The 72,089-nt window shown below is 38.2% G+C and overlaps 1 pseudogene across 1 annotated transcript; it reads left to right on the top strand.

The window, feature by feature from the left end:
- The first annotated feature begins 22,480 nt into the window (after positions 1–22,480).
- Positions 22,481–50,632, top strand: LOC308266029 (rRNA-processing protein FCF1 homolog; annotated as a pseudogene). The gene is made up of 3 exons: positions 22,481–22,593; positions 24,071–24,195; positions 50,061–50,632. The product of its transcript is annotated as an rRNA-processing protein FCF1 homolog (transcript).
- Positions 50,633–72,089: the final 21,457 nt, after the last annotated feature.

The following is a 72,089-nucleotide window of genomic DNA, read 5'->3' as shown; positions in this document are numbered from 1 at the left end:
TATCTCATCTGTCTATATTTCTATAATATCCTTGATAATAAATGAATAAACTCTAAGGATACAAATTGACCAAATAGGTATGTTTATAACTCTAATATTTATAAGTATTTTGGATTAATTTGTCAGCATATTTGATAATTTTTGATATAGTATTATAATTGGTGCTATTTCAGGCAGCTAATTAGTGGCAAATTGCTGATGCCTGATGTAAAAGAATGCTCATTTTATAAGGAAATGAAATTGAAATAATTGAACCTTTTCTTGTAGTTGAGTATTCCTGTCTCTTTCTTTTTAACAGTAATGATAAATTATGGAATTAATTTCTTTCACATTTTGTGGTTTGATTAAATCCCCTTAAATATTCTAGATGGAGAATTAAAAGAATAGTTTCTTTAAAGTCCTATAATTGGATTTCTTCTTAGGTTGGTTTTGTAGGAGAGATGGGACTATGGGTTTGCTGTTAGAGAAAAAAAAAAAACCTAGACTATACTCTGTGTGCAGGCACAGAAGCAGTAATTATTTTAATCACCATCCACAAACCTGTATTAACCACCTGTATTAGGCAGGGCACTGGGCTGGGGATTTGGTTTGGGTCTCATCAGTAGTGCTTGGGCCTCCTTTCCCTCTGGAGGTCTTGGGCTACATAAAACAGACAGGCACACAGATCTGTGGCTGTTAAATTGCAGCCCCACAATTGCTGTTGGAGAACTTCACCATATGTCAGAACTTCCTTACGCTGCTAGTTTTAGCTATGACAAGTTATTTTAAGAAATGGATTGGTGATTAATAGCAGAACTCTTTGGAGAGTTTTTAGGAGGAAACAACTTTTGTGTTCGGCATTTGTCCCAGGGACATATATGAAACAAGGAGGAAATCCAAATTGAACTCATAGGATGGGAATCTCATGTGTTATGGGCTTCCTGTGTCAGCTGCACTGTCTTTGTAATAAGGCAAAGACCCTGTAGCTTTAAAGAAAGAAGAGGAGGATTGCAACATAGCAAAAACTTCAAGATGATTTCAGGTTAATCTACCCTGGGAATGATCAGTTTCAGCAACTCAGTGCAGATCTCAGTGTGAGTGAAAAAAGGAAACATTGCAGGTTAGTGGGGCTGCTAATAGCCAGGTCAGTGACTTTCCTTTGAAGCGAGAGACCTTGCCACAGGGGAGGAAGGCAGAAGGTCTGAAATAGAAGTGAGAATACAAAGAAGAAGGCAAAGACCCTAGAGTATTTTTAATTTGGTTTTTGGGAGTCTGGATATCTACAACTCTTGCAGACACAGCCTTGGTGAAGTAATAGGAAGAAAAAAACAGAGAAACTGGAAGTCTATTATTAAATCCTTTTCTATTTTTTCCCCCTAGGATCATCCTTTTGGTCTATAGATTTTCACTCATTTTTTGGCCATGAAATTCAAGAGCATAGGTATGTGTGGATTGTAATGTAATATTCTGGCCATGAGCTTCACATTGTAGATGAATTATTCTACCTAATACATCCCAGATTTAGACTTGAGTGTGCTAACTCATAAGGTAAAAAAAAAAAAATTCGTAAAGTGCCTGGGCCTCTGTGCCTGGCAGAAGGAGCAAGTACATGTGTGCTTGTGTTACGTACTGAGATGTTTTTAGGGCCATTGAGGTAAGCTGGGGAAGGGAACTAACGTTTACTGAGAACTTACTAGAATCTAGATATGGCAGTAAGCACTAGTATTTCTGAACAACAACTCTAGGAAGAATGTTGTGAAATCACAGTTAGAGGGGAAATTAATGTCTGGAGAAAGGAAGGAGTATACGACAGATTGGAAAGCTAATAATGGCAGATCCATATGGTCCTTACTGCAAATGTCAGCACTGCCCCCAGAGATGCTCTCTTTCTAGCAGGAAGCACTGCGCAGGTGTGAATTAATGGGGTGACAAGGCCCTCTCAGATGCACTATTTCATTAGGTTCTCAAGATGATTCAGGGAGGTAGGTATTGCTAGTTCTACATTTCAAATGAGGAAACTTGAGCTAAGCTAGCTCTGATTATTTAAACCACTGTAAGGGCCAAGGAGGAGAAGAGCTAAGTGCCTAGATTTAGAGTCTTTGCTTGGCTACTGTCATTGTTTATGACTCACCAGGTGCTTCTTAACAATACATGCTGTCAAAAGCTATGATCACAAGATTTTTCTGCCCATTAAAATCCAAGGATTGCTGAGAGTGGTGGTATATACCTGTAATCCTGTTTTTGGGACACTGAGACAGAAGAATCTCAGATTCTAGACCAGGCTGAGCAACTTAGCAAGACCCTGTCTCAAAATGAAAAATTAAAAATGAGATGGTGGAAGCTGGGCATGGTGGCGCACGCTTGTAATCCCAGCATTTGGGAGGCTGAGACAGGAATATCATGGTTCCTAGACAGCCTTGGCTACTAAGTGAGGCCCTTTGGAACTCAATGAGAGCCTGTTTCAAAATAAAGAATAAAAAATAGGGCTGCAGGTGTCACTTGGAGGTAGAATGCCCCTGAGTTCCACCCCCAGTCCTGACCAAAGAGAGAGAGAGAGAGAGAGAGAGAGAGAGAGAGAGAGAGAGAGAGAATTTCTGGGCAAAGAACAATAACAACAACAAATAACACCAAAAATCTCAGGACCAATTTATTTCTTTTATTTTTTTCATCACCTTCTATTTCTCCTTTTTTCTTTTTCTCATGATTATGTAAGGATTTGACTGATTTAGTTTTCTCTTTAAGCTGCTAATAGGTTCCATCTGGGTTGTTTGTGTCAAGAACCACTATGGAACTAAATACAAATCCTTGATTTTTTTAGCTTTCAAAAATTAGTATTCAAATATATTTTCATCTTTTTAGGGATTTTATTATATTATCCTCAATAAAAAGTAAAATACTGGTTACTTTTAAAATATAAATATATATTAAATGTATTTAATATATATTATTTATATATTGTAAATATATTTATATAAGTATAAATATAAAATATAAATACTTTAAAATAGAAAACACGCCGGCCTCACAACTGAGGACACGGCAGCAGCGCCATACTGCCAGCGGCAGCGGCGAGTTAACCGGATGGCTCCAGACCAGCACACTCAACAAGCCACCAGGTTCCAGAGAGGAGGGGTGGACAGTGAGCTGAGGTGAGCAGCTGTGGAACAGCTGGGTGCTGCTCAGCAGTTTTTTCAGTGCAAGGAGCGTCTAAAGCTCCCAGGGGCCAGGCTCAGCACACCCTGCAGGGACTCAGAGTGGAGCTCAACCAGAGAAGAAATACGCCAGCCTCACGGCTGAGGGCGTAGCAGCGGTGCCATATTGCCAGTGGTGGTAGCAGCGAGTTCACCAAGTTAACTACAGCTCCATCAGCGCACTCAACAACTGTGAGTCAAATTGCGGCCCCTAGAGGAGAAATCCCAGTACTGCACTCCCAGGGACTTGCACAGATAGTCTCCCTGGGTCAGAGATTTTTGCAGTCCAATCCAGTGGGGGAGTGGCGGTGGCAGAGATATCACACCATAGTTGCAGCTCCCCGTGGGAGAACGCCCAGCCTGGCACCCCCCATGGTCTAAAGCAGCCTCGATTGACTCCCTGGGTCTGAGACTTTGTGATACAACTCAGTAAAGGAGTAGTGGTGAGTGAGATACCACAGACTCGAGATCCATAGCACCTTAAGTGAAGTCATAGTGACGCAGGGAAGAACCCAGAAAAGGCACAAACTTCCGAAATCATGGGAAAGAGAAATAACAATGGAGCAATGAATGCCCACAACCCCACAATATCAGAACCTGATAACACAGAAATCCAGTGATCTCTAGAAGATCAAATCAGGAAAATAGAGGACCCTGTTGTCTGGGCCTCTGGCCCCGACCCTGGGCGGGTGGGCATGTGCTGGCGGGGCACCCCTAGGTGACCCCTTCCCCACCCGGAAGGACCCTGTGGTCCGGGCCTCTGGCCCTGACCCTGGGCAGGTGGGCGGGCACTGGCAGGGCACCCCTAGGCGACCCCTTTCCACCCAGAAGGACCCTGTGGTCTGGGCCTCTGGCCCCAACCCTGGGCGGGTGGGTAGGAACTGGCAGGGCACCCTTCGGCGACCCCCTCTCCACCCAGAAGGACCCTGTGGTCCGGGCCTCTGGCCCCGACCCTGGGCGGGTGGACAGGCACTGGCGGGGCACCCTTCGGCAACCCCCTCTCCAAAACCAGATGCTTCTCCTAATCAGCAATAACCAGGAGGAAAGGGGCAACAGGAAGTGGTCGAGCTATAGAAAGGGCCCTATAGTGAAGCAATTAAGGTGACCAATCAGAGGGTATGGAATAGGGGAGGATGGAGCCTCTTTAAAAAGTAGGAGGTACATAAACAAATGTATCAAAGTTAATTACCAAACAAGCATGGGATCGAGGGAGGGGGAGGGAATGGGATGGGGACTGGATGAGGGCTAATTGGATGATGTGTGCTTGTATATCCTCTCAAGTCTTGTATTCCAGTGTGATGTATGATTACAATGCACCAATAAAAATAAATAAAAAAAGCAAATCAGGAAAATAACTGTAGAAATAATAGAGGACTTTCAAAAAGAATTCAGAGTCAAAAAGAGATAAAGGATGCAATCATTGAAGTAAAGGCCTCAATTCAAAGTATAAACAACAGATTAGACCACATTGAGAATAGAATCTCGCTCCTAGAAGATGATCACTCCAAAAATGAATGCATAGTCTCTAATTTAGAAAAAAAAATCCAGCAGCAGGAATTTGACATTGAAGAAATATGGGCCCATTTTAAGAGAGCTAACCTAAGAATAATTGGAATAGAGGAGGGAAAAGAAGGTGAAACCAAAGGGATCAATAATCTCTTCAAGGAAGTTATAGCAGAAAATTTTCTAAACATAGTGCAAGAGGTCAATACACAGGTCCAGGAAACCTAAAGAACTCCCTTTAGACAGGATCAGAGAAGAGGATTCCTATGCCACATAATTGTCAAAATGACTAATGTGGAAGCCAAGGAGAGAATCTTAAAGACAACCAAAACAAAAGGCCAACTAACATTCAGAGGCAAACCAATTAGAATCACTCCAGACTTCCCAAACCAAGTCATGAAAGCCAGAAGAGTGTGGAGTAACATATTCCAAACTCTGAAAGAAAACAACTTCCAGCCAAAAGTTTTCTACCCAGCAAAACTATCTATCAAATTAGATGGGGAAATAATAAGCTTCCATGACAAACAGAAACTGAAGGAATTTATGTCTTCAAAACCAGTGCTAGAGAATATACTCAAGGAGATTAACTGCAAAGAAGAAATAGGTAATACATGCCAGAACCAAAGAAACAAGATTTTCCCTCCAGCAGACAACTAAGCAAAGAAGAATAAACAGTATCTCAAACAGAAATAAAATCTTACCATGTTAGGAATTAAAAATTATCTCTATATAATCACACTGAATGTAAACGGCCTCAACTCCCCAATCAAAAGACATAAAGTGGCAAAATGGATTAAAACCCAGAATCCATCCATCTGCTGTTTACAAGAAACACACCTTACAAGTAAAGATAGGAACAAACTCAAGGTAAAGGGCTGGAGCAAGGTAATCCATGCCAGTGGAACTCAAAGACAAGCAGGAGTAGCAACTATAGTATCAGACAAGTTAGACTTCAAACCCAAACTTATTAGAAGAGACAAAGAAGGTCATATATTACTGGTAAAAGGAATAGTCCAGCAAGAGGAAATAACAATAATCGACATCTATGCCCCAAACACAGGTGCAGCTACTTTCATCAATCAAACTCTTTCTGACATGAAGTCACACATAAATCCCAACACAATAATACTGGGAGACTTCAACACACCTCTCACAACACAAGACCCATCTTCCAGACAAAGAGTCAATAAAGATGCCTTAGACCTAAGGAACACCATTAAACAAATGGACCTGTTGGACACATATAGAATATTTCACCCAACTTCAGCGGAGTTTATATTTTTCTTAGCTGCTCACAGAACCTTCTCCAAAATAGATCACATCCTGGGACACAAAATGAGCACGAGCAAATTTAAAAAATGTTACATACTTCCCTGTGTCATTTCAGACCATAATGGAATGAAACTAGAAATCAAATATAAGAAGACCCAGAGAAACAACATAAATATGTGGAGACTGAACACCATACTTCTGAATGAAAAATGGGTCATAGAAGATGTAAGAGGTGAAGTCAAGAAATTTCTAGAAACAAATGAAAATAAAGATACAACATATCAAAACCTCTGGGACACTTTGAAGGCAGTATTAAGAGGAAAATTTATAGCACTGAGTGCTCACATAAGAAAAACAGAAAATCTTCAAATAAATAATCTAATGACACACCTCAAAGCCCTCGAAAAGCAGGAACAATTGAACCCTAAAGCCAGTAGAAGACAGGAAATTATTAAAATTAGAGCAGAAATTAATGAAATAGAGAATAAAAAAATACAGAAAATCAACAAAACCAAAACCTGGTTTCTTGAAAAAATTAACAAGATAGATAAACCACTAGCCAACCTAACTAAAAAAAAAGAGAGAATCAACCCAAATTATGAAGATAAGGGATGAAAAAGGAGAAATTACTACTGACAGTGTAGAAATCCAGAAGATTATCAGAAACTACTTTGAAAAACTATACTCCAACAAAATGGAAAATCTGGAGGAAATCGACAACTTCCTAGATAAATACAACCTTCCTAAACTGAGTCAAGAAGATATAGAACACTTAAACCAAGCCATAACAATCAAAGAGATTGAAATAGCAATAAAGAGCTTACCATCAAAGAAAAGCCCAGGACCAGATGATTTCCCAAGCGAATTCTATAAAAGCTTTATAGAAGAGCTAACCCCAGTACTCCTCAAACTATTTCACAAAATAGACAAAACCAGGACTCTCCCAAATACATTCTGTGAAGCCAACATCACACTAATACCCAAACCAAATAAAGACAGTTCAAGGAAGGAAAATTATAGGCCTATATCTCTGATGAACTTGGATGCAAAACTATTAAACAAAATACTAGCAACACGCATTCAAAACCACATCCAGAATGATTATTCACCATGACCAGGTAGGGTTCATCCCAGGGATGTAAGGCTGGTTCAACATATGAAAATCAATCCATGTAATTCACCATATAAACAGAAACAAGGACAAAAATCACATGATAATTTCAATAGACACTGAAAAAGCATTTGATAAAATCCAACATCCATTTTTGATCAAACACTGCAGAGAATTGGAATAGAAGGAACATATCTCAACATTATTAAGGCAATCTACAATAAGCCCACTGTCAACATCGTATTAAATGGGGAAAAACTTCAAGAATTCCCCCCCAAACAGGAGACAAAGATGTCCATTATCACCACTTCTCTTCAATATAGTACTAGAGACTCTAGCCAGAGCAATAAGGAAAGAAAAGGAAATCAAGAGGAATCACAATACCATGCAGGAGAAATCACAATACCTGACTTTAAATTATATTACAATGCCAGTGTAATAAAAACAGCATGGTACTGGCAAAAAACAAACAAACAAACAAACAAAAAACAAACCCAAAAAACAAAAACAAAAACAAATAAAAACAAAAACAGATACATAGACCAATGCAATGGAGCAAAATAGAAGACCCAGAAATAAATCCACACACTTTCAGCCAATTGATTTTTGACAAGCCTGTTCAACAAATGGTGTTGGCAAAACTGGTTAATCATATGCAGAAAATCGGAAATTAATCCCACTTTCTCACCCTGCACTAGAGTCAATTTAAGATAGATCAAAGACTTGGAAATCAAACCAGAGACCTTGAAGCTCCTTGAAGAGGGCATTGGTCCAACACTGCAACACATAGGCACAGATAAACACTTTCTCAACAAGACCCCAAAGGCACAACAAATTAAAAGGCAAATCAATACGTGGGATTGCATGAAACTGAAGAGCTTCTGTTCAGCAAAGGAAACTATCAAGAACCTCAGAACTATCAAGAGCCAACAGAATGGGAGAAGATTTTTGCCACCTACACCTCCGATAGAGGACTAATGTCTAGAATATACAGAGAACTCAAGAAACTCAACACTAAGAAAACAAAACATTCAATAACAAAATGGACAAATGAACTAAATAGACACTTCACAAAAGAAGAAATTCAAATGGCCAATAAATGCATAAAAAATGCTCATCATCACTGGCAATCAGAGAGATGCAAATCAAAACTACTCTGAAATTTCACCTAACTCCAAGTAGAATGGCAATCATTCAAAACACAAACAACAACAGATGCTGGCGAGGATGTGGAGAAGTGAGAACTTTAAGACATTGTTGGTGGGATTGCAAATTAGTGCAACCACTTTGGAAAACAGTTTGGAGAATCCTCAGAAGAATGGGAACAAATCTACCATTTGATCCAGCAATACCACTTCTGGGTATCTACCCAAAATATAGGAAACCAAACTACCAAACTAATGCATGTGTATCTATGTTCATAGATGCACAATTCACCATTGCCAAACTATGGAACCAGCGAAGATGTCCATCAACAGATGAATGGATTACAAAACTGTGGAATATGTACACAATGGAATTTTACTCAGCCATCAAAAACAAAAACAAAAAACACTCAATTACATCATTTTCAGGGAAATGGATGGAACTGGAGGACATTATGCTAAGTGAGATTAGTCAGGCACAAAAAATAAGAAATCAGATGCTTTCCCTAATATGTGAGAGTTAGGGAGAAATGGGTCATAGAAGGTACTCTAGATGAAAAGGGAAATTCTATAGAGAAGCAAACAAGGCAACCTAAAGGAGGAGGAAGGAGGGGGGAAGAAGAAAATCTCTAAAACACACAATGTACTTAAACATATCAAAGTCAACCACTAAGCCAAGGAAGGGAAGGACGGATGGGGAGGGAATGAGGTGGGAATTAGTTAGGGGTTAAATCAGTGATATGTACATGTATGTACACACAAGTTTTTTACCCCAATATGACGTATGAATATAATACACCAATAAAAAATTAAAAAATAAAATAGAAAACATTAAGGAAGACATAAAGTTCAAGATAATCTTAAGAAGCAGAAGCCTCATTATAACTGGCCTTAGTTCTCTGTGCCATGTGAACAGTGCTGTGTCTATTACCCATGAGGCCCCTTCTGGGGTCCTCTTGCTAGACAGTGCCCTGGAAGTCATTGTCCTCTCATCCTCGTCCACCATCAAGTGTCCTTCTCTCACTGTGGCCTTTCCTCTCAGTGTTGCCTTTCCTTAAGGCCTGGTAGTGGTTTGTTATCCCAGGTCCTCTCTCTGTCCTTTAATGTAAGCCCATGAGTGTAGTGGGACACTCAGCCAACATGTGGATGACAGATGGGTCTTTGTGCTGGGATTCTAGAAAGGAAGAGTGGCTGATGATTTCTAGAAATGTGAAAAGAAGAAAAGTATGGTGATGTCATGGGAATGAAGGTAATTATTTTGATGATCTTCAATCTCTTTCCCTAAACCAGCCCCAGACATCTGAGGCATAAGACTGAGGGCAGATAAGGCTGGATTCTGGAGGAGTCAAAGAAAAATCCTTTTGAATTCCTGAAGAAGAGCTGTGACCATGGCAGATACATCCGAGAGCGTGATACCTTAGGAGGGGAACTGGAACAGGAAAACTTCCATTCCTCCAGTGGTTACATGTTGAGAAGAGAGGTTAAAAGAGTAATTTTTTACAGAATTTACAGAATTTTCAATAATCGAGCTTAATGTGCATTATATGTGTGTATACATATACAATATTTTTAATGTAAATATACAAAACAAAACAATGCTCATTATATATAACATTATATATTCACATGTATATATAAGGATATATATATATATATATATATATTGTGTGTGTGTGTGTGTGTGTGTGTGTGTGTGTGTGTGTGTAGCTAGTTGTTAGCTGAGAACTTTTTTAAATTCAAGATGTATAAACATAACTTGTACTATGAATGCCATGGCTTGTAGAAGCCCTGAGTTTTCCAAATGTTATCCCAAGTTTTACCGATTATAGTCTATCTTCTCTTTCTCTGAAAACGTTTTTATGTGACCTGTTCTTTTTTTGTGTGTTTGGTACTGGGTATTGAACCCAGAGGCATTCTACTGAGTTATACCCCAGCCCTTTTGATTTCTTTTTATTTTTGAAACAAGATCACACTAAGTTGCTGAAGTCGTATTGCTAGGGCCCACAATCCTCTTGTTTCTGCCTCCTATGTACCAGGATTACAGGCATGCACCACCATGCCTGACTTTGGGTGTTTTTGCCATTTGAATGGATATAGGTGCCTACTAGTTTCCAAACAGAAGCTCATGCTATGGTTTGAATGTGTCCCCTCAAAAGTTCAGGTGTTACCCATGTGATGTTAAGTGAAGTGGGAGTTTGAAGAGGCTATTAGGTCACGGGCTCCTCCCTCAGGAATGGAGGAGGGCCTTTATGAAAGAACTCATGGAGGAAGTTCCTCTCTTTTGCACTTTCTTCTTCCACCATGTGACCACAGCATGCCCCTCCCCTCTGGAGGATGCAGTCCTCCCTGGATAACCAAACTCACTGGTGCCTTGCTCTTGGACTTCCCAGCCTTCAGAACAAAGAGAGCATAAATTTGCTTGATTTACCCAGCCTTAGTGATTTTCTTATAGCAGCACAACTGACAGCCCTTCACCAGCTCTGACTTCCTCTTTATCTCTCTTTTCCACTTGTTAATTTTTTTAATTTAATTCTTCTTCTCTGGACTCACAAAATTCCGTTCTGTTTAAAATCTTTGCATTAGCAGATAGTTTTTGCAGAAATTCTTACTCAAGATAACTTTGAGGACTTTTCTCAGTATATTTCTTCTTGAGGAAATTTTTTATGCTTGCTTGTAGTTGTTAGAAGAATGTTTTCATATTTAAATAAAATTCAATTACTTTTTTTTGTGTGTGAGGTACTGGGGATTAAACCCAAAGCCATTGAACCTTCAAGCTATATCCCCAGCCCAATTTTCCTTCCTTCCTTCCTTCCTTCCTTTCTTTCTTTCTTTCTTTCTTTCTTTCTTTCTTTCTTTCTTTCTTTCTTTCTTTTTCTTTCTTCTTTCTTTCTTTTTTCTTCTTGACAGTACAGGAATAGAACCCAGGGGCATTCTACCTCCAAGATATACTCCAAGCCCTATTTTTTTATTCTTTATTTTGAAACAGGGTCTCACTAAGTTGTAGAAGGCTTCACTAAGTTGCTGAGGCTGTCCATGAACCTCAATCCTCCTATCTCAGTGTCCCAAATACTGGAATTACAAGTGTTTGCCACAATACCTGGCTCCAATTTAATTTCTTATTTGGAAACAGGGTCTCACAAGATTGATGAGAGTCTCACTACTGAGGCTGTTCTTGAACCTGGAACCCTCCTGCCAAGTGCTGGGATTACAAGCATGTGAACACATACCCAACAAAATTCAATCACTTTAGAACTTTCATCTTTATTATTTATTTATTTATTTATTTATTTATTTATCTATTTATTTGGTGGTACTGGGGTTCCTGGAAACCCTTCTACCTCTGGGCTACACTCCCAGACCTACGCGATCCATCTGTCTTTGCCTCCCAAGCACAGGGATTACAAGCCTGCACCACCATGCCCCACAAAACTTTTATCTTTAGAAACTACAAGTTATAATGATCCAGTCTGACCGATCTTTTCTTTATAATTTTTCTCCAATAATAAAATCCTTTTCTGGATATATTTGTCACGATAGAGGCAGGAAACTCCACAAATGCTGGAAAACTTTTCTAACTCTCCTCATTTCAAAAGGGACTATTGTAGCTTTAGATATGCACAAAGAAGACTAGGTCAAAAGCTAGTAGAATTTAGTAGTCTGCACAATTCCCTCATTTCCATTATATTTTAAAATGTATCCCTTCCCTACCCTGAGTGAGGCTGGATGTTGCCGCAGTCCCCTTCCAGCTGGAGCCATCAGAGCTGTAAGAATTTTTTGTAACCAGGCTTAACTGCCTTTCCTGCTCAGACAGCTCTTCATGAGAACTCCAATGATGGTCTCATGATTATGACCTCCATTTGACGTTGAAATTCTATTGGCTTTATGAGTGGTTGGATCAGGTAATAGCAAATATCAAGATCCATGAAATCTTATGTTTTTTTTTTTTTTTTTGGTATTTACTATCTACAGACACCAGTAGTAGTCCTAGAACTTTTTTGAAAAGGGTAGTTAAAAACAACAGTAACAACAAATAGTTATTTACTGAGGAGAGCCTCTCTGATTTTTCTACCAGGGTCCAGTGTAGGATTCAAATAGCATCTTAACTTGCCACAGACACCAAAATACACCTTTGGGTCTGTTGGACCTTAAAAACCAAGAGGCAGAAAAATTTCTGCAGAAGTTTGGGCCAATTAGAAAATCATTTCTTGCTTCCTGAATCTGAGAAATCTACGATTTATTTAATGTTATATGCTGCCTTCAACATCAAGCAAGGCTTTTGTTACTACTCAGGAGGCTGAGACAGGAGGACCACAGATTTGAGGCCAGCCTTGGCAAATTAGACCCATCTCAAGATAAAAACCAAAAAGGGCTGGGGAATGTGGCTCAGTGGTAGAGTACCCCTGGGTTCATTCTTCAGTACCCCACGCATACATACATACATACACACATGAGGCCTGCCACCAGCTGTATCCTAGTGGTAGGAGGTATAAGTTTGCTACCTTTTATTTTTGAGAAAGATATACTGATATGCTTCCCAGACTGGACCTTCAGAAATGTCAAAGAGCTCACAGATTCTTAGATTTTGTTGATTTTTTTTTGTAGTACTGGGGGTGGAGCTCAGGGGCTTTCTACTTCCGGGCTATACTCCCAGACCTATTTTATACTTTATTTGGAAAGAGGGTCTCTCTAAGTTGCTGAGAGCCTCACTAAGTAGCTGAGGCTGGCTTTGAACCTTGTGTGATCCTCCTGTCTCAGCCTCCCAAGTGGTGGGATTACAAGTATGCACCACCAGGTCTGGCTGATTTTGTGGAATTTTTGTCTCACTTTCTGCTGACACATTTCCCTAGGCATCTTAAGTACCTTTTCCTTCTTACTCACCAGATCCTGCCAGGAGGATGTAGCCAGCATGGTGAAACTGGATATTGATGTCCTTTGGGGTTAAAGGGCCTGAGAATAAGTTTTGTCATAGAAATGGAGAGCATACATAGCCATGCAATGTCAAAGCAAAATGACTCTGGCATTTTCCATTCATTGAAAGATAAAATAAAAAAGAAACCAATTAGATATCTTGTTTCAGGGGCCACATAGGCTTGTTTTAGTAAAAGTACTGTCTCTGAGGTAGTTGCTGAAATTGAAACCATTACTATTAAATAGCCTAAAAAATTTGTTGTTCTCCAAAGCCCATCTGCTTTTTCCACCAAGCAGAACAGTTAAATGGGGATGTCATAAGGATCATCATTCATCTTTTAAGTCCTTTTGTTGTTAATATTGTTACTAGGGATTGAACTCAGGGGCAATCTTCCTTCAAGTTACACCCCCAGCCCCTTTTTAGTTTTTATTTCAAAACAGGGTCTCCCTAATTTGCTGAAGCTGGCCTTGGACCTGTGTTCCTCCTGTCTCAGTCTCCCAAGTACTTAGATTACAGGTGTGTGCCACCACGCCTGGCTTCTTTCAAGCCTTTGATATTGGTTTTATACTTATTATTATTCTCTGAAAGATATGCCACTGCTTTTTATTCAGTACTTTACTAGAAGTGGAAGGAGAAACAAGAGGGTCCCTGCTGGCCCTTCTACCTTTTAGAGTTCTCAACCAACAGGTCAAGGAACCATTTTCCAGCTGTATTCTTTGAAACAGTGAAATAACACAGCTTGGGATCACATACACAATAGGCAAATCTCTACTTATCACCTGATCCCACAGCCCCACTTGACTCACAGAATTCAGACATTTTAGCTTTGCAAGGATCAGCGTGAACTCAAGATGAGTATCTGAGAACTTATCAGAAATATGGTACTCACCTTTTTCAATACTTATTTATTCTGGCAAATGTCTAAAGGTCTCTTGGGAAAAGGCTGAGAAGAAGATTTACCATATGTATCTGTGATGCTATCACAGGATTTTCATCAAGTTACCCATTTTTCCCTATAATAGAGGGGTCTGGACACCGACTCAGTTCTAGGAAATAGGTTATGGGCTGTCTCTGCTGATTGTGGTGATTCAAACCTTCATCACTCGCTAGATATGTTTTTTTTTTTTAATAGTGATCAAAGGTTTTAGCTGCAAATTGATTTTGCCCCAGATACATCACAATCACTATACCAATACCAAAGATTCCATAGGTCAGTTCAATTTAGTTGCACTCTGACCCTGATGCCTATGACACCAACCATAGGCCCCTCACCTTGGAGGTTAGGAGGCTCTTTTTTTTTCTGGTCTCTGCAATCTCAAGAGCCCACCATACCTGCTAAATTCTCTTTTGAAGGCAGCATGTTCAATGGTCCTTGGATGATCAGGGGCGGGTGCCGGGGTCCAGCCCTAGCAAGAATCAAGGTTCATGTGTTGGTGAGAGAAAGCTGAGGTCGATGAGAGAAGAACTGTCACATGAGATCAGATTCAAGCTTCTCCATTTTATTCAGGATTTGTTACAATTTTTATACTTTCTCTTTTGGCAGAAAAGCAAGGGCATAGCCATGCAAGCAGGATCTCCAAGGACAGGAAAAGTTATTATTTACAGACTTCAGGGCAGGGTGTCAGATATTTAAATAATAACAGTATGCTTTGTCTCACTTCACAAGGCTGACTCAAACTTAATCTTATACATTGGCTTAAACTAAGGTCACTTTGAACTTATTGATTGGCCCAATATCTTCATCCTTGGGGAAAAAAATCTTTGCTGCCTGAGTCTCTCACAAGCCACTGCCCATCAGTTTTAGTTATAATGTTTATACATAAAATTCCAATTATACATATTAATCCAAATAATCCTAAAATAATTTTATGAAGAAAGGAATGCTAGACATACTTCATGGGGGATCTATGCCATTGCGGATCCCCTGATCGAGCTTTCTCAAGATCTGCATGAGATGCTGTAGCAGGCAGGTAATAGTACACCTAGTACATCTTTCCATGTTATGGTGCCTTTCACATTTATATATTTCAAATATTCTTTGATTGTTTTTAAATTTTTAAAAGAAATACTTTATTTCTTTTTATTTTATTGTTTGCTACTGGAAATTGAACACAGGGGTCTTGCTAAGTTACTGAGGCAAGCTCTCAACCTGTGATCCTCATCTCAGCTTCCCAACTACTGTGATTATAGGTATGTGACACCACAGCCCACCATACTTTCTTATTATAAAATTTGCTATATTAGTGCTTTAAAGAGACACACATTATTGAATTGTTTGTTTCTAAATAGATGTTCTTTCCTGAGGGAGAAAATACTAAATCTATAGATATCAAATTTTATTTTTAATATAATTTTATTGGTACATTTTAACCATATATCATATTGAGGTTTAGTGTGAAAGAAAGAGGCTAGGATTTAAAATCTTCAATTTATTACTTACTATTTTAAAGCCCTGTGAACTTAAAGTAAACTAGCCTGATTTCTATTTCCTGTGTTTATTTTTATATCTCTTACTGATTTTCTTAGAAAAGCTCTAATATCAGCCAAATGATTGACTTCAATAATCACTTTATTCTGGGTTACCAAATTGCTATTTTTTGGGGTGGTACTGGGGTTCCTGGAAACCCTTCTACCTCTGGGCTACACTCCCAGACACCTATTTTTTATGTTTTTATTTGGAAACAGGGTCTCTTAAACCAGCAAGGCTGGCATTGAACCTGTGCGATCCTCCTGTCTCTGCCTCCCAAGTGCGGGGATTACAAGCGTGCGCCACCACGCCCGGCTCACCAAATTGCTCTTTCAAGTAATATTTGCAACAACATCCCATGTCAAGGGTGAGTGGGGTACCATCCTCTAATGTTAGCCACATCTTTATTGACTTCAGATTCAATTAGGTCAGGCAATCTCATTTCCCTGAGGATTTTTTTTTTTTTTACTTTAAACACATCAGGTACAAATAAACAACATAGAGTAAAAGTTATTTAGTTACTGACAACAGAATCTACTTTGGATAATTCAAGCTGATTTCTTAAGGGACATAGAAAGGCCAGAATGAATAAAAAGGCTGCATTGTGTGATGGTTACTTTCTAGTAGCTATCTACCTGTCTTCCACTCCCTTCAGTCCATTGTTTGTCCTGCTGTGCATCAGGACACAGACACCCATGGATTGACTCAGGTGGGTTATTTGTACTCTGGCTCCCATTCAAGTCCATCCAGTGGTAGTCATTGGAGCACTGGGTGAAAGACTAGGATTCAAAAGAAAAAGAGAAAGGTTAGGTACTTAGCCTCCTTATCCTTCTTTGCCATGCTGTGGGTCAGGCAGCGACTGGACACACCTAAGAGTTCTTCATGCCTAGCTTTCCCAGGGGTCCAGTAAAATCATTTCCAGCTTTGTACCTTCAGACCCTAAGGTGGTTAGTCCTTGACTGCTTAGCCATTCATTTTTGGTTGCTTTTAATTTTTTCATATTTCTGCAATAGGCCTTCCCTTAAATTCTCTCCTGCTAAATCTGATTATATCACATGTTTCCTGTTGGGAATCTGACTGACACAGGTTGAGTTTCTAAGACTGACAGCACCATCTGCTACCTCTGCAAAATCCGGGAAGTTCCCAATTATAAAGGTGCCAGCCCAGCTGCCAGCTCCACCAGCATGTCAGGCCCTCCATGGTCAGTAAGCTGCTGAATCAGGAGTTACAGCCCTATCTGTGGCTTTTAGAACAATCTCAACACTGTTGTTGTCCATCTAGCCAGATGCAGCCTTTCCCCCATCTCTTCATGTCATTCAGTTCTGAATTAAAGTCTTGCACAGGTGCAGCCCATGGTGTGATTTAAATGACCTGACATCCCTTAAGCAGTAAAGGAGAATAGAAAAAATAACCTTCATATTTCTATCTTTGGGAAGCAAGATGTATGCATATTTACAAATATGGAGAGATGTTTGGGTCATGTGTGAAGGACGGATGTCAGTTATTATCTTTTTTATTCTCTTGTCATTTCACTATTATATTCATTCATCTGACTGTACCCATGTTTAATCTTAGGTCTTTCCACATCTTTCCTAATTATCCTTTATTTGGCTGTACTGCTCAATACCTTGGTCAGCATTCTCACTACTGTAATTCAAAGCAACTAACCATGTAATTTAGAGTAAGGAAGATTTATTTGCTCATAGTTCTAGAGATTTCTGAGGTTTAGTCCATGTCAGGCCAGGTGTGTGGAGCTCAGGGCATGGCCATAGGAAGCAGGGAGGAGAAAAGGAGAAATCTTGTCTTTCATTATGAAAGGGGCTAAAAGCAAGAGAGAAAAAGGGGAGAAGGGATCATATATAATATCCAAGGCCACAACACAGGAACCCACCTTCTCTGGCTATACCCCACCTGCCTAGGTTACCACCCAGTAAACCCATTAAAATATATTTATCCACTGATGAGATTGCAACCTTCAAAACTTAATTATATCAACTCTGAATATCAATACATGAGATTTCAGGGAACATTCTATATACAACTATTACACTCACTCTTCAATAAGTTTCTTTTGCTTTCAGTTAGTCTGAGAGTACTATCTGGGCACCATTTAAAAACTCCGCTTTAAGCTAAATACCAGAGTTCCTGTGTGGTTAAGACTTGGATTTTCCCCTTATTGAGAACCCAGAACTTCTATTTTCTAGTCAAGGGAAATTTGGATTGCTCTAAACAGACAGGTAGAAACACCTAAATCTGAGGCCCAAGGAATGTTTTGAAAAAGTGATTCTCATAATTCTTCCTTTTCCACTTACTTCTGCAAGGCTGGATATTCTTCATCTACTTCAACAAAAATAATGTATCACAACAGGGTGAATGCTGAAGTTCATATGACAAGTTAGCCCCCTTCTGTTAAACATCCAGCTTAAATAAGTATTTAATATTAATAATAATATTTAATAATAACCTAAGCATGGTGGTTCATGCCTGTAATCCAGTACCTTGGAAGCTGAGACAGGAAGATCTCTGGTTTGAGGTCAGTCTCTGCAGTTCAGCAAGACTTTCCCCAATTTAGCAAACCCTGTTTCAATTTAAGAAAAGCTAGTTGGGTGTGGTGGCACACGTTTGTAATCCCAGTACTTGAGAGTCTGAGACAGGAGGATTGCAGCTTTGCAGCCAGCCTCAGCTACTAGTGAGGACCTGACAACTTAATGAGACCCTGTTTCAAACTAAAGAAGAAGTAGAGCTGGGGAGCCGGTTGGGGTGGCACATGCTTGTGATCCCAGAATTTTGGAGGCTGAGACAGGAGGACTGTAGTTTGGAGGGAGCCTCAGGTACTTAGTGAGATCCTTTGCAACTCAGTGAGACCCTATTTAAATAAAATAAAGAATAAAAATAGGGCTGACGGTGTAGCTTGGAGGTGGAATGCCCCTGGCTTCCATCCCTGGTTCCCCCCCAACACACACAAAAAATATGGCTGGGGTGTAGCTTGGATTCAAAATATTCCTGGGTTTTATTCCCAGTAACACACACACACACCAAAAAAAAAAAAAAAAAAAAAAAAATATATATATAAAAATTAGGAGTGTGACTTGGAAGGAGAATATTTTGGGTTCAATCCCCAATTACAATTTTTCTAAAAAATAAATATCTTAACCAGGAGCGGTGGCGCACCCTTATAATCCCAGCATTCGAGAGGCTGAGACGAGAGGATCACAGTTTGCAGATAGCCTCAGCTACTTAGTGAGGCCCTCTGTGACTCAGTGAGACACTATTTCAAAATAAAGAATAAAAAATAGGGCTGGGGTTGTAGCCCTGCATTCCATTCCAAGTACCGCCCAAAATAAAAAATATCTTAAAAGTTTTCATTTTCATTTTGACTCTCTAATACAATAAATATTAATAAATAGAATATATATGAACCAAAGCTTTTCAAAGTCCTCAATATTTAAGAGTTTGAAGGAATCTTAAAACCAAATATTCAAGAACTTCTGATTATGTGTTTCCTTAGGTGGTCTTGGACACAAACCTGAAGACAGTTGATAAGACAAAACGGGCCTTGCTGCAACTATTACATTTTGGAGGTTTATCAAAGATTCAAAAACCAATTTTATTTTCATCAGTTACTCAGGTGATCTAATTTTTATCTCACTTATTAGCTCACTAAGTCCACAAAATATAAAAATAACCAGCAAGAAATTGCAGAAATCTCAAATTCCCCAATTAATCAAATCAAATCAAATCAAAGCTGCTATTAAAATTAGTCAGGGAAAAATTTTAAACCTTCATTTTAACTGCTTAATTTGGACAATTTCTTTAAGTAGATGTAACCTTCATGATATTACTTGGGTCTCTACAAATTAGGTCACAAATCTCAGCTAAAATCAAATCTAAAATTCATTACATATGCATAGCTTTAATTTACTTGAGATATCTTCTCTCTTGTTGAATAAAGCAGACCTAGCTGTTACTATAGCTATTAATTAATACCTTTACAAGCAAGTCAGTAATTCTTTATGAAGTTCTAGGATATTTTATCAATAAAAAATAAGAGGTATGTAATAAATTTAGAATGATACCTATTCTTCCTTTCAGTGCAGACCAGATACATTGCCTCTGTTTACATGAATGAAACAAGCACATCAATGTCATTAACTTGACACCTGCGACACGGCATGCTCAGACAGCCAGATAACCCGGGGTCTTAACATTCAAAATAATAAACATATTGACCCAAACAATATGGTGGTACAGGCATATCTTTGCCTAGCAAAAGAAAACAAGTTTCCCTTGTAGCTCTGTATGCTCAAATGACTAAGTTGATATCAAGGTGAAGAAAATTAAGGGGAAACTAGAAGCCATGGGGATGGAGTCCCCCCAACACACACACACACACACACACACACACACACACACACACACACACACTGTTTTGAGCCCAAGTAGCTTTGAGTCTATACAGTCTATAGATCTGTACTTAAGTTATTCCATGAAGAAGAAATAAACTCCTTTTTTGGTTAAGCCATAGCACTGTGGTCTTCCTCTCTTATAGAATCTTAGCCTTTACTCCAACTATGGAAGTCCAATATCAAACATACTTTTTCAAGTCTGCTAATCCCAATCCCTACACACACAGACACACACATGCACACATAACATACACACACACACACACACACACACACACACACACACATTTTGATATGACATCTTCAGGCTAACAAATGTAGTCAATGAAAAGTATCTTAAAAATTTCAATCAGTGGGCTTAATTGTATTTATTTTATAATTCAAATATATAATCTACCAATAGACATTAATAATTAAAAGTATTAGCAATCATAAACATATCTATTCTAAAACTACACAGAAATTGGCTTTTATTTGAGTGTATACACTGCTCATGTTGAATTTAATTAATTTAATTAATTCTCTATGTCAATTCTATAGTGTTACCTTAATTCACTTGGAGAAGAAAACCCTGAATGGAAATTTCCCCAAACCTCCCTCTTCCAAATGTATACACAATCAGAATGCTATTTTTTTTTTTTTATTCCTTACACTGAATGTTAAGCATACATTCTGCTAATGGGTTCTTATTCCTTGTGAATTACCTGTTTGGTTGAACTTCATTCTCCCTATAGGACAAGATTCTCTAGGAAAATAGATTCACAGCAGGCAAGCCTTTGTTTCCTGAAAATACTCAAGCACAAGAAAATAGAGTCCTACTTATGGAAGCAACTTGTCAGTAGGATGGAGGAATATAACATTTGAACCTTGATGTCCTCAGGTGTGACACTCCCTAGGAATTATTTACCAGAGCAATTGCTGGTTTGTTAGTTATAAACTCGCTCATGAAAGCATATCAGAATGTGAGTGAGTGGAGCCAGGCGTAGTGGTGAATGCTTGTAATCCCAGTCCTTGGGAGGCTGAGACAGGAGAACTGTAGGGTGAGGATCTCTAGAACTTAGTGAGATGCCGTTTCAGAATAAAAAAATAAATAAAAAATAAATAAAAAATAGGGGTTGGGGTGTAGCTGAGAGATAGAATGCCCTGGGTTCAATCCTCGGTACTGAAAAAAAATGGGAGTGAAAATAAGCTTATATTAGCAATATTTAATGTGCTTCAATGTTTGCAAAATGAAAGTATTTAAACTGAATACTTTTAAAGTACTTTCAGCAATTTTTAATATTTTCCAATAATTGAAATAAACATCATGTTGCCAAGTTTTATAAGCGTTCCAGACTTCCAGATTTTAGGACATTATAATTATTCAAGGACTTTTAGTAAATTTATTCTGAATATTAGCACAATCAACAATTCAGGTAAACTCATTATAAGTGAAAATATAATAATCCCGTGACATAATATACGATGTACAAATGTTATTTATATATTATATAATTTTATGATATAAATTTATATAATTTTATGTTGTTTATATTATATAATAATTTTATTTTTTTCAATAATAGAGTGACTCAATTTCAAGTAGTGATCTGTGGGACATAAACTATGAACCTGGAGGTTAGATGAATAGCTCAGTAAGCTTGCCTAGCATGTGTAAGGTGCTTGGTTTGATTCTCAACACTTAAAAAAGTGGTATCAATCAGTCAATCCATAAATAACATATGGATCTTCTAAAAATAATACTAGTGAAGGAATTCAGTGTTGAACAAGGGGCTTCATTCAGTGAGTGTTCAAATACTGATAGTCTATACATTTTAGAAATTATTTTGGTTCTCTATGTTATCTGATTTTAAAATGTTATCATTTAAAAAATAGCATTATAGTTTTGGCCTCAAATATGAGGTTGATTGATGGGTACTAAGTTACAGTTAAATAGGAGCAAGAAGTTCTGAGTTGGTATCGCCCAGTAGAGTGAACACAGAAACAATAATGTACTGTACATTTCAAAGTCCTAGAAGAATTGATACTGAATATTCTCACCTTAAATGAGTGATGCGTACATGTATGCCTCTACTAACCTACACCTCATCAAGATGTATGATTAAAATGTACCAATAACCACCAGAAAAAAAAATGTACCAATAAGTCAAAAAGGTGTAAAAAAAAAAAAAAAAAAAAGAAATGGTAGCTGATTGAGACAATAGATGGGGTGAACTAGGTTTAAAACAAACAGTGCATACGTCTATCAAAACATTACATGGTATCCCATTAGCATATATAATTTTAATGTTTATATTCATCAGCTAAAGAATAAAAGATGTATTTGCATCTGTATCTTTAAAAAAAAAAAAGCCTACTAAATGTGCTCACTTGGGTAGGGATATTAGGCTCTTGTTTTGTGCTCCCCAAATCACCCTATACTTTCTGATTTCTAACACTTATCACAACAGTCATAACTTCTATAAAGCTTTCCTTTACCCAAGGTCCCCTCAGGCCCATGGGGACAGTGACTCTTTGGGTCCAGCGCACTCCTCAACCCCCGGCCTATGGGGACCTTGACTGTACTGGCCGAGAATTCTCCTTTGTCCTCAGCATCACAGCCAATTCTCAGTAAACACTTACTTGGAATAAATTAAATTAATTAGAATTAGGCCTTCAACAAATACCTTTTGCAAGATGAAAACTCCATTATTTTGTAGGAAGCTCATTAGTCAATAACAGAAATATAAAGTCAGATTCTAAACCACAATTTCATTCCTGCTGCAACTGAAGACTCAACTGTTTCTTTCAACTTTCGCAGACATCCTTCTGCTCTCCGGACTACTTGGAAAAACAAGGTTATATTTTTATTTCTGTGGTTTGTAAATTAGGTTTTTGGAACCATAAAATTTTATTAATCTAATTAGTTTCCTTTCTCTGAAACAAGGGAAATGCTTGTCATTTGTGGAGTGGAAGCTGTTGCTGGTCAATTGAGCTTTTGCTGCACAGCCTCTGTGAGACTCCGTCTGGCAGGGGAAGGTGCTGAATTCAGAAGTCCTCTGGGTTCCAGTCTCTCCGTTTTCAATACAGTGGGTATAAAACATGGAGTCACAAGTTAGATGGGCAGATATATGTGACTTCCATTGTTTTTCTACCAGTGAACTCGATTTATCCCTGAGCCCTATTTCATTTGGTACATGGAATTAATCATGAAGATAATCTCTTCTTTCTCCTCTCCTCTCCTCTTCTCTCCTCTCCTCTCCTCTCCTCTCCTCTCCTCTCCTCTCCTCTCCTCTCCTCTCCTCTCCTCCATTCCCTTCCCTTCCTTTCCCTTCCCTCCCCTGCTCTCCCCTCCCCTCCCCTCCCCTCTCCTCTCCTCCCCTCCCCTCCCCTCCCCTCTCCTCTCCTCTCCTCTCCTCTCCTCTCCTCTCCTCTCCTCTCCTCTCCTCTCCTCTCTTCTCCTCTCCGCTGCCTTCCTTTTGGGTAGAGGGGACTAAACCAGGGACATTCTACCTTTGAGCTATACCTCTAGCCCTATTTAATTATTCTTAAAAATTTGAAACAGTGTCTCACTAAATTGCTGAGGGTCAAGCTGGGCATGGTGGCATATGCATATAATCCCAGCATTTGGGAGGCTGAGACAGGAGGATGCAGTTCGCTGACAGCCTCAGCTACTTAGTGAGGCTCTTTGCAACTCAGTGAGACCATTTCAAAATAAAGAATAAAAAATAGGGCTGGAGGTGTAGCTTGGAGGTAAAATGCCCCGACCAGTATTGCAAAACAAACAAACACACACACAAACAAACAAACAAACAAATAAATAATAAAATGAATTGTTGAGGGTCTCATTAGGTATCTGAGGCTGGCCTTAAACCTGTGATCCTCCTGTCTCAGCCTCCCAAGAACTGGGATTACAGGACTGTGCCACCACACCTGACTTCATGGCAATGATCTCAGTCCTGTCCTGAATACCTCAAATGCAGAACTGAGCAAAGACACAAGATCTCTGGCTTCTCTTCTCCACTGTTTCCTTCTCTCCTTCCTGATGAATCTGGGGGCAGGGGTACCTCATAGGACACATAATTTGTATTTAACGTCGTTGTATTAGGGGGGGAGCCTTGCTGACCTCCAGGGGGCTGGAAGCTTCTCCTCTTGTTGGGAATTGTCCACCTCTCCTTCCTGGATCTGGTGTCTTTGTTCCTCCTAAGGTCCTGGGGTTTGTTCTGGCAGCACGTCCGGTGCACAGTGGCTCTTCCTGCCTGTCTTTCCTTAAAGATCTTCCTGAGATCTTGCCGTGATCCCTACTCAGCCCCTACTAAGGTATGCAGGCATCTGCTCCAAACTCAGGGGTTTCCAGTGTGAGAGTAGAAAGAGGCATGGCCTTTAAAAGATGGTGGGGGCAGGGGGACTCCTCACAGGCGAGCAGGACTGAGACCCTGGTACAGGAGGCTGCACACAGCATTGGCTAGCTTGTCCTCCCTTTGGCCATTTGGCTCCTGTCTGGGAGACCTAGACCTCACCAGACTTGTGCCTGTACTTCATGACCTCCACAATCTGAGAAAGTAAACCTCTGTTCTTTAGAAATTACTCAGTCCTTCCTTCCTTTCTTCCTTTTTTCCTCCCTTCTTCCGTCCCTCCCTCCTGTGTATGGTACTGGGGATTGAACCCAGAAAGGTTCTACCTCTGAGATATATCCCCAGCTCTTTTTATTTATTTATTTTTAATTTTATTTATATGTGGAACATATTGAAAATGGTGTATGTTTAGACTGTGCTTGGTGCCTCCCCACCCCCGTTCCCCTTTACCCTCTCCCAATAATGAGTGTCCAGGTTGACTATGCTATATTCATACTTTTACACATATTCAGATGTAGCTCCTCCATTAATCAACCTCAGCCTTCTTCTTCTCCTATTCTTCCATTCTAGCTTTGCTGAGATTTCCCCTCCATTATCTGGAGTCCTTCTGGTATCCCCAATGCTCCCTAGTTTGGACATATTAGAGAAAACATATGTCCCTTCTTTTTCTGTGCTTGGCTGATCTCACTTAACATAATGTTCTCCAGATCTTTCCATCTTCTTGCGAATGGCATGATTTTGTTCTTCTTTATAGCTGAATAGAATTCCATTCTGTGTATTTCCCATAATTTCACAATCCAGTCATCTGTTGATGGAGACCTAGATTGGTTCCATATTTTGGCTATTATGAATTGTGCTGTTATGAACATAGGTATACATATATTACTGTAGTTCTCTGATTTCAGCCCCTTTGGAAAAATACCCAGGAGTGGTAGAGCTGATCATATGGTGGATATATTCTCAGTTTCCTAAGGAATTTCCACATTGATCTCCATAGTGGCTGAACTAGTTTGCACTCCCACCAACAGTATAAAAGAGTTCTTCTTTCCCCACATCCTCACCAGCATTTGTTGTTATTTGATTTCTTTATGCTTGCCACTTTGATTGGGGTTAGGTCCCGGACTTCAAATTATACTGTAGAGCAATAGTAGTAAAAACAGCATGGTATTGGCACGATAACAGGCATACTGACCAGTAAAACAGAACAGAAGATACAGAAACAAACCCACACACCTGTAGTCAATTAATCTTTGACAAAGGGGCTAAACTCATACACTGGAGAAAAGACAGCCTTTTCAGCAAATGGTGCTGGGAGAACTGGCTATCCATTTGTAGAAAGATGGAAATAAATCCTTACCTCTTACCATGCACAGGAATCAATTTGAGATCAATCAAAGACTTACTTAGAAATTAGACCAGAGACTGTGAAGTTATTAGAGAAGGGCATAGGCTCAACACTCCAACATATAGGCACAGGCAGTGACTTTCTCGACGAGACCTACAAAGTGCAGGTAATTAAAGCAAGAATTAACAAGTGGGATGGCATCAAAGTAAAAAGTTTCTTCTCATCAAAGGAAACCACCAAAAACCTAAAGAGAAAGCCTACAGAATGGGAGAAGATCTTTACCAGCCACCACTCTGATAAAGGGCTAATATTCAGAATATACAAAGAGCTCAAAAGACTCTACACTAGCAAAACAAATAACCCAATCAAGAAATGGGCAACAGAACTGAATAGACACTTCACAGAAGAAGAGATATAAATGGCCAATAGATACATGAAAAGATGTTCTACATCATTAGCCATCAGGGAGATGCAAATAAAAGCTCTTTATTTTTTATTTTTATTTATTTATTTATTTATCTTTAATTTTTATTTTTATTGGTGCATTATATTCATACATCATATTGGGGTTAAAAAAAAACTTGTGTGTAGAGACATGCACACATCACTGATTTAACCCCTACCCAATTCCCACCCCATTCCCTCCCCATCCCTCCCTCCCTTGCTCGGCTTAGTGATTGACTTCGATATGTTTAAGTACATTGTGTGTTTTAGAGATTTTCCTCTTCCCCCCTCCTTTCTCCTCCTTTAGGTTGTCTTGTTTGCTCCTCCATAGGATTTTCTTTTTCATCTAGAGTTCCTCCTATGACCCAATTCTCCCTAACTCTCACATAGTAGGGAAAGCATCTGATTTCTTCTTTTTTGTGACTGCCTAATCTCACTTAGCATAATGTCCTCCAGTTTTATTTTTGAAACAGGGTCTGGCTAAATTGCTGAGGCTGGTCTTGAACCTGTGATCCTCTTGTCTCAGCCTCCCCAATACTTGGATTATAGACATGTGCCAGCATTTCTGTCTGATAATATTTCTTCTAGCAGTAGAAATGGACTAGACAGCCCCCACTGGGGAAGCCCACATTCCATGCTGCACAACCCCTGCCCATGGTAAGGAGCCTCGTGAGCTCACAGGTCACCTTAGAGTAAGCACAGAGCCAGAGAAGCTCCAGCTGTGCTTCACACCCAGCCCTCCCTGGCCAACGCCTGCCCCGCTACTTTGCAACTCCAGTGCCAGCACCTCTTCTTAGTTTAGGACTGGTGGGAAGACAGACAGACAGACAGACAGACAGACACACACACACACACACACACACACACACACACACACACACATTATGAAATGAAGAGGTGGTGCACACTTGTGACAATGAGTTCTGTCAACTGGATACAACTGGCTGTCAGGGAAGGGAGGGAAGGAAGGCGTGCAGTGGGGGAAGATCTGCCTGGGCAGTGGGCTTGGCTCACTGTGGGATGGGAGAGTGTGCTGTACTGGATGTCCACCCCTTACTTTGTTTCTGGTTTTGTGTTTTCTGTAGACTCCTTCAGTGACTGTGTTGGTTTGCATTTTATGTATGCAGTCAGTCAGTATTTGTGGTAACCCTACAGTATTCGAGGTTCAAATCTCCTATGTTTCACATTTTATTTAATGAATAAATTTATTTTGCTGTACTGGGGATTAAACCCAGGGGAATTCTCCCTCTGAACTATATCCCCAGCCCCATTTTTTATTCTTTATTTTGAAATGGGGTCTCACTAAGTTGTAGAGAGCCTCACTAAGTAGCTAGGCTGGTTGTGAACCTGTGATCCTCCTGTCTCAGCCTCCCAAGGACTGGGATTACAAGTGTGTGCCACCACAATTGGCTCAGAAAGAACTATTAATTGGTTAGTTTCTGGTAGGGTTTGCCAGCAATCAGGCAAGACCAATTGGCTTATGTTTGCCAATGTTAACATGACATTACTTTGTACACACTCTTTAAAAAAATATTGGTGATTTATAATTATAAGTAATAGGTTTCATTGTGATAGTTTTGAACCAGCACATAGAATATTTTAATCTATTTCATTCCCAGATACCTCCTATTCCCCTCCTCTTCCCTCCCCTCCATTCCCATCCTCCATTCTACTTGTCTCCCTTCTATTTTCATGAGATCCCTCCCCTCTTGTTCTCCTTGGCCTCTATATATGAGAGAAAACATTTGATCCTTGACTTTATGAGTCTGATTTATTTAATCTAGCACAATGTTTTCAGTTCCATCATTTTACTACAAATAACATAATTTGATTCTCTATGGCTCAGTAAAATGTCATCGTGTGTGCATGCCACATTGTATTTATCCATCCACCCACCCATCCATCCACCCACCCATCCATCCATTCATCCATCCATCTATCTATTCATTGATGTACACAGGCTGGTTCTATAATTTGGTTGTGGCTTGTCCCACCATAAACATGAGTATGCATGAATCACTATGGTATTCTGATTTTAATTCTCTTGGACGAGGAGGAATGGTATAGGTGGGTCATATGGTAGTCCCATTCCTAGTCTTTTTAGGAACATCCATACTGATTTCCATAGTGTTTGTATTAGTTTATAATCCCACCAACAATGTATAATTGTTCCCTTTCCCCCACATCCTTACCAGCATTTATTATTATTTGTATTCTTGATGATTGCCATTCTAATTAAAATAAGGTGGAACAGTGTAGTTTTGATTTTCATTTTCTCATTGTTAAAGATGCTGAACATTTTAAAATATAATTGTTAGCCATTTTTATTTATTTTCTAGAGAAATGTCTGTTTAGTTAATTTGTCCATTTATTGATTGGGTTTTTTGTGTTAAGTCTTTCAAGTTCTTTATGTATTCTGAATTTTTTAGCTCATTTGCCCATTGTTTGTGTGTGTGTGTGTGTGTGTGTGTGTGTGTGTGTGTGTTTGTGTGTGTGTGTAAAGTCTTTTGAGTTCTTTATATATTTTAGATTTTAATCTTAGAAAAGTAGCTGGCAAAGACATCTTCCCATTTCATACATACTTACTCTTGACCTAGAAACTTATCTTCCAAATAGATTCAGTTTCTCTAGGAAAAAATGGCAGCTCTCATTTCAGTTAAACAACTATTAGAGTTAGGAGACTGTGCATCCAAACTCATGGAATAGTGTATGGTACTGACAATTCAGAAGAGGTAAAATCCTTTAATTAAATACTTAAAAAATTTTCTTTGGTGACATAAAAAAATTTTTGGAAGTAAATACCAAAAATTTGGACATTATATTTAAGAAAATTTAGGGCTATTTGAGATGCCTGGCAAATTCTACTTAAAACATAGAAAAGCAGGGCAAGGATAATATTACATCTTTTGTTTCCTATAATACCAGAGCTATTAGAACATTCTAAGTAGCTTTATTCATCATTTAGTTAATAAAAAATATTAAAATATGATCAGCAGGAAGTATGAAGTAATTCTTTTATTGTTATCAAAATTATAAAAGTAGATTTCAACATTTGGGCATAGAAAATTATGTAAACATGCTTGAATTAAGCATATTTAACATATTTAATTCTGTTCAATGGGTCATTTTTAATTAGATTATTTGGGTTCTTTTGTGTTAAGTTTTTTGAGTTCTTTTTATATTCTAGATATTGGTCCTCTATCAAAGAATTATCTGGCAAATGTTTTCTCCCATTTTATAGGCTCTCTTTTCACAGTCTCAATTGATTTGCTTTGCTCTGCAGAGCTTTTTTTTTTTTTTTTTTTGGTGGTACTGGGGTTCCTGGAAGCCCTTCTACCTTCGGGCTACACTCCCAGACCTATTTTATATTTTTGAAACAGAGTCTCTTATGCCAGCGTGGCTGGCTTCGAACCTGCACGATCCTCCTGTCTCCGCCTCCCAAGCGCGGGGATTACAAGCGTGCGCCACCACGCCCGGCTGCAGAAGCTTTTTAATACTGCATATATAGGGAGGGAGGAAGGGGTAGCGAGATGGGGTTAGGAGGGAACCACACAAAAGATAATGTGTGCACGTATCAATGTATCACTTCGAATCTCTCTATGGCATATAATCATATTATACCAATAAAATTAAAAAATACTTCACGTTAGTATATTAATGGGCTTTACAATAGAAACATACTTGAGTGGCAAGCATAAAGAAATCAAATAACAACAAATGCTGGGGAGGATGTGGGGAAACAGAATTTGCTTACTATTATAATAGTTTTTAGAGTGGTGGTCTTAAGTAATCACCATTATAAATAATAGGATATCAGTTTTCAAGTGGTGTGGATAATATATTTCCCCTAGTCTTTAACAAGGATGCCAAGAGTACCCAATGGAGAAAGATGGTCTCTTCATGAATAGTGTTGGAAAAACTGGATAGCCACATAAATAAGAATGACACCGGACCCTTATCTTCCACTAGATCTAAAAAAGCCAAACTCAATATGGATTAAAGACATAAATATATAATCTAAAACTCAAACTCTTAAAAGAAAACATAGGAATGAACTCTTTTATATTGATTTTGGTAATGATTTCCTAAATATGACAACAAAAAAGCACAGGCAGCAAAGGCAAAAATAAACTGGGACTAAAAGTTTCTATACAGCAAACTAAAAGTTTCTGCAAAGCTAAAGAAACAACTGAGTAAACAGACAATTGATAAATGAGAGAAAATATTTGCAACCCATATGTCTGATAAAGGGTTAATTTTCAAGATATTTAAGAAACTCCTGCAATTCCAAAGGAAAAACAAACAACAAACAAAATCAGAGCATAAACAAAACAAACAGATTCCCAATAAAAGCAACCTGTTTTGGTCAACATTCTCACTGATGTACTCCAAAACAACTAATGGAACAATTTAGAGAAAAATTTATTTGCTTGTGATTCTGGAGATATCAGAGGTTTAGTTCATGGCAGGCCTGTCTGCAGAGCTCAGGACATGGAGGGTAGCAGAGAGAGAAAGAGGGAGATAGAAAATGTTCTGCTTTCACATCATGGCATCCAGAAGTAAGAGAGAGGAAGAGAAAGGGAGAGAGGGGAGAGAGAGAGAGAGAGAGAGAGAGAGAGAGAGAGAGAGAGAGAAAGAAAAGAGGAGAGGAGAGGAGAGGAGAGGAGAGGAGAGGAGAGGAGAGGAGAGGAGAGGAGAGGAGAGGAGAGGAGAGGAAGGGGAAGGAAGAGGAGGAAGAACGATGTGTAATTTCCAAGGCCACATCCCTCAGGGACCCCTCCTCAGCCAAGCTCCATCTCCAACAAGACTGCCTACTCTTGGGGGACATTCTAAATCCAAACCATTACATAATGTGATTTAAAAAATAGGCAAAGGACTTGAACAGACATTTCTCCAAAAAAGAAAAAGAAAGAGCGAATAGGCATATGATGAGATGCTCAATATATTAATCATCATGGAAATACAAATTAAAATCACTATAAGATATCATCTCATACCTATTAAGAATGACTCAAAAAATCAGATTTTTGAGTCTTCTGAAGTGTTGAAGAGGATATGAAACTGAAGTAACAAGTGCTGAAGAGGATAAGAAGAAATTGTAACACTTGTACACTTGATGGGAGTGTAAAATGATGCAGCCATTATGGAAAATAATATGAAGGTTCCTCAAAATTCAAATGATATTTGGAAAACTGGTTATCCATATGAAGAAGAATGAATCTAAACCCCAACCACTCACCCTGCACAATAGTCAACTCAAGATGGATCAAAGACCTAGAAATTAGATAAAAAATTTTGAAACTTCTAAAATAGGGCATAAGACCAACACTCCTACATATAGGTATTGGAAGAAACTTTCTCCATGAGACCCCAAAATCTCAGGAAATTAAAACAAGAATTAATGAATGGGATGACATCAAAATAAAAAGCTTCTATGCAACAAATGAAGCATCAAGAGTCTTCTACAGAATAGGAGAAGATTTCCACCAAATACCCCTCTGATAAAGGCCTAATATCTAGAATATACAAAAAACTTAAAAAAACTTAATGCTAAAAACCCAAATAATCCAATAAAAAATGGGAAACTGATCCAAATAGACACTTCTCAAAAGAAGAAATACAAAAGAAGAAATGGCCAATAAATATATTTAAAAAATGCTCAACATCTTTACCAATCAGGGAAATGCAAATAAAAATCACACTAATCTAACTCCAGTTAGAACAGTTATCATTAAGATCACAAACAGTAATAAATGCTGATGAGGATGTGGGGAAATAGGAACTCTAATACATTGTTGATGGGACTGAAAACTAGTACAGCCATGTTGTATCTCTATGGAGATCACCATGGTGGTTTCTCAGAAAATTTGGAATGGAACTACACTATGACCCAACAATAGCACTCCTGGGCATTGAAATCAGAATATTTTAGAGGTATTTGCATATGCATATTAAAAACAGAACAATTTACAATAGCCAAATTATGGAACCAGCCTAGGTTTCCATTGTAGTTGAATGGATCACAAAACTATGGTATATAAATACAACTTATTTATGTTAAGTCATAAAAGAGAACAAAATCATATTATCTTCAGAAAAATGAATGGAATTTGAGAATATTATGCTAAGCAAGATTAGCCAATCTCCCCCAAATGAATAAATGTGTTTTCTCTTACATGTGGAAGCTAGAGAGAAATTAGGAAATAAGGGTAATACCAAGTAGAAGAGCAGAGACTCCAATGGAATGATTGAAAGGTTCAGGGAAGGGAGGAGGAAGGACAAATATGTGAAGAGTGTAACAGTCAAAATAATGTTATGAATACAAAATGAACAGTTTCAATCTCAAAGACATGTACGGACGGGGGGAAGAGGGAGGTGGCCGGACTCAGAAGGGAAGTGCTCCCAAAATGATATGCATGTATGTTTCTCTCTCTTTATATCCCAATATGATGTATAATTATTATGTACCCAAATAAAAATTAAAAATTGAACTGTCATCTGAGCCAACAATTCCACATTTGGGTATTTACTCAGAAATAGAGATATCAGGATCTTTGGGAAGATTTTCGCATTTTCTTTCTTTTTTGTGTGAGTGTGGGTCTGGGGATGGAACCCAGGGGTATTCAACCTCTGAGCTATATCCCCTGCCCTATTTTTTTTTTTTTTTTTTTTGCAGGTCTGGGGATGGAATCCAAGTGCCTTAGACCTCTGTGCTACACCCCCTGCCCTATTTTTTATTCTTTATTTTGAAACAGGGTCTCACTGAGTTGCAAAGGGCCTCACTAAGTAGCTGAGGCTGTCTGCGAACCATGATCCTCAGGTCTCAGCCTCCCGAATGCTGGGATTACAAGGGTGTGCCACCACGCCTCCTTCGCATTTTCATATTCATTGCAGCATTACACACAATCATTCAGTTGTAGATGTCCATCAACAAATGAATGGGCTAAGCAAATGTGGTATACACATACTACTATTTAGCTTTAATAAAGGAGGAAATTCTGTCATGTGAGACAATACAGAGAAGTGTAGAGGACATCATAGTTTGTAAAATAAGTCAGTAACAGGAAAAACACTTTGATTCCACTAATATGATGTATATATAACTGTCAAATTCATAGAAACAGAATAGTATGGTGGTTGCCAGAAGATGGGAGAAGGGGAATTGAAAATTGCTTTTCAAGTGGCATAAAGTTTCAGTTATGGTTTGGTGTGGTGGCACATGCCTGTAATCCTAGCGCTTGGGGGGCTGAGACTGGAGAATCGAGGCCAGCAAAGACCTTCAGCAAATTAGTGAGACCCTTAAAAAAAAATTCAGTTATTTAAGTTCTGGAGATCTGCTGAATAACAGCGTGTCTCTATCTAAAAATATTGTATCTGCCACTTAAAAAAACATTAAGAAGGTAGATCTCATGATAAGTGTTCTTATCACCATAAAAATATTTAGGATAAATACTCTGCTTTGGTGTTAATTACTTTAAGCCCCTAGATGTCATTCACTCAAATCTCTGCTGCTAATTAGAAGCAGCTTTGGGATGGCATAAATGATTTTATACTTACCATAAATCATGTTGATTTATTTATGCTTTTCTAATATTCCTTATATGTGCTTATAGAATTTTAATCATGAGACTATGAAAATGAGATCACCAAAAAAGTCAAAAAACTTTTTTAGGTAGGAAAAAAATCACACTGCACTTTTATTTAGGATTTAAACCTTAGAAAAGATTGAAAGGAACTTGTGAAACTAGCTGTAGTGCTAAATATTTTATTTTATTTTGACATATGTCTATGAAAATGCCTGGATGGCCATTTCATATAGAGTGGGGTGGGTTTGGCTATACATATTGTGACCTGGTTTGCTTTGCCTTTTATAAATGATGTATTTTAGTAGGAAGAAGGTCTGTGGTTAGGGAACTCACACATTCACACACACAGACTTTTTTTTTGTCCACATGAAACTAATTGAAATTGACAGAGATCAAGCTTATTTCAGGAGGCACTGTGTGGAAGGACATGGATTCACATCATGTCTAAGTATAAAGGAAATGAAGAAACTATTTTAATACTTATGAGACTTCTATAATCTCTTAAGAAACATTTCACATATAAGGTTAAGCCCTGGTCAATTCAATGAGGTGAAGTAGAGCGCTGACATTCTAAGGATGAATAAACAGTAGTAACAAGTTGAAAAAGTCAAATAGAAAATTTGAAAGAGAATAGGTTTTCTGAACTCCACATTTATCTTGATTCTTGCTTGGAGCTGAATTTCAGAGTCCAGCTTTTGTAAACTAAGATTATTTTGTAAAGTATTGTTGCTATTGATAACATCTCTGAATGGTCTATTTAAGAAGTTAGGAAGTTGTCTTTTACCCTAACATATCCCCTTGTGTGTCTTTTACAATTACATATAATTTGTATAAAATTCCCATCATAAATGCATTTGTTTAAAACAATGAAGTTTGCTGATGAGCTCATTCAATGTAACATCATATCTACAGTGCTCATTAGTGATGGATTGACTCTGATCTAGATGAAACATCTGGTTTCATTGTATTATGTTTGGCTACCTGCAGGGCTTTGAGGAAAAGAGTGGTAGAACAGATATGTTTTTGTGGGAGGAGGTTTGGGTTTTTATTATGAAGCACAGAAGGCAACACAGGAACAAAGACCCGTAGAGACAGCAGGAGATGAGAAAAGTTTGGTGGTGCTAGGAAGGCTTCTTTTGGGATATAACACTTCTGTTAAAATTTGAAGACTATATAAGATTTAATATAAACATGAGATGGAGAAATTTCCTGATTAAGAAAAGAGACTTAGGAAAAAGAGGAAGCTATCTGTGAATCTGGTTATATGCATGTTCATTATCTAAACTGTTGAATTTGTAGAGTGGAGTTCAATTTACTTCACACAATTGCAAGACACAAAATAAAATCTTTTCTATTGTATTTTATATGATATTAGGTAACTATGTTATACAAAATGAGATTACACATCATATAATGATCTTTAATCTCTCAAAACTTTATTGTAGATTCACTATGTTATGAATAAGCAATATTTCATTTATCTCCCCTGGGAGATGGGTAAAGAAAAGGAAAAAGATGCATTAACTCATACAAAACCAAAACAGCCCTAATCCTGGTGAGAAAATAAAATCAGGGGCAAATTTACACTTAAAAGAAATATTATAAAGCAGAATTGCTGAAAGAAACAATATGGATCCTACTCACAAGGCCAAGTGGATCAAGCTGAGGGGATTTCTTGGAGGGAATCCATGACAGAAACTGAGTTAGGGCTGGGTGGAATCACAAGCATTTGTTCTTAAAGAAATGTTCCAGTGAGCATTCTCATTGCTAGAATCCAAAATGACTAACTGCCAAAATTTAGAGAAAAAATTATTTACTTACATTCTGGAATTTTCAGTTCAGTTCTCATCAGGCCAGGTTATATCCATGGAGCTCAGGGCACTGTGGTGAGAAGCAGAAAGAGGGAGAGGGAGAGGGAGAGGGAGAGGGAGAGGGAGAGAGAGAGAGAGAGGGAGAGAGAGAGAGAGGGAGAGAGAGAGAGAGAGAGAGAGAGAGAGAGAGAGAGAGAGAGAGAGAGAGAGAGAGAAAGAGAGAGCAAAGGAATTCAAGGACACAGCACAGTCAGGAAGGCTACACCTTTAATGACACACCTTCTCCAACACACCCACCTGTTTAAGTTACCAATCAGTAAATCCATCACAATGAATTTATCCACTGATAAAATTACTACTCTCAAGATCTCAAGATTTGGTCACATCAACTGATCACATCATGCATACGTTCATTCAAGGAACATTTTTTTTTAAATCTAAACCATAAGAGGACACTGTTTTGTATTCTTAACAGATTATTTTTTTAAATTTTACTATTGGTAAGAATTGAAAGTCCTTCAAAACTCATGGTCTGATGTTGCACAATGCAGTGGCTTCTTCATTCCATGAGGCGTGCTAGTTGCATTATTCTTTTGTAATAGTGATTTTCATGAATGTGAAGCTGGGTTCTGCTACATGAGGCAGAGAAGAGAATATATTCTTTGAGGCGTTCATCTTCATACTGAAAGAAAAGGGCTGAACACAGGGTGTTAACAGGTTACCAAAGCAGACTTGGAGCCCAGACTACCAGGTGAATCTCCAAATCTGAATAAATGTGAATGTGAGAACCTGAGACCAGGGTCAGGTGGAGGAGGGAGCCTGGCAAGGGAACCTTTAGGCACATGCTTGTCTCACATGAATCTAGAGCGCTGTGGGTGGTGCAGTCTCACAGGCCTCAGAGGGGTGAAGTCAAGCTTACTTCCACAACTTCTAAAAAGCTCAGCTTATGATGAAAGTGCAACTTAGGCATAGAAATATTCCACCTGCATCAGCTTTTGTACAGATTTCTTTGTGATGCATCTGTATATTCTGGCTACTTTTTAAAGTTTCTGATTTTGTATCTGCCTTGAGGTTTCTACTCCTGTCTCAGTGCTCTTTTCTAATAATTAACTTGGCCTCAACACCAAGTATATTACAGCTGTTTTTATAAGCTCTTACCATTAACTCCAAAGATTGGCTCTCTTAACACTAATCTTTGGCGTGTCTCACCAGAGTTGTTAACCTCCAATCTGCTCCAAAAGATAAGGACTAAAAATATACTAAGTTGTGGAAAAATATACATATAAATGATGTGAAATGCCTTAGCTAAGTGATAGACATAGATCCAGAATATTTATATCTTGAGTTTTAATCCCATTGCATTTGATAATACTTTTCTTCAGAAAGGCTGGAGAAGCACAGTTGAGAAACATAATTAAGCTCTACATATATTTATTTTATTATTAAAGAGGTCTGAATTTGGTACTGGTAAATTCACAACCATCAAAAATGTGACTAGCACTGAGACTGGGAAGTGGTCCAGAGGAACAGTTAAAATTTGGTGAAACTTGTACCAGTATTGGGAAATGGCTTCAAAATGTATTTGAAATTAGCTTCTGGTATTAATGTGCCAGTACTGGATAATGACTTTGGTATTAATGTATTGGAAAATGAATTTGGTAGTATTGAAAATTGATTTCAAAATGTAAAAAGCAGGGCCTGGTTATTGCCAGGCAATTCAGGCATCTGTTATAATTCAGAGTCCCCTCATTAAAAGTAATTAGCAAGTAGATAGAAGAGCTGGGACTGAGGGCCTTAATATTCTAACAATTGGTTTACATAATAAATGACATCTAGAAGAAGAGCTAAGAATTCCCCAAGAGTGCAGGAGGAGGGGGCAGAGTGTGGGAGGAGGGTACTGGCCTCTGTAAAAGGGGGGCAGATACCACATGGCCTCTGACCTTGTTAATCATTCTGGTCCTAACAAAGAACCCTAGGCTTACACCTGCAGTAAGGCAGGAAGGTTTTTTTTTTTTTTTTTTTGGCTGAGCTAGAAATCCCCATAATCATAATCCCTATAATCATAAAAAGGGGCCTGCACAGTTAATGGGCCAACTTTTACCTAGGTCAGAAGATTACTTAGTAGAGCAAGATGAAGGACTATGTAGCTATAAAATGCTCTGGATACAAAAACTTTCAGTGACTTCTTTTCAAGTCACCCTCCCCCCATACTATCTCTGGTATAGGGCTTTATTAACTCTGTCCTATCTTTTTGTCTTTGTAATAATAAAATTGTTTAAATCTTCCAGCAAGAGTTCAGGCTAGCGTTTTCTATACATAACTCAGAACAAGAACCTGCCTCTACACCTCATTGTAACAGTTTCGGGAGCCCAACAGGGCCTTTGTCTCATTTCTTCTTGACTTTCAATAAAAACGATTACTCAAGCAGAAAAAATAAATGACAAATAGCTAGAAATGTCCAGAAATATTATTACCTATACTTGATATTAATTAAATTTAATAGTCTTCACTGTGTTTTTTGTTTTTAAGTGATGTGCTTATATAGCAAGTGACAGTCTTAATGGGAACAATTGGTCTTTCTGTTCTGATGCTTATTGCATTTTCAAGAAAGCATAGACTAAATTATACAAAATATATCATTGGAAGATAGAAACTCAATCTCACACTCTTCCATAGCTTATAGGACTAAATTATCATTCACCCTAAAAAAAAAACCACTGAGAAATTGTTGAGGGTTGTGAGGATGGCAGTATTAACACTTAAACCTTCATATTTTGTTGATTGCTTTTTCATATTATGGTTCTGGAAGCTGTCCCTACTTTTTGGTTCCTTCCTTTGTTAGGAGCTTATAATTTATATGTAGAGATATTTACAAAACAATCAGATAGTAACAAAAGGCAAAAAAAACAAGAGTTGCAGTTCTTTAAGTATTGGTAGATGACACGGGCTTGAAATAGATGGAAGAATATGTCAAAGAAGGCAGATCTTTACAGTCGAATTTCAGGATGGGTAGCATTTGAATGTAGAGAAAAGGATTGTGCGTGGGGCCAAGGAGGAAATGACATGACTGTATGCCAGTATATGGGTGCTTGGGGCCATCAGGAGATGATGTGGTCATGGAGACTTGAAGTGGAGTGTTGAGTATTGTATTTGAAGTACAATGACCCTTCTCAGGCTCCATAAGCCACATGGACCTCATCTTATGGTCAGTGAGAAGATGCTGGAACTTCCATGCAGTGGAATGACAAGGTGAAATGACCTACTCTTCATTCAGCAGTGTGGTGTTCATTCTCTACATGTTTATGTGATTTCTCTGGTTCTTCTTATGGTTACGTGGTTTCTCTGGGTATTCTTATGATTGATTTCTAGTTTCAGTCCATTGTGGTCTAAAAAGACACAGGGAAGTATGCACACTTTTTTAATTTGCTAGTGCTCACTTTGTGGCCCAGGATATGATCTATTTTGGAGAAGGTTCCATGAGCAGCTGAGAAAAATGTGAACTCTGCTGTAGTTGGGTGGAATATTCTTTATGTGTTTCACAGGTCCATTTGGTTGATGGTGTTCTTTAGGTCTGAGGCATCTTTACTGACCTTTTATCTAGAAGATCTGTCAGCAATGTGAGAGGGGTGTTGAATTCTCCCAGTATTATTTTATTGGGACTTATGTGTGACTTAATGTCACAAAGAGTTTGGATGGAACTGAAGTATATTATGCTAAGTGAGATTAGCCAGTCACAAAAAATAAGAAATTGGATGTTCTCCTTAATATGTGGAAGCTAGAGAGAAAATAAAGTCATAGGAGGAACTCTAGCTGAAGGAGAAACTATCGATGAGCAAATAAGGAGACCAAACTGAGGGGGATGGGAGGGGGGAGAGGGAACTTCTCTAATGTACATTCACAAGTATATAAAAGTCAATCACTAAGCCAAACATGAGAAGGAGGAAGTGGGGAGGAAATGGGGTGGGAACTGGGTAAGGGCTAACTGGGCGATGTGTGCATGTATGCCTCTACCATCTTGTACTTCATTAAGATGTATGACTATAATGCACCAATAAAAAATTTAAAAAAAGAGTTAAATGAGTTTGGAGTCAACTGCTTAGGGCATTCAAAGCCTGGAGTTATGACAAAAGTTTCAAGTCACAGAGGGAGAGGGTTGGGCTGTTAGGCCCCTGAGCCAGCTCTGCCTCTCGTGCCTTCTGCGTGGCAAGCTTTGGTTAGTGTTCTCAACTTCGAGTTGCCTCCTATTGACCTCAAAAGCATTTCAAAACTTATATTTTTGTGTTTTTTTTTTTTGTGTGTGTGTGTGATATTTGGGATTACGCCCAGGGGCATCTATCTTTGCACTAGACCCCTAGCCCCTTTTATTTTATTTTGAAACAGGGTCTTGATAAGTTGCTTAGAGTCTTGATAAAATTTGGAAGCTGGCCTATGATCTTTTCATCTCAGCCTCCCAAATAATGTGATTATAGGTGTGAGCCACTTTAACCCATGAACACATACATGATCTGAAGCAATTACTTACTTGTAATACCATCAGCAAGAAGCTCTGCCCCATGCCTGCAATTTGGTATTCTTTTTAGACAGTTAAAAAATTTAAGCTGCTAAAAAGCTTTAGTTCTGACTCCTTCCTTCCTTCCTTCCTTCCTTCCTTCCTTCCTTCCTTCCTTTCTTCCTTCCTTCCTGTACTGGGGATTAAATGGGTGGCGGGGTTTCTAACTCTGAGTTATGCCTCCTACTCTATTTATTTTTTTTAACTATTATTATTATTATTTGGTATTGGGATGGAATCCAGGGTCTTTCTACCTCCAGAATACACTCCCATACCTATTTTTAATATTTTATTTGGAAACAGAATCTCACTAAGTTGCTGAGAGCCTCACTAAATAGCTGAGGCTGGCTTTGAACCTGCACAACCCTCCTGTCTCAGCCTCCCAAGTACTGGGATTACCAGCGTGCGCCACCACTTCCAGCTCTACTTTATTTTCTAAACAGGGTCTCACTAATTTCTGAGGGCCTTGATAAGTTGCTGAGGCTGGCTTTGAACCTGGGATCCTCCTGTCTTCGCCTTGGTTCTGGAATTTAATAATAAAGGCTGGAAGCTTCTGCTTTCCTGAAAACCAAACACAATTCCCAATAGTTTTTGCCTAAATAGAAATAATATAACAATATAGTGCTTTTTAAAAACATTGTTGGTGCATTATAATGATACATTATAGCCATAGTGAAACAGTTATTTCTGCATATAGTACAATTTGGCTCTTTTCCGTAGCTCCCTTCTCCCACCACTCCTCTTTCTCTCAATTCCCTCCCACCACTCTACTGTCCTCGCTCCTGTTTCCACGAGGTCCTTTTTCTTTCCTTTTTTCTCTCTCTATCTTTCTAATATGAGAGAAAACATGTGACTTTTGAATATGATACTGTAGAATATAATATCATATTTGATTCTTAGCATGGCCCTCTTGAGGCTGGCTGGGCAAATATTAGTGCTCCTGGGAAGAAAATGAAGTCTGGAGTGGTGGTTGTGTAGTTACTGTGATGAGCAGTGGAATTAGGATCTATGATTCTTGATTTTAATTGCATTAGACTCTTCTACCAATGGTTTGTTAGTTATGTATTACATTTGGCTCCGTCAACCTAAATTGTACATATGCTTTCCTTCCTTCATCATAAAACTGAGTTTATACTTATTTCCTTGATTTTTAGAAGTACATAAAATATAAATATTATATAATAAACTTAAATGTGGTAATTATGCATAGATTTACCTCACTACTACAACTCTTTCCCAATTGAATAAGGTTGAAAGGGAGCCCCTAAAAAGAATTTCTTGAAATAAATAGCTCCTTTTTAGAAAGTAGAAAGAATAGGTTTTTCTGAGAACCTGTCATAGAAATAAAGACATCAGGAAGAATTTTCAGAATAAGGATTGCTACAATCATGAACGATTTGAAAGTGTAAACCAATTTCTGAAATCCTTTTCACCTAAGGTGTTAAAAAAGACATAAGATACAAGTGCAAGAATCATTTTGCAAAGGTCTTGTCTGTTTGATATTTTATTCAGCTTTGAGAGAAAATAGTTGCTTTATCTCATGGCTGGTTTCACAAATAATAGACTAAGAGGTTTTCCAAAATCACGTGATTTAAAGGTCATTCCCCCAATTAAGAACATACGCAAACATGCACAGACACATATGCACTTAATTTCTGGCTTTGGCAATTACTTATCTGTCTCCATAAATGCACCCATCAATCTCTTTTATCATCACCTATATTTTGCACTTAGACTTTAATAGTCTATAGCTAGATGAAATTTTAGGGTTATATGTAAATGTAAATATTCAAGATATTAATGGAGGTAGCTCTCATATTTATATGAGAATTGCAATAATCATAAAGCACTTAAATGATGTTAAAGAAGCCATGTTTAAAGAGGAGATGTACAGAGATTTTCATAGCATTTAGGAGAGCTGTGATAGGGCTATGTGTATATATTTGTGCATCTGGGAAATTAGAAAATAGCATGAAATCCCTGTAGGAGAAAGAGGTCATGAAGTTGTGGAAATGTCCAACAATGGGAAGGCCAAATGGAAAGTTTAATTTCATTTTTTTCTTAAGACTAGCTCTTTCTCTAGTGTCTTCTGTAATTATAATCCAATACAGAGCCTTTGCTTATAAGTGTTAAGATTTTTGGCCATCCTGGAGAACCAATGCTCTCTGGTGTACTGCTGCAATCAGTGACTAAATATTTAGTTAACTTGGATTCCTTAGACATATGTATATATCATCTTTTGTATTTGGGATTAATACCATATACACAAGTTCTATCTAGCTTGAGAACATAGCCACCAGCACAGTAAGCAGATGAGGTTTGACATAAGAACATACAGAGAGGAAAGGCCATGAAAGTTGAGGAAAGTTGTCACATTGGAGAAGAGGTGATTTGGGGAGAAAGAAATCAAGTTTTTTCCTTCCTTTCCCAGAAGATTATATTTGTTTTAAAGTGATCCATAGATTTTATTTATTTATTTATTTATTTGCGGGTCTGGGGATGGAACCCAGGGGCATTCGACCTCTGAGCTACACCCCCTGCCCTATTTTTTTATTCTTTATTTTGAAACCGGGTCTCACTGAGTTGCAGAGGGCCTCACTAAGTAGCTGAGGCTGTCCACGAACCGCGATCCTCTGGTCTCAGCCTCCCGAATGCTGGGATTACAAGCGCGTGCCACCACACCTGGCTGTGATCCATAGATTTTAGAGCATGTCCACTGACCTCCATAAATGAAACCTCGATGGGGCTTTTGTGAGAAATAGATATTTCTATTTAATATTTTTGTCTCCTTCAAGCTGAAGCCTAAAAGTACTTCTTGCTCGAATACTGCTCAGTGTCACCTTAATATTACCTAAGTCCCATTTTAGCTCACTGTTCTTCCAAGTTATGCATCCATTAGTCAATCAAAGTGCACTTGCTTTTCAGTTCATAGAGAGGCACAGGGAACTAGAAGTCTTTCAACCCGAAAAATAGTTTTCCTGAGGTGTGAACTTTACCCAAAGAGGAAGCAGGGATAGAAATGTGACCTGAGGAATCTGTTTTTGCCAAGGAGAGATTTTCTGAGGCCTCATAAAAAGCATTCCTTATATTATGTATTGCTTTACAGTTTCACAAAAGAATGGTCACACTTCTGATTAGCATCAAATCTTTCACCTGAGAGAATTATGTCCTCTCTTTACAGCTAAGGAAACTGAAGGTCAAAGAGGACATGTACCATGTGCTACTTAGCTGAAAAAGGCTGTGGTTCCTCTACACACTTGACTGGACCACCCACCATGCTAGTCTCAGAGTGTTATTGTAAGATGTCACTGCCCAGGTCCACAAGCTACATGTGATATGTGAGTGGTACACATACTAGGAAGTCAGTGACAAAAAACAAAACAAAACAAAACAAAAAACAAAAAACAAAAAACAGCTGAGTGCTACTTAAGAACTGGGCCAAAGAAAAATATTGTGGGGGGCGGGGCAGGGTTCTGTAAGCAAAGTGTGTTTCTATCATGTCTATCTGGCCCATATCAGGCACTAGCTATACTTAGAAACAGCTCTAGATCCACCTCAGCTAGGTTCAACCTAGAGTCAGGAATGTGAGGGCTGAGACACCACAGCTGCAGAGATGAAAGTACCCTGGAGAGCCAGAAAGAAGGGACGAGCACATGAGTGTGAGAAAATGGTCCAGGGTGATCAATCAGTCCATTCCTCTCTCTTTGGGTTAGTCTCACATCAGTCAGTAAAAGGTGAACATTTTGGTTTGAGCAATTTGTTTTCTTGTCAAATTATCTGAAGTTTCACATTGTTTAAAAAGTGCTTAAGTTTTAGGATGGTGCCTGATGCTGACTTTAATGGAACTGGCAGGCATTCTGTAGAATTATTTTGCATAATTTTAGGGAATTTTTAGATTATAAAAATTATTGGTGTTTTAATTATCAATGATTTTGTCCTCTAAAATTCATAGACTAAATCATAAATTTTATTACTGATCAGATAGGTAATGCTTGGTTAATTAATAGGATTTTTTATTACAAAAGTATGTCCCATAATATGCTCCTACATACTAATGTTATATTTAATGAAATAAGGCAGGCACTGACAAATACCTCATGACTTTACTTTTATGTGAAGATCGAATTTAGCTGAACTCATAGAAACAAAGTAGAATGGTGGTTGCCAGAGCCTGAGGGTAGGGTGGAATTGGGGAGATGTTGACCAAAGGATACAAAATTTAACTTATATAAGAGGAATCTACTATGCTAAGAATAGATTTTAAGTGTTTCCACTAATAAAATGTAAAACATGAAGCAATGCATATGTTAATTAACTTGATGTTCCACAAGGATATATCTCAAACATTATGCTATAGCCAATAACTATGTGCAATTTTCAAAATAAAGAAAAATATTTCATTTTCATTGGAAATCCACAAAAGGGTGCATTTCATACTAAGTACATGTTTGAATGGTTACCCTTCCTACTAAGCAAAGTCAGAAATTAAAGATTTGTACTTGACTGAGTCATGAGAAGCCACTCCTCCCTCTCACGGATAAAGAACAATTAAATGGAATGACTTAAGATCTTTTATTAAAAGCTATCTCATGTTCTTCAAAAAAAAAATGAGACTTGTTTTAATTTTGGGAGGTTGTTTGAATTTGAACTCAATTGAGATGAAATATTTGATTACTAATCAGAGGCCAAACAACTACTTTATTGGTAGTGAACCATAAATGCATTCAGTTCGCTCAAAAGCAGAAGCCAACTCAAGAAGTCAGAGGCCACACCTGCATGTGGTGGTGTTGCTTCTAATCGCAGTTATTTGGGAGGCTGAGGCAGGAGGAAGACCTGCCCAAGAGTTTCAGACTAGCTTGGAAAAAATAGAGATAATGTTAAAACCAAACAAACAAACAAACAACATCAATGACAAAAAACAAGACAAAGACAGAAAAAAAAAAGAAAAAGTCAGAGGCTGTTTTGTTTTTGTTTATGTTTTTTGAGGTTGTTAATAAAGAGTTAGGCCTCTCAGTACAGACTAGTCAACAGAGGGAAAAAATGAACATCAAAATAAGAAGTTTAGATATTGGGATAAAATGAAGAAAAGTTGTTAGGGAATTACTGTTTTAGTAGGGTAACAGAGAGTAAACAATGACTAATCAATTTGTCCAGAGGTGGTAGCAGGTGCCATGGAGAAGGGTGAGATAGAATGTGGGCTGGTGGGATTTGTTTATGGGAAAGAGTCCAGGAGGCATCGAAAGTGTCATTTGAAAAGGATCTGTAGGAATTGTGACATCCTTGTGTGGGCCTCAGAGAAGACTGGGTCATACTGTGGGCTCCCTACAGCAGAGGTGAGCTTAAAGTGATTGAGAAACATCACAGAGGCTGCAGCAGGGAAAGCAGAAATGGTATTTAAAAGGTAATGGACTTTTGGAACATCCTGTAATGGTTGGGAAGGTATTGGAAAGTTTTAAGTACGGGTGTGACAAGACCAGGTTTAGGTTCTAACACGATCACTATGGTAATGGTGCTGAAAGCTGATTTTGAGGGGATAGGGATGGGAGTAGAAAAGAGAATTTAAAAAATGACAGCAATGAAACTAGAGCATTGGCATTAGAGTGATTGATAAATCTTTAGATTATTTTGGAGAAAGCACTGACAGCTGATAGATTATACATGGTTGTGAGAGGCAGCAAGGACTCAGATGTGTCTTCGGGTGAAACTGAGGTGGTCTGGTGGACCTGAGGGAAAGCTTAGGTTAGTCTCCTTTGCTCCTCCCAGTTCTTATGCTCCTAGCTCACCACCCCTTCCTAAAACCTCCAAGCCCCTTCTTTTTAACTCCCCAGAATTCCTGAGGGGATACTTTATTCAAAAATAATTGAAGCCAGGCCTGGTGAGGCACACTTATAACCCCAGCATTTGGGAGGCTGAGACAGGAGGATCGCCATTTAAGGACAGCCTCAGCTACTTAGTGAGGTCTTTTGCAACTCATTGAGACCCTTTTTCAAAATAAAGAATAAAAAGAATAGGGCTGGGGGTGTCACTCAGAGGTAAAATGCCCCTGGGTTCCATCGCCATCTCTGGTAAGAGTAGTCAGAAACTGTTTTGCTAGGCTCCTGCTGAAATTTTGATACTGTTCACATGGAAATTTCGCAGTCAAGAAAATTAAGGCGGGGGGGGGGATTCTGGGAAGATGGCGACTGAGAAAAGCAGCGTTTACGAGCCCCACTAACAAACGATCTCTATGGCCACAAAATCAGCTCTTTTCATAGCCAGAAAACACCATCAGCAGAGAAATAAAAACTGTAAATACAAGAGACAGAAAAAAAGAAGACTAGAAGAACAACCAGAGAACAGAAAAGAAACAAGCCTGCACTGCAGTGGCAGAGCAGTGCCGGCACCATCTTGCCTCACAGCACCAGGCTCCAGAGAAGAAAGGGACTCAGAACGGAGCTCAAAACCAGAAAAGAAACATGCCAGCCTCACAGCCCAGGGAACGGCAGCAGCACCATATAGCCAGCAGTGCAGAAATACAGAGGGTTATCAGAAACTACTTTGAAAAACTATACTCCAACAAAATGGAAAATCTGGAGGAAACTGACAACTTCCTAGATAAATACAACCTTCCTAAACTGAGTCAAGAAGACACAGAACACTTAAACCAAGCCATAACAATCAAAGAGATTGAAACAGCAATAAAGAGCTTACCATCAAAGAAAAGCCCAGGACAAGATGGCTTTCCAAGTGAATTATATAAAACCTTTATATAAGAGCTAACCCCAATACTCCTCAAACTATTTCATGAAATAGAAAAAACTGGGACTTTCCCAAATACATTCTGTGAAGCCAACATCACACTAATACCCAAACCGAGTAAAGACAGTTCAAGGAAGAAAAACTATAGGCCTATATCTCTGATGAACTTGGATGCAAAACTATTAAAAAAAAAAATACTAGCAACATGCATTCAAAACCACATCAAGAAAATCATACACCATGACCAGGTAGGGTTCATCCCAGGGATGCAAGGCTGGTTCAACATACGAAAATCAATCCATGTAATTCATCATATAAACAGAATCAAAGACAAAAATCACATGATAATTTCAATAGACACTGAAAAAGCATTTGATAAAATTCAACATCCATTTATGATAAAAACACTGCAGAGAATTGGAATAGAAAGAACATATCTCAACATCATAAAGGCAGTGTACAATAAGCACACTGCCAACATCATATTAAATGGGGGAAAACTTCTAGAATTCCCCCTAAAAACAGGAATGAGACAAGGATGTCCATTATCACCACTTCTCTTCAATATAGTACTAGAGGCTCTAGCCAGATCAATAAGGCAAGAAAAAGAAATCAAAGGAATAAAAATAGGAAAAGAAGAACTCAAACTTTCACTATTTGCACATGACATGATACTATATTTAGAAAACCCAACAAACTCAACTAAAAAGCTTATAAAACTGATCAACAAATTCAGCAAAGTGTTTGGATACAAAATCAATCTTAAAAAATCAGAAGCTTTCCTGTACACCAACCATGAATCCACTGAAAGAGAAATTCAGAAAACACTTTCACTCAGGATCTATCTCCCACAAAAAAATAAAATACTTAGGAATAAAGTTAACCAAGGAGGTAAAAGATCTCTACAAAGAAAATTATAAAACACTGAAAAAAGAAATTGAAGAATATCTTAGAAGATGGAAGGATCTTCCATGTTCATGGATTGGCAGAATAAATATCATTAAAATGGTCATCCTCCCAAAAGTGATATACAGATTAAATGCATTGCCCATAAAACTATCAAGATCATTCCTCACAGATATAGAAAAATTGGTCCTTAAATTTATTTGGAATAACAAAAAGCCCAGAATAGCCAAAGTAGTTCTCAGCAACAAAAACCATGCAGGAGAAATCACAATACCTGACTTTAAATTATACTACAATGCCATTGTAATAAAAACAGCATGGTACTGGGAAAAAAAAAAGATACATAGACCAATGGAGCAGAATAGAAGACCCAGAAATAAGTCCACACACTTTCAGCCAATTGATTTTTGACAAGCCTGTTCAACAAGTGGTGTTGGCAAAACTGGTTAATCATATGCAGAAAATCGGAAATTAATCCCACTTTCTCATCCTGCACTAGAGTCAATTCAAGATAGATCAAAGACTTGGAAATCCAACTAGAGACCTTGAAGCTCCTTGAAGTGGGCATAGGTCCAACACTGCAACACATAAGCACAGATAAACACTTTCTCAACAAGATCCCAAAGGCACAGAAAATTAAAAGGTGAATCAATACGTGGAATTTCATGAAAACGAAGAGCTTCTGTTCAGCAAAGGAACCTGTCAAGAACCTCAACCAAGAGCCAACAGAATGGGAGAAGATTTTTTCCATCTACACCACTGATAGAGGACTAATATCTAGAATATACAGAGAACTCAAGAAACTCAACACTAAGAAAACAAACCATTCAATAACAAAATGGGCAAATGAACTAAATAGATACTTCATGAAAGAAGAAATCCAAATGGCCAATAAATGCATGAAAAAATGCTCAACATCATTGGCAATCAGAGAGATACAAATCAAAACTATCCTGAGATTTCACCTAACTCCGACTAGAATGGCAATCATTCAAAACACAAACAACAACAAATGATGGTGAGGATGTGGAGAAGTGAGAACTCTAAAACATTGTTGATGGGATTGCAAATTAGTGCAACCACTTTGGAAAACAGTATGGAATATCCTCAGAAGAATGGGAACAAATCTACCATTTGATCCAGCAATACCACTTCTGGGTATCTACCAAAAGAACAGAAACCAAACTACCAAACAAATGCATGTGTATCTATGTTCATAGCTGCACAATTCACCATAGCCAAACTGTGGAACCAGCCAAGATGTCCATCGACAGGTGAATAAATTCCAAACTGTGGGATACGTACGCAATGGAATTTTACCCAGCCATTAAAAAAATTCAATTACATCATTTTTAGAGAAATGGATGGAACTGGAGGACATTATGCTAAGTGAGATTAGTCAGTCACAAAAAATAAGAAATCGGAGCTTTCTTATTCTTATATGTGAAAATTTCTTATTTCATATTTCTTATATGTGAAAGCTAAGGAGAAATGGGTCATAGGAGGAAATCTAGATGAAAAATGAAATCCTATAGAGAAGTAAACAAGACAACCTAAAGGAGGAGATGGGAGAGGGGAAAAAGGAAATTCTCTAAAACACACAATGTACTTAAACATATTGAAGTCAGCCACTAAGCCAAGCAAGGGAAGGAGGGATGGTGAGGGAATGGGGTGGGAATTGGGTAGGGGTTAAACTGGTGATGTGTCCATGTATATACACACAAGTTATTTACCCCAATATGATGTATGAATATAATGCACCAATAAAAAATAAAAAAAATTATTAAAAAATAAAAAAAATTAAAATTAAAAAAAAGAAAATTTAGGGGTTAAAAAGTTAGTCTACATTCGCATGGTTGTCTCTATAGAGCAAGTCACATCTTTCACAAAGTCAGTAACACTGATGGTGACATTGTGTTTGTCTCACTTTTAAATGATTTTGCTAAAGTTATACATTTGAGAAAAAATACTTATTAATTGAAAAAATTAGTTAAAATGATCTAGTAGAGCCTCAGGTAGACAACACCATTGCTACCTATAGGCTAAACAAGTTCATGATTCATAGTTATACTTGTTTGGAATGTAAGTGAGTATGGTCATTGTGGAAAGCAGTAGAGCGGTTCCTTAAAAATTAAAAATACAAGCCCGGCATGGTGGTGCACACTTGTAATCCCAGCATTTGGGAGGCTGACATTCCATGGTTCGCTGAAAGCCTCAGCTACTTAGTGAGACCCTTTGCAATTCAGTGAGATCCTGTTTCAAAATAAAGAATAAAAAATAGGGCTGGGGGTGTAGGTCGGAGGTAGAATGCCCCTGCTTTCCATCCCCAGTACTCAAAAAAAATTTTTTTTTTAAAATTACAAGTGAATAAGAGAAAGCAAAAGAAAACAAGGAAGTATGCAACCATGAAGTGAATGCTTCATCTCAGAGCTGAGAGACTTAAAGAAAGAAAAAGAAAAATCCCAGTGTACTTAAGGAAAGAGAAGTCCCCCAACACCCTTCTTACTTATTCTTCCAATATAACACTCAGTTTTGCCCACCTTACCTCATTCTGGTTGATACCAACTTTATCAACTTTTCCATTAAAGCCAAATTGAACTTAGTGCAGTCAATGATGGATTATCGATATGCCAAGTGTATCCATTGTATAACTGACTGTGTAACGGCTGAAATTGAAAAACTGGGGCAGAATTGAATGGCTTTAAGAATTGCCAAGGACTCACAGTTTGAAGGATTACCATCACCCACAACAGAACCTATACATATGATTGCTTATACAAAAAGTAACTCAGCACAAGTGTTACATGGTGGCCACAGTTGACCTTGACCTTAAACAAAGAACCTGGAAGATCCATGGAGTGCCTGTCATGTATATTTCTAACCACAGGTACAACATTGAGTAGATGCCAGATGATTATGGAGCCCCTTGGTTCTAATTCTTACAAGACAAAGTTCTTCTGCCTTCCTCCAACCAACTTTCTTTGTTCCAGTTCACTAAACATGGTATATAGCATGGATTCTTCTTCTTCTCACCCATTTGTTCTGTCATGAGTTCATTTTTATTAGATATACTCACTTTTTGATGCTTTTTGAAAATATTTTGTCTTATTTAAAAATTTGTTAAGCTGGATGTGGTGGTGCATGTTTATAAGCTTGTAGTTCCAGTACTTGGGAGCTCAAGACAGGAGGATCACAGGTTTCAGGACAGCCTAATCCAGGATAGCCCAAGGAAATAGTGAGACTCTTATTAACCTAATGAGACCTTGTTTCAAAATAAAAATAAAATAAGGCTGGGATTGTAGATTGGAGGGCGAATGTCTTTGGGTTCAATTTCCAATGCCATACACACACACACACACACACACACACACACACACACACATTGTTGCATTTTATATAAATCAGATGATCTGATGATTAGTCACATATTTGATTTACCCAACAAATATTTATTAGGTTTATATTAGGTACTTAATAAGATATGGTACGTCTCCCAAGACACTAGTATTAGAGAAGAACATGTAAAATGAACAAAAACAGTAAAACAGCAGTGCTACAGTAAAACAGTATCATGGCTAAGTTGTGGACATAAAGGAAAACTAATTTATTTCTCCTTGGAGTGGGAAGGGAGGAAAGGCTAGAAATAGTGATATTTGAGATGCCTGAGTTAGTCATAAAGATGAATAGGTGCATACCTGTAATCTCAGTGCATACCTGTAATCCCAGTATTTGGAGGCTGAGACAGGAGGCTCACAGGTTCCAGACCAACCTCAGCAATTTAGCAAGATCCTGTTTCAAAATAAAAATAAAAGAGATTGGGAATGGAATTTGGAGATAGAATGTCCCTGGGTTTAATCCTGAGTAACACACACACACACACACACACACACACACACACACACACACACAATGAATGATGCTTGCTAGAGAATGAAACAAAGAAGATGCCCAGGAAGCAGCCTGAACATGGAGACATGAGTGCTGCATGACATGAGCATGCTTGGCCTGTTTAGGTTACTGCCAGGAATGTTTATGACTAGAACATAGGAAACCATGGGGAGATGGGTTTGTACCCATGTCTGAGACTACCAAGGTAGGAGGTAGAAGAGAGGGTAAGGCTAAAGGGTTTCAACTTGATCCTAAGATCAGTAAGATATTTTTAAAGTTTTAAGCAGGTAAATAATATGATCAGATTAAAATTTTCTTAATGACTGTGTAACGGCTAGTATAATGGGTAGTATAAGAATAGACAAATCAGGCTGGGCGTGGTGGCGCATGCTTGTAATCCCCACACTTGGGAGGCTGAGACAGGAGGATCGCACAGGTTCAAAGCCAGCTGGCTTAAGAAACCCTGTTTCCAAATAAAATATAAAATAGGTCTGGGAGTGTAGCCCAGAGGTAGAAGGCCCCTGGGTTCCATCCTCAGTACCACCACACACATACACACACAAATAGACAAATCATGGAAACATGGTGAGAAGTCTATAAATAAACCTATGATTTATGTAAATTTGGTATATTAATGAAGTGGTATTTCAAATCTGAAAACATAAAAATATAACTGCCATATGATATAGCAATCTCTCTTCTAGATTCTTATCCCAAGGAAATAAAATCAGGCCGGGCGTGGTGGCGCACGCTTGTAATCCCCACTCTTGGGAGGCAGAGAAAGGAGGATTGCGCAGGTTCGAAGCCAGCCACGCGCGCTGGCTTAGGAGATCCTGTTTCCAAATAAAAATGTAAAAATAGGTCTGGGAGTGTAGCCCAGAGGTAGAAGGGCTTCCAGGAATCCCAGTACCACCAAAAAAAAAAAAAAATCAGTATTTAAAGAAACATATGTATACCTATGTTAACTGTACCATTTTTCACAATAGACAAGATATAAAATAAGTACCCATCAATAGGTAAAGAAAAAGTCATATACATATACACAATACAATACTATTCAGTCTTTTTTTTTTTTAAAAAGAAAAGAACAAAATCCTGTCATGTGAACACCATGAACGAACTGGGAGGAAATTATATAAAGTAAGATAAGCCAACAATAGAAAAACACATGATCTTGCTTATCTTTGGAATCTAAAATAATTAAATGCATAGAGGTAGAGAATTAAGTGTGGTTACCAGGGGCTGAGTGTGAGATACTGGTCAACAAAGAAGAAACAAGTTTAAGAAACATATTGTACATGTTGTCACCAAAAGAAAATGAAGTAATATCTATGTTATATTTCAAATAATTATGTTATACATACTATGCATAATTGTGTCAACTAATAAAATAAGATAAATATTAAATTAAAAACTGAAAATATTAAAAAGAAATATAACTTTATCTAGAAGAAAAACTATAAAACTAATTGCTTGCTTTAAGAAATAAAACATGACCATCAACAGTGTAAAAGAGTTCCTATTTCCCCACATCCTCATCAGCATTTGTTTTTATTTGATTTCTTTATGCTTGCCACTCTGATTGGGGTTAGATAGAATCTCAGTGTAGATTTGATTTGCATCTCCCTGATGGCTTATGATGTTGAAAATTGTTTCATGAATCTATTGGCCATTTGTATCTTTTCTTTTGTGAAGTGTCTATTTAGTTCAGTTGCCCATTTCTTGGTTGGGTTATTTGTTTTACTAGTGTAGAGTCTTTTGAGCTCTTTGTATATTCTGGATATTATCCCTCTATCAGAGTGGTGGCTGGTAAAGATCTCCCATTCTGTAGGTTTCCTCTTTAGGTTCTTGGTGGTTTTCTTTGATGACAAGAAACTTTTTAGTTTGATGCCATCCCACTTGTTAATTCTTACTTTAATTTCCTGCACTTTGGAGGTCTTGTTGAAGAAGTTACTGCCTGTGCCTATATGTTAGAGTGTTGAGCCTATGCCCTCCTCTAATAGCTTCACAGTCTCTGGTCTAATTTCTAAGTATTTGATCCATCTCGAGTTGATTCCTGTGCACAGTGAGAGGTAAGGATTTAGCTCCATCTTTCTACAAATGAATAGCCAGCACCATTTGTTGAAAAGGCTATCTTTTCTCCAGCATATGATTTTGGCCCCTTTGTCAAAAATCAATTGACTATAAGTGTGTGGGTTTGTTTCTGAACCTTCTATTTTGTTCCATTGGTCTGTATGCCTGTTGTTGTGCCAATACCATGTTGTTTTAAGTATACTACTGCTTTGTAATGTAATTTGAAGTCAGGATTATGATGCTTCCTGCATGGTTTCTATTGCTGAGAATTCCTTTGGCTATTCTGGGTCTTTTCTTTCTCCATATAAAATTCATGACTGATTTTTCTAGATATATGAAGAAAGTCATTGGTATTTTGATAGGAATTGCATTGAATCTGTAGATCACTTTTAGCAGAATGACCATTTTGATGATATTTATTCTGCCTATCCATGGGCAAGGGAGATCTTTCCATCTTCCTCAGCAAATCTAGAAAGAAAGGGTAGGAGAGGAAGAAGGCTGAGGATGGAGACGCTACATTCAAATATGTGTTTAAGTGTGAATGTAGCTTGGTCAACCTGGACACTCATTTTTGGGAGGCACCAAGTACTGTGTGAATGTATGCCATTGTCAATATGATTCACGTTATGATGTGAAACTATAGTGTACCAATTAAAAAAGAAATAAAACATTACTTTTCATTTATAAAAAATACCCATAGTGATGGACTAACAACTGATAAAAGCTGACCATTAAAATTTGTACTATTCTCTTAAGTGTTTATTTCCAAAGAATCTAATTTTCACAGAGAACTGGTATGGCTTAATCATGGATGTGACTATTAAAATAGTTGCTCCATTTGGGAATCAAGCCCGTGGAGTGAGTGGACCGATAGAATAGCATGGCATTTCCAATTTGACTACCCATTTTCTAAATTATTATGTTGTCTTAAACTCTTGCTGGTATAATTTAAATTATGATCTTTCCAAACTCAATCATCTAGATATTTTTATAGAGAAATTGAAGTTCAGAGGTCAAAGTCAAAGAAATCCCTGTGCCTTTTCATTTTCCTAGATGTTTGATTTTCTCAACTATCTTAAAACTTGCCACAGGTGCTATTATATTATCCAGATAATGATGGTAATGCCATTAGTCCAACAATCCACTTGCCTTTCTCATTATAAAATGATGTTTAGCAAGTGCTTTAAGCTTCTTGGAAGAAAATCATTATTACAATGATAATGATGATGATTGCTATATATTTTTGTGATTTTCTTCCTTTTTAGGATATAAATAAAATGTCTGGGAAAGTGAAACTTTCCAGACTACTTTTTACATAAAACTGGCAAGAGAGGCGGTTACTTTTCAAATATCTTTTGAAGGATATTTGAAGTCATTTTCGGCTTCTAGAAAAATTGGGGACTTTCAGTGATAATTCTTGTAATTTATTTAATTAGCACACTGTTTGTTTCATTTTCCAGTGTAGATACATGTCAAGTCCAGATAGAAAATATTAAAAAAAATACATGCACTATGAATTATACTATTCTTTTTTTGGGTTTGGGTATTTTTTTCTCCACAAAGTAAATGTGGGCAGTCTAGCCACATAAATGGCCGTTAGAGTCTGTATCCTAAAATTGCAGTTTTGCTCCTTTGGTCTCTCCTCCAAGTTTGGCAGACCTGGGAAGATTCCCTTAGTTAGGTTTGGGTTGAATTCCATTGCTCTTTTCTCAAAATTCTTTTCTTTCTGGACTGCAGTACTTAACTCTTTCTAAGAAGGAGGTTTGACCAGTAAATTGTAAGCAGTTCATTTTCTTTGCAGGTCCTTGAAGAAGCTAAAATATTGATCCTACTTTTACATCTTTCTCTTCTGAGTTCTCTCAAGAGAGAAACATGGAAATAGAAGGATATTCAATTATAGTGGGAAGAAATTCCAGTGGAAGGAGCTAATGAACAAAGGATGTAAAATGTGAGAATTTTTAAGTTTTTAAAATATTTTTAGTACTGGAGATTGAACCCAGGGGCATTTTACCTCTGAGATGCAGCACTTTTTATTTTTTTGTTTCCAAAACAGGATTTTTTTTAGGTTGCTGAGAGTCCTGCTAAGTTGCCGAGGCTGGCCTTGGACCTTTGATCCTCCTGTTTCAGGAAGAGGCAAAAGAGGAATAGACACTGTCCTCACATGGCAGAAAGGCAGGAGAATAAGAAAGGCTATTCAGCCCATTCAGGCCACCCACCCCATGGAGAAGAACTCTGCCCTCACAATTTAGTCCCCTTCTAGAGGCCACCCCTCTTAATACTATCATACTGGAATTCAATTTCAACACATGAACTTGGGAAGACATTCAGATCACAGCATATACATATGGTATAAAATTAGAATTTGGGAATAAGGATGTTCATAATTCAAAAGGTTCTCTACATTTCCCTGGGAGTATCTATGTTATATATATTTGCATACACTGATACAACTTATCTGTGATATATATTTATATTTAATTAATAATATATTTTTATTTGTATTTCACACTTACAGAATGCTTACTATGTGGGGGCACTTTTTTTTCCCGCAGTACTGGGGATGGAACCCAGGAGCATTTTACCTCTGGGCTACACGCCCAGTCCTATTTTTTATTCTTTATTTTGAAACAGAGTCTCACTAAGTTGCGGAGGGCCTCACTGAGTGGCTGAGCCTGGCCCTGAAGCTGTGATCATCCTGTCTCAGCCACCCTCTATGCCCAGCTTCGCGGGCACTATTCTGTTTCATGTGTATGGCCTCACTTAGTCCTCATGTCAACCCTCTGTGGTAGTTACATGCTATCATTATCTTCTCCCACAGCAGGAACCTGAGGCCAGGGTTAGCTTCTTTGAGATGACCTTGCAATTCCTGGGGACCCTGCTGGGGGCGGGGAGCTGCATTTTGTTTAGTGCTGTTTTGTCACCGTCTTGAATTTTTTTTAACAACTCTGAAGCAGAAGTCCTGTATCTTCATTTTGCACTGGCCTTAGGGAACAAGAATTGGGTCCTCACATGGTGGAAGGGAGAAGGGCAGAAGGACATAAACAGAGTCCAGTGAATTATAGAACTGAGGGGTTCATCCATTTTCCATTGTCACACAGCAGTGGGTCCTATCATACCCTACGTTTGCACTCTCCAGGTGATCCAGAATGACGATTCATGCCCAGAGCCATCCGTTCAGTGCCAACTGAGTGTATTCACAGTGAACCCACACCGTGTGCAAGTACTGGACACGTTCTAAAAAAGAATTAGTGTTTGTTCCACTGAATAGGCAAGGAAACGGAAGCAGAAGAAAGTTAAAGAACTCAAGGTAAACAACCTGCAGTCCAGTATTTATTCCAAGAAAAATTTCTTAATGATTTTTCATATTTTTTGGAAAACCTTATTAAGCCTGAATGTTGTTACTGGCCCTTAACAGAGTTAGTTAAGATAGGCATAGTGACAGTGTATCTTTTGCTTTGGGCAATTAAACTTGTTATAGTAGGACTGCTTTTTTTCGGGGGGGGAGGGGAGGTTGAGCAGAGGGGCATTCTACCTTTGAGCTACACCCCGGTAACTATTTTATTTTTATTTTGAAAAAGGGTTTCTCTAAATTGCTGAGGTTGGTCTCTAACCTGCAATCCTGTCTCTGCCTCCTAAGCACTGGAATTATAGGCATGTGCAACTGTGCCTGGTTGTAGGACTGCTTTGTAATTATTGATTTGTTTTTGTTGCATTTGGAGTGAGCAGGATTTTAGTGATTTTGCAATGCCCAATTTTAAACTCTCAGTATGCTTTGCCATATTTTTGGTCTAAACCTAAATTCCAGCCGAAAGCATTGAGCAGTCACACAGTCTAAGCTTAATAGGCAGGAGTTTGTGGCTCGTCCTCTGCCTTCTTAAACAGTACCATGAGTAGCATTTTGAAGAGACTGAAAATGACTTGGGTTTTACTGAGTGGATGGAGCTGTGACATGCACTGTCTCTGGGTGCTGGGTAATTTGTCATTTTTCACCCAAATCATAATTTTCATTTTATAAAATGACCAGCGTCCTTAAAATGGTTAAAGTAACTGCATTTCTAGGAGCACAGTAATTAATTTTTTTCATGATTCAAAAAGCAGAGGGTAGTATTTCTACACTTAACAAAATAACCCTTTCTACTGTATTGTACTTCATTAAGGGAGGTAAATTTAATTCCACTTACCAGTTGAACCTCTCTCCCCTTAGCAAGCCTCATTCCAGCACTGGTAGACTCAGAGGTATGAATCTGACCAGCCTTGATTTTAATAAATTCATTGGAAGAAAATAAGAGGCAAAGTGGGAAGTAGTCTCACAGCGAAGCATGGAGACTTCCAGATGGAGCAGAGGGTGCCCTGCATGTGGACACTTGACATTTGGGGAAAGTCAGAGAGAAGTGTTGCTCCAGTCCCAAAAAGCACAGGCCAAGGCACAGGCGTGGGAAGCAGTGTGCATACTCACCCCTAAATCATGCTGTGTTAAGGAGGCTGAGGGAGGGATGAAGGAAGGTGACTAGGAGAATTGATGAAGAAAACAGTTAATGATGCTGCTCACAGTGAAGGTCTTACCAGCAATCTCACTAAGGCTCAGGGATGGGGGGGGCAGGATGGTATCTGGAGGAAGATACACAAAGTGCCGTGTGCATGTATGATTCTATCACATCGAACTGCACCATGATGCACCAATAAGAGCATATAATAAAAATAAAGTAGCTGAAAAGATCTGCAGCCCAGGGTTTATATTTCATCTTGTAGATATGATGATACTAGCAAGATTTGAGTCAGGGATCATAAATGTGTAACCAGGCTGCAAATGCTTTCTAGGCTAGTGCTAGAGTTCTGTAAGTATGCTAGAGGTTCACAGGAACTTCTGCAAACATTTGTTCATGATCATTTTACTAAATTCGTGAATTAGAAGTACATGAATGAAAAATCCTCAATTATTGTTACATCCTCAAATGGAATCTTTTAAGTGTGAAGTGCATTGAGCCACAACAATAAGACCTGTTATAGTTTCCTTTTTTTTTTCTTTTTTACTTTGCACTCCAATCACTAAGTGAATGAACTATAATAAAAAATACTAGAAATGAAAAATCATTCTCCTATGGGATCATGTTTACCCAATTTTAGAGAATTTCTTCATGAACTAAGATAAACATGCTTCTGCTAGGTGATGATAGCCTATGCCTTGTCTTTATATACTCTATGCATCTGGGACTCCTGACTTTACACTGATACAGAGCTCACTTTTGGGTTGGAGGTTTGACTATCAAACACCTCTGTTAGGATGGGTCTCACCTAGGCACTAGACAATTGAGTTCCATTCGTGAACAGACCCATCCTCTGAGGTTTATCATGTGTGTGTGCATTTTTTTCTACCTACCAACTTTTTATGCTTGTTTCTGAAAGAAACAAAATTATTCTTATGCAACGCATCATTATATTGTTTTTAGAATGTTCTCTTGTTTGGAATTATAAGGACATTGCTACTTAGTCCTTGCTAATGAGGAATAAACATTTATATCTCATTAAAGAAATGAAAATATTCACCACGATAATAATAAAAATAATTAAAAATCCCCAGACCTGAGGGTCAGTGCCTAATAAGCAAGGTGTATGAGCTCTTCTTAGGTTATAGTTCTACTTACTTGTCAAACACAAATATCAATAGTGAGACATCAACTATAGTTTTTTCTGTTAATCAAATGGCAGATGTTTGACTTTCATTCATTTCTTCTGTCCTTTCATTTCTAAGTTTCCCCCCTCATCTGCTTCTCTTACTATCCTATTGCCTGTTTACACACATTAGAAACTCTCTGACTGGCTGACAAGGGAATAGAAAAACTATGCTTCTGTTCTTTGGAGAATATTTTGTCCTACTAATTGCCTAAAAGTTGTAAGGAAATATATACCTTTGGCTTAATATTTTTGAGAACAAAAAATTAAGAGGTTAGAAAACTGCACTAGTGTTTGTAACTTCAAAATCTTTTCTGTGAATTAATTATCTACATTATGAAGATGATCAAATAGTTCTTTCAAGATATCACCCCAAGTGTCCAGGGGCATTGGGATATTTATGGACATTATTGAAATACTTTCAGCAGTCCAGTGCCACTGAAATGTGAATTGATGGGCATACTTGCAGTCAAGGTAATCGAATTTAAGCAGAACCATGAACTGTGAAAAACACCAGTTGTCTGCCCATCTGCTAAAAACTGCCTTTGGAGGGCCACGAGCATCCCCCTTTTTGTGAAAAATGATCTCTCCTCATTTCGTAGTTCTATTTACATTACTTGGCCGTGCGTCTCTCTACAATTATTACTTGAAAGATAACAATGATGAGGATACCTGCTTCCACATAGGTCAATGATTAGTTCCCCTATTAAAATCCTTATATGAAGCCGGGCATGGTGGTACACCCTTGTAATCCCAGCATTTGGGAGGCAGAGACCTGAGGATCATGGTTTGTGAACAGCCTCAACTACTTAGCAAGGCCCTTCACAACTCAGTGGGGTCCTGTTTCAAAAATAAAAAAAATACTAAAAAATAGGGCTGGGGTGTAGCTTGGAGGTACAAAGCTCCTGGGTTCTATCCCAGTACTGCAAAAAAAAAAAAAATCTTATATCAAAGATTAAAGTCTGAAGCTGAATGCTGGACTAAATTATGTTAAAAAATACAATTAAAGAAAAAAATATTTCCCAACCCAGAAAACCTCTCCACAAAGGTAGTAGAGAAAGAAAACAGTTTTATTAGGATGTTATGTGCATCACAGGCAATCTTCTAAGAGATTGAAAGACAGGAAGGAATCTCAACCCTTTTACATAATCAAGTAGATACAATTCTTCAGTGTTCTCAGGTTAAATAGTAAATAGTCCTCAAATAAAAGAGAGGATTTGATACCACCATTTGTCAAACATAGTTCATCCTAAATTCACCTGGTAATTGGAGGTGACCATCTGGGTTAGCTAGTTGGCTTCATCCAAGGCAGAATTAAACTGCTAATATCTTTGTGACAAGAAGGAGTTTTGAAACTTGAAGCAAGGGAGTCATCCATGTTAGAATCCTACCCTCCCACAGAAACTAGGAGTAGGGGTGCTATTTCTCTTAATGTTTGCATTTCAAAGAGATGTCTCTCAAGTTCTTGAGAAAGACCTTAGTGGGTCATAAGGTAACAAAATGTCAATCTAGTCTTCAAAAACATTTAAACACATTTCAAATAGAGAAGAAAGTACTTAAAATGAAGTTTTCTGAGGTAAATCCTCTAAGAAGTGAGAGGAAGGAAAGTGCCTTCCTTATTTTCAATATGGAGAATTAAGTCTCTTATATTTCTTTCTTTTTTTTGTCATATTGGGGATGAAACTCAGGGGCATTTCACCTCCAAACTACACCCCAGCCCTATTTTTTTATTCTTTATTTTTGAAACAGGGTCTCACTGAGTTGCAAAGGGCTTCACTAATTCATGGCTGAGGCTGTCCGCCAACCACAATCCTCCTGTCTCAGCCTCCTATATGCTGGGATTACAAGTGTGCACCACCACGCCTGGCTTCTTATTTTAAATTTGTATTCATCTTTATAGTTGAGGTACTTTATATCTTGTAACACTTCTTAGTTTACAAAGCAGGTTCATGCATGATATTTTATTTAAGTTTCACACTTCCTCTGGGAACACAACAAGTATTAATTTTGCAGATGAACAACTAAGTAAGCCTCAAAGTTTGCTACTGCTTAAGTAGGAAATCTGGGACTACACTCAAGTTTTCTAGACCAAGTCAAATGACTTAATAAATTGCTTCTCCAAAATCATTGTTTTTTCACGTATGAAGATGCAGCTAAAGAGTGGCACTGACAATTGAAATAAATGATTGATTCAGAGTCCAGAGTCAGTAGATCATATTGTGCCAAGGTCCTTTATAAACAGCCTTGTCTACTGCTTCCAGTTCACATTATCCCTGGGGGAACCCGAAACCTTTCTGGCCTGGCTTTCAACTCTGCTGAAACGGCTCTTTCATAAGCTGATAACCTTTTAGTGATCAGATCCAGTGGTCTTTTCCCTGTTCTCAAATAATTTTTTGGTGTTAATGTGGCACACAAGATAATATTTGCCATTTTAACAATTTTTAGCTGTATAGTTTAATGACATTAAGTAATTGGTACTGTTGTGTAACATCATCACTATAAATCCTCAGAACTTTTACATCTTCCCAAACTGAATCTCTGTCCTCACGAATAATAATTTTTTACTCCTCCCTCTTCCTATTCCAGTCAACCACCATACTGTTTTCTAGATCTACATTTACTCCATGTATCACATACAAGTGGAATCATACAGTATTTGGCCTTTTGTGTTTGGCTTGATAGGTCGGGTCCCTCCCTGCCTCCACGGGACCCCACAGTGGGGACCCCACAGCGGGGACAAAAGGCAGAACCCCGGAAGCCAGAAGCGGAGACATCGCCAGACTCCAGACATCGCGAGACAGATTCTAGGTGCTGCAAGACTCTGGATGTCCTGAGAGAATTGGCATTCCCACGCTGCTAGCTCCACCCGAAGATCCCTCTCTATTGTACTTCCTCTCTGACTGCGTGACTCTGCCAACCAACCATGACTCTGCTGACTGGTGGCTCTGCTGCTCGGTCATTGGTCCCTTCCCCCACTGTCGGTAGACCTCGCCCAAAGGTGCTGGTTGATTAAAGAGTCCTTTAATAACTTGGCTGGTGTTTACCTCCTTTGCAACCCCCCTGACTCAATTTCAACATTACATGGCTTATTTCAATTAATATGATGTTTTCAAGGTTCATCTACATTGTAGCATGTGTCCGACTTCTATTATATTTAAGGATGAATAATATTCCACTGCTTATATATAATGTACACACACACACACACACACACACACACACACACACACTACCATCACCATCACCACCACCACCTTTTGTTTATCCATTCATCTGTTGATGGACATTGGGCTATTTTCACCTGTTGGCTATGAACACATATCTGTTCAAGTCCCTGCTTTCTGTCCTTTTGGAAATATACCCAGAAGTGCAATTGCTGAATCGTAAGGTAGCTCTATGTTTGACTTTTTGAGGAATGGCCATACTTCTTTCTATAGTGGCTGCATCATTTTTCATTTCTACCAGCAAAGCAAAAAGTTTTTCCACATTTTCACCACCCATTAATAATCTTCACCATCATTATTTTTTTCTCTTTTTGGTAATAGCCATCCCAGTGAGTGAAGTGGTGTCTCTTTATGACTTTGATTTGCATTTCCCCGGTGATTAGTGATGGAGAGAATCTTTGCATGCACTTATTTGGCGATCACTGGTAGACTTTTTAGAAAGGAATGTTGGGAACGAGAGCTTTTCTGATTCTGACCTTTCCAAGTTCAGTCTGTTCAACTTATTCTTGTATTTCCTAAGAAACTTCATTATCTTGCCACTTCCCTTGCTTGCTTAAAAACTAACTCAGCTTGATTTCTGTTACTTGTAATCAATACTTCTAATTAGGCTTTCAATTGGGAACTTCATATTCCTATCGCCTCCACCAGCACTGCAATTAACTATAGCATTTGATTCTCCCTGCTATGCTTGCAAAGCCTTTCTGTTAGGTTCTTACCATTTTCTGTTTATTTGAAAATAGGAAGAGTTATTAGATATGGCTAAGACAATCTTCAAAATGTTCCTTTTTAGTTTAGTGTAATAAATGTTGAAGAGACACTTTTAGAGGATCTTTTCTTCTGCACATAAGTCTCAAAGATACACGTGTGCTAGTATCCTTATACTTGTAGTTTTTATACCAGGTGTCAAGGTTACTACAGTCCATGCATCCAGCCAGGCTAAACTCCTAGGCTATGAGAATAACACCCTTGTGGGACAGGAATGTAGAGAGTATGGTAGAGATAGAGTTTTCTTGGCACTTCACATTTATTTTATTATTTGTTTGTTTGTTTGTTTGTTTTGTAATGTGATTTGAACCCAGGTGCATTCTACCTCTGAACTACACCTCCAGCCCTTTTTATTTGAAACTGGGTATTTCTAAGTTGCTGAAAATCTCACTAAGTTGCTGAAGTTGGCCTCAAACCTATGATCCTTCTATCTCAGCCTCCCAAGTACTGGGATTATATGCCTGTGGCACTATAACCAGCTTGGACTCTACATTTTTATGCCAATCTCCTGGTATTTCTGTTTTAAGATCTTAAAAGGTAAAGTGAGAATTAAGTGATATATACAGCACTTTACCCAGCTTTTGGTATTTAGTAAAAATTCAGGAAAGGTTAACTATCTCTCTCCCTAAAAGGGATATTTTTATGTCAAGTATTTTCAACTTCTTTTATTTCTACTGTGAATTTCCCCTAGTTGATATTTAGGGAGCATAGGTTATAGATATTTTATTTTTTTAAATTACTGTGTACATTTAATGTAACAAGATAGCTTTCTAATTGTGCAGAAATTAAAATTAGACAAGTGTCACAACCAGAAAGGGGCCATGGCCATGTCAACATTTAAATGTGAAATGAAGATTAGACCAATGCCTTGATTTTCTATAATCATTATACAGGTCACATAAAATGCCATTTTCTACACTGGTTTTACTGTCAGGACTTCTGAAGCAAGGGAGAAGAAAAGAGATAAAGTTATACTGTATTTCACTGACAGCTTAGAAGATCTCATTTAATATTCTTTAAGGATCTATAGAGTTTTACTAAATAATAGCTCAGCTCAAATTAAAATGGAAATTGCAGTAATATTTTTTGTCTAAGAAAGAACTCCTTTGTCTGATCTGTCACTGTATCATCATTTATTCTTCTGTTATTAGAATGATCATTCAATCATATTTTCTGCTTTTAGGGTTAATTATAAGCTTAAAGACTTGCCGTCAGCTCTCTACCCAATGCCATGGCTCTGTCCTGGAACTTATCCCCAGGATTCTGACAAAACAGGATCTGGGACCCACATATATTTTTCTGTCCTGATTTTGGAAGAGGAGTGAATTAAAGTAACTACATACTTTATCAGTAGTAAGAAATCACCATACTTGGTTTTTATTTTAAAGACTTGTGTCTTTTTTTTTTTTTTGTAAGGGATTTTACATTGTCTTTTACCAGAGCCACCATTACAGACCTGGAAAAACTGCAGGTTTTCCACAGTCAGCGGGGATGACAGAACACGCCTGATACTTTGTAGCACTTACATGCTCTGCCAGGCACGGTGACAGCTTCTGTTCATAACCATTTCATTTCTTAGCTGCAGCACTGTCTCCCCCCGCCTCTCTGAAGAATGTCTGTGATCTCTATTCCCTTAACACAGGGGTCAGACTTCATGAGAAGACAATGATTCTTCAATGTCCTTGTTTCTCCTCACCCCAAACATATCAAAACGTTTTCTTTGCGGTTGTTAGAATGCCACAAACAAGCTCCGAGCAATCGCCTCTGAAGCCCAGCATGATTCCAGCTAATTCAGCTTTGAGAATTTGATGTAGTGTTTTACTTGCATCACTAGTAAACGGATAACTTTTTCTAGTCTGCATCAATGGTCTTCTTGGCTGTAAGGAGTAACTACATACTTTATCAGTATGTAGTTACAGGCTCCTGTAGGTATTTTTGATCAGGGAAATGATATTTTAAAATTAGACACATAAAATGCCATAGAGTTCGGAACAGGCTTTGTCTCCATTGGGAAGAAATTATTCCTGGAGATCAGCATTAAAAACAGTTGCAGCTGAATGGCAGAATGCTAAATGGTGTTCAGGCTGGTATGGTTATATACTAAAACTAGTCACAAAATGAAAACAGCACTCTTCTTGAAACTCAGGCTGTATCCATCCTATTCTGCCTTAGGTCTTGTTTTTTACTAGAGCTTGTAATCTTTATAGCTTAAAGGTCTGACAAATTTTCATACCAATTTTATCACTCCTTAACACCATCAACTTACCTGAGAAGAATCATGACTGTATTCCTGGGACAGCGTGATGCCTTATTTGTCTGCATTTCTCTAGCGTGCTCTGCAGTGCCTGACCTAAGAGGAGCTCCATAAATAATTGCTGAGTGAAGGAGGAGATTTCTGCTATTTCGTGCCTTTCCATAGCTTGAATTTTCTTTTCATATGCCATTGCTTGATGACACTTGACAATTTGTTCTAGTGTTTTAATTGCATGTGGAGCTGTAACCTCCATGCTCCACAGAAGAAGAAAAATAAGGCTCTATTCCTTAGGGTAAAAATTATGTCTAAATTCCTTCAGTAACTTTGTTTTCTATGTGGTCTTGGAAGTCTCACAAACTGCAGGAGCTGTTTTCGCAGATTTCTAAATGCCTGCCCAGCCACCTTACCTACATGTCTCATGGAGACCTGCCACAGTTTGAATGTAGAACAACCCCTAGAAGAGCTCACACATTGATGTTCAGAGGTGATATAATTGAATGATGAGTTGGGGGATTATTTGGATGGTGATAAAGGTAGATGTCACTGGGGGAGGTAGGTCACCAGGGGTGTGGCTTTGTGAACTACATATGCGTCCCTCGCCCTTTCTCCACTCTTTCTGCTTTTTTGCCACCATGGCATAAACTCTGCAGACATGAACCAGCCTAACATGGACTGAAGCCTCCAGAACTGAAAGCAAATGAATTTACTTCCTCTCAGTTGTGCTCATCAGGTATTTTGGGTCACAGCAGTGAGAATGCTGACTAAAAAAATACCTAAAACCCAGATTTGTCAGACGGAATACATCTCTTTGTCTTTAAAACTACTCTTTATTTTTCTGTTAATACCTTCATACTTCAATTACTTTTTTTTTTCTTTTTGGTGGTACTGGGGTTCCTGGAAACCTTTCTACCTCTGGGCTACAGTCCCAAACCTTCTCTCTCTCTTTCTCTCTCTCTCTCTCTCTCTCTCTCTCTCTCTCTCTATATATATATATATATAGTATGTTATTATATATTATATTATATAATATATTATGTATTATATCATATATATTATATACGATATATTATATATGATAAAAATATGATATATATATTATTTTTCTTTTTTTTTTAAATTTGGAAACAGGGTCTCTTAAGCTAGCGAGGCTGGCTTCGAACCAGTGCGGTCCTCCTGTCTCCACCTCCCAAGCGCGGAGATTACAAGCGTGTGCCACCATGCCTGGCTTCAATTACTTTTTTCAAAAATGTGGCAGTGGACTTGACTTCTGTCTTTTCCTGCATCTCATACACTTACTTCTGGCATGCTGTCAAACACTGCCAAGCCTGCCTTGTCCATTGTCACTTGCACCTGTTTCCTCTGCACACCCGTTGCCATTTGCTTCATTACATCCTTTGTGCTTTTCTTTGTTCCTCTTTCTGCTTCTAGTCCCTCCCTTATTATTATTATTATTATTATTATTATTATTATTATTATTTATTTGTGTTACTGGGGATGGAACCCAGGGGCATTCTACTTCCGAGCTACACTCCCAGCCCTAATTTTTAGTCATTATTTTTAAAATTTTTTTATTGGTGCATTGTATTTATACATCATAATGGGGTAAACTACTTGGGTAGATATAAATGCACACATCACCCAGCCAGCCCTCACCAAGTCCCCACCCCACTCCCTCCCTGTCCCTCCCTCCCATGCTTAGCTTAGTGGTTGACAGTGATATGAGTAAGTACCTCATGCTTTAAACAGGGTCTCACTGAGTTGCTAAGGCTGTCCACGAACCGCGATCCTCCAGTCTCAGCCTCCCGAATGCTGGGATTACAAGGTGTGCCACCACGCTCTGTCTAGTTCCTCCCTTTTAAATCAAGACGAATTAGCCGGGTGTGGTGGTGCACACTTGTAATCCTCGTGCTTGGGAGGCTGAGACAGGAGGATCGCGCAGGTTCGAAGCCAGCCTCAGCTACTTAGTGAGGCTCTCAGAAACTTAGTGAGATCCTGTTTCCAAAATAAAAAACATAAAATGGGTCTGGGAGTATAGCCCGGAGGTAGAAAGCTCCTGGGTTCCACCCTCAGTACCACCAAAATAAAAAAATAAAATAAAATAAATAAAAATAAAAATAAATAAATTAAGATGAATCATCCTGAAGCAGATTTATAATCATGTCACCCCCATCATTCACTCGCTGTTCTAAAGCTTTCCCCTGACTACCAAGTATGAACACTTTAGCTATTGGTTCTGGGGCAGCCTTGATCAGTAACACACAGTGCAAGCCACAACCAGAGAACATCATACCAGGCAAAGAGAAACAAATGCATGACTCCATTTATACATGGAATCTAAAAAAGTCTGATACCTAGAATTAGATAGCACAGTGGTGGTTACCAGGCCCTACATTGGGGTGGTGGAATGGGAAGATATTGACCAAAAGGTACAATGTTTCAGTGAGACAGCAAAAATAAATTCTGGGGATCGATTGTGCAGAATGGTGGCTATATATAGTAATAATGTATTGTACATTTGAAAATTACTATTTTTTTAATATTCTCACAACAAATGAGTATGTGAGGTGGTGGATATTTTAATTAGCTTGCCTTAATCATATTTATCCATAAGTGGATAAATTATTTAGTTTATCCATTATAGTTGAAACATATATCGAAACATTATATTATACCCATATATGTAATTCTTATTTTTTAATTAAAATAAACGATAAAATAGCCATAGCCACTTTAAAAACAAAAGGAAATAATACATTTTATTTAAGCCAATATATTAGAAATGATATCATTCCAACATGTCATCCATTTAAAAATTGTTGATATATTTTACATTCTTTGTTTTTTTATTTCATATAAAACCTGTTTTATTTATTTTATTATTTTATTGGTGCATTGAATTCATACATCTTAATGGGATAAAAAGCTTGTGTAGATATACATGCACACATCACCCTGTTAAATCCTACCCACTACCCATCCCATGCCCTCCCCTTCCGTCTCTCCATGCTTGGCTTAGTGATTGACATCGATATGGTTTTTTTTTTTTTATGCACATCATGTGCTTTAGAGAGTTTCCTTCTTCTCTCCTCCCATCCCCTCATTTAGGTTGCCTTGTTTGCTTCTCTATAGGATCTCCTTTTTAACCTGGAGTTCCTCCTATGACCCATTTCACCTTACCCTTCACATATTAGTGAAAACATCTGATTTCTTACTTTTTGTGATACAGTCTTTGTTTCACTGCCAAGTCTCTGGAATGCTTTTAGATATAGTTCAAGTCCTCAGTGAACACAGGCAGCTAATGGCCACTGTATTAGACGGTGTGCATATAGAGCTATTGCTATCTTTTACAAACTTGGCTCTGTTTTTCTGGCTTCTTATATTTTCCATGAGCCAGTCAAGTTGAACTCCATGCTCATACCCATAACACACACAAGTTATTTGGCTATCTTGTTCTTGTCCTACTTTGTATTTGTGGAATGCTATCCTCCTTTCTTCATTTGCAAACCCTGCAAGTGCTTTAGGAATATTTCCTAAAAATACTGAATTCTCCTTTATGAATTCCCATACCCTATTTTCTCTGATGACATTTATCAATCTTAATTTTTCTGTGTCCATGACACTTCCTTATTAAGTCATAAAGTTCTCAAAATCATGTTTAGCCTTAAGTCTTGCTCCTAAACATGTTTACTGAATGCTAATCAATCATCCTACCCTGAAGGTGATTTTATTAACAGATTTGAGCAATGATTGCAAATAGAAAAAAAAAGAAAAAGTGTACCTTTATATATTGAATTGATGTGACATTTAAAATAGTAAACAGTGCTCTTAAATTGGCAAAAAAATATAGCTTTACTAACAAGGACATACATGGCCTAGGTAAAAATTTCATACGAATATATTTTCACGTAATAAGTGCCAGAAGAATACCTATAGGGGTTATTTTACAGTCACTCCATAAGTCATTCTTTGAAAGTGAATACTGTAGAAGGCTGCTTTTATTTTAATTATTGGTTTCTTGTTAAGGACCATAAGGATTCAGAAAAATTCTCTGCCTCTTCTGACTTCCTTCTAGGCTATAAAACTGAAAAAAGAAAAGGCTTCATTTTTGTCTCTTGAATCAGGCAATTGCCCATCTCTCTAAGGCTTGGATATAATTATTCCATGATGGCATCTCTCCTTGAATTTGCCTCGGACTGATACCTACCATTGGAAAATAGATTGTTCTAAAAGCCTAAAATCTATGAATTGATGCACCAGGAACATTCCAAGTTGTCATGTTCCAACTTAGCTTTTTTTTCTTAATGGTAATGTGTCTTCAGTCAGCAGGGTGTAGCAGAGGTTGCTTGTGCTTCATTCATATCTGCTGAGATCTCTTCACCATTTTCACCTGTGCCAGCCAGACTTCTAGCAGCCAGGACCTTTGCACAGCAAGCTGGAAGAAGATACTCCTGGAGGCAGCTCTTAACCAATGATTGAAGGGTGAGGAGGCAAATGCACATCAGCTCCCCCAACCCTTGGCTGAAAAGCAAGAGTTTTACACTATTTTCCAGACCCCTCCCATCACTACTACCTCAGTGGTCTGCTGCACTTAGTGCCTTGATCATGCAGACGTTGTCGTTGGCCTTTCTTTTCCTGAACCATCCTTCTTGTCCAAGGTAGATATTCCTGCACTTTCCAAATCTACATGCACTCCACCTGTGACTCTACATCTGCTTCCTGGAGAAACCAACGAGACACTGAGCTCATCAAAGCTTTTAAACCCCAGCAGGGTCTTAATTCTCCTTACTTCTCTTTCCCTTTTCCCCATCTTTTTCCTTCCCTCTCCTTTCTCTGTGATTTTTTTCCTTTTTCCTTTCCTTCTCAAGTAATTATGAGTGCTTATTTTTATGCCATTTCTGAATAATAAGAGACAAAAATCAATTTCCTTGACCTCAAAAATCTCAGTCTAGGCCAGGGAGACAGAACTGTAAAAGAAACATTATAGTATAGTGCTAGGCTTTGGATATGGGTTCAGCTGTCTCCCTCCTCCAAATTTTATCTGCTAGAAGTTTGGTCGCCAGCATGGCCATGTAGAGGCAGTAGAACCTTGAAGAGGCAGGAACAAATAAAAGGTGGTCAGATCTTTGGTGTGCTGCCCTCAGAAAGATTCATGCAGTTTTCATGGGACTCTGGTTAGTTCTTGCAGGAGCAAGTTGTAATGAAAAGAGCAACTTGGCCCCTGCCTCCCTCAGACTTGCTGTCTTGCCATATGATCCCTTTCACACATCCTCTTGGCTATTGTCATGCTGCCTACTGTACTCACCAGAGGCCAATCAGATGTTATCTGCTGATCTTGGATTCAGCCTCAGAAACTGTGAGCTAAATATACCTCTTTTCTTCACAAATTATCAGATATGGTTATTTTGTAATAGCAACAGAAAATGGCCTAATATGTCAAAGTGGTAAGTGTGCTAAGATAGAGAGAAATGGAGATACAAAAGTGAAATACAGAGTAAAATACAAAAAGGCTTCCCACTGGAATCGATACCTGGACTGCTTTAAATGCTTGCTCTCGAACTAGTCCCTATACTGGCACTGACATTGCCAGGGAACTTCTTAGAAATGCAGATTTTCAGAGCTAACTCAGACCCTGTTAAATCAGAAGCTTTGGGGCAGCACACAGCAATCTGTGTTTTGACAAGTTCTTCAGGGGATTCTGAGGTGTTTGTCTCACTTTACCAGAATCTCCTAGAATCACTACCAAATAAATACTTGCATTGTCTAAGAATGAGCTTCTGGAGGTACCGAAGTTAAATAGTGTGCTGGAACTACCAGAAGCTTTATTTAGCTGGGGATGTTTGTGGTGATGTCAGTCTAATTATGTAGCAGGTTTTCCACTGAATTATATTGAGCTATAGTCTAATGAATGCAGTATGAAATTTCTACTAGTCTTTTTGGTCTCTCTTTTATTTTGAGTCCTCGTTTTAACTTTTAAAATTACTACTTCAGTCTTTTGTTGAATTTGATTACATTATTTTCTTTACCTTCTTGGAGGAGTGAAATATTCTTTTTTTTATTTTTTATTTTTTATTTTTTAAAATTTTTTATTGGTGCACTGTATTCATACATCATAGTGGGATACAAACTTTTGTAGACATACATGCACACATCACCCAGTCAGCCCCCACCCGATCCCCACCCCATTCTCTCCCCATCCCTCCCTCCCATGCTTGGCTTAGTGGTTGACATCTAGTATTATAGCAATTTATCCAAAATTAAAAATGATAATCTCACATAACAGTTTCATTTGTCTGATACCAAGCTTTTGATGACTTAAAGATAACATTTCAATATTTCTTTTTACTTTCTTTCTTACCAGAGAATATTTTTTTTTCTATTTTTTTTGGTAAAACTATCATATATTTATATATTTATTTTTCAGGAAAAAAAATCTATCCTAATATGGAATATGGACTCTAGATACCCACAATGATCTTGAAAAAGAACAAAGCTAGAAGATATATATTTTCTGATTTCAAA

This window comes from Muscardinus avellanarius (genome assembly GCF_963383645.1).
Source record: "Muscardinus avellanarius genome assembly, chromosome: 8".
In the NCBI taxonomy this organism is placed as follows: domain Eukaryota; kingdom Metazoa; phylum Chordata; class Mammalia; order Rodentia; family Gliridae; genus Muscardinus; species Muscardinus avellanarius.
This window is presented reverse-complemented; position numbering and strand designations above follow the sequence as displayed.